Below are 58,681 nucleotides of genomic sequence, written 5' to 3'. Positions count from 1 at the left end.
GAAAAGTTTCTTATTATTGATCAAAGCTTTTCTATATTCTGGAAGTTTCTTTTGCATTAATACTAATACTTTTTATTTTTTATTTTTTATATTTTTGCAATACTGGGGATGAAACCCAGAGGCATTCGACCTCCGAGCTACACTCCCTGCCCTATTTTTTATTCTTTATTTTGAAACAGGGTCTCACTAAGTTGCAGAGGGCCTCACTAATTAGCTGAGGCTGTCCGCAAACCACGATCCTCCTGCCTCAGCCTCCCAAATGCTGGGATTACAAGCGTGCCCACCTGGCTTTGCATTAAACTAAATGAATCCGGGCTCTTCCTCTGCCTGCTGAAGTCTAAAGTCCTGGAAGCTCTTTAACACTTTCTGTTATTTCTGGAACAAAGTTTTCTACTAGTTTGAGAGGCCCCCACGATTTATTTTGTCCAAGAAACTTTTTTTGGCTTTCAAGCCATCTTTCAGACAGTGTTCCATCACCATGAAGCGTTGCTGCAGAGGTGCATGAGTCCTCCCAGGTTCAGTGGACTCAGTTGAGCCCTTGATACTCAGCCTGGCATGTCCATCAGTTTCATGCCTTCATTAGCCATGGAGGTAATTCAGGCAATACTTGCTGCCAGCGCCGCCCCTGCTCTGGAAGCAGCAAGGGAAGTGGAAGCAGGGTGGTGGTTAGGTACTCCAGACACCCTGCTGTGCGGCTGCTGCAGGGAAGCCCAGGCCTCCATCGCCTGGTAGAGCAGGAAGAAGGGACTGGAAATCTGATTTCAAATGTCTAAATTCTGAGTCCTGCCGGGCGTGGTGGCACACGCTTGTAATCCCCGCGCTTGGGAGGTGGAGACAGGAGGATCCCGCAGGTTCGAAGCCAGCCACGCTGGCTTAAGAGACCCTGTTTCGCCGGGCGTGGTGGTGCACGCTTGTAATATCCGCGCTTGGGAGGCTGAGACAGGAGGATCGCGCATATTTGAAGTCAGCCTCAGCTACTTAGTGAGGCTCTCAGCAACTTAGTGAGACCCTGTTTCTAAATAAAATAGAAAATGGGTCTGGGAGTATAGCCCGGATAGAAAGCCTCTGGGTTCCACCCCCAGTACCACAAAAAGAGATCCTGTTTCCAAATAAAAAGTATAAAATAGGTCTGGGAGTGTAGCCTAGAGGTAGAAGGGCTTCCAGGAACCCCAGTACCACCAAAAAAATAAAAATTAGTAGTAGTAATAATAATAATAATAATAGTAATAATAATAATAAATCCTGAGTCCTGTAATCCTGGCCTTATTACCCTGTGGCACCTAAGCAGAGAAAAGCTACTTATTTGATTGATTGGTTGTGGTACTGGGGATTGAACCCAGGGGCATTCTCCCTCTGAGCTACACTTCCAATCCTATTTTATTTTTATTTTGAAACAGGGTTTTAGTAGGTTGTTGAAAGTCTCACTACTTACTGAGGCTGTCCTCAAACCTGTGATCTTCCTGTCTCAGCTTTCGAAGTACTGGGATTACTGGTATGCACCAACACACCTGACTGAGAAAAGTATTTTATTTATTTTTATTTTGGTACTGGAGACAGAACGCACAGGCATTCTGCCTCTGAGCTACACTCCCAGCCCTGATTTTTATTTTTATTTTGAAACAGGGTCTCACTGAGTTGCAAAGGCCCTCACTAAGTACCTGAGGCTGGCTGCAAACTGTGATCTTCCTGTCTCAGCCTCCCAAGTACTGGGATTACAAGCGTGTGCCAGCATGCCCAGCTGAGAAAAGTATTTTATTACAAAAAAAGATAGCTGGGTGTGGTGGTGCATGCTTATAATCCCAGTACCTGGGAGGCTGAGGCAGGATTCCAGGTTTACAGCCAGCCTCAGCAGTGAGGCCCTCCACAACTTAGTAAGACCTTGTTTCAACATTAAAAATAAAATTTTAGCTGGGCGTGGTGGCACACACTTGTAATCCCAGTATTTGGGAGGTTGAGAAAAGAGGATCTCAGGTTCATGACCAGCCTCAGCTACTAAGTGAGGCTCTAGCAATTTAGCAAGTCCCTGTTTCATAATAAAGAATAAAAATAGAGCTGGGAGTATAGCTCAAGGTAGATGCCCCTGGGTTCATTACCAGTACCACACACACAAACAAAAATAAGAGTAAAAAATAAAATAGAAGATGTAGCTCAGAGGTAGAAGCCCCTGGGTTCAATCTCCAGCACCAAAAAAAAAAAAAAAAAAAAAAAAAGACAGTATGCCGAGAGAGATAACCTATGTATGGTTCCTGGTTTAGTTAGCTTTTCATTGTCGTGACAAATACCTGCCAAAACCAATTTAGAGGAAGAAAGATTTATTTTGGCTCATAATTTCAGATCATGTTCAGCTAGACACATTGTTTTCAGGCCAATATGGAGCAGACACATCATGGTAGAAGGGCGTGGCAAAGGGAAACTGCTGAGCTGGGGCAGCTGGGAAGCAGTGAGAGAGATGGGCAGGAAGGGGACACCCAAGTGCACCCCAGCACTCCCTCACTCCACTAGGATGATCCGTCAGTGGACCAATCTGTCAACGAGGTCAGAGCGCTCCCGACCCAGTCACTTCCTGAAGGCCCACCTGGGAACAAGGCTGTGCACAGGGGCCCGGGCCTTCACAGGAGCCTCTGGGAATACTCCAAAGCCAAGCCTAACAGGTCCCAGGGGTTTGCCAGGTGGAATAGAATCAAATTGGCTGCTTTTAAAACAGCTGGGTGCCGGGTGTGGTGGCGCATGCTTGTAATCCCCACGCTTGGGAAGCAGAGACAGGAGGATCGCACAGGTTCAAAGCCAACCACGCGTTGGCTGGCTTAGGAGACCCTGTTTCCAAATAAAAACGTAAAAATAGGTCTGGGAGTGTAGCCCGGAGGTAGAAGGGATTCCAGGAACCCCAGTAACACCAAAAAAAAAAAAAAAAAAAAAAAAACAGCCGGGCATGGTGGCGCATGCTTGTAATCCCCGCACTTGGGAGGCTGAGACAGGAGGTTTGCACGGGTTCAAAGCCAGCCTCAGCTACTTAGTGAGGCTCTCAGCAACTTAGTGAGACCCTGTTTCCAAATAAAGTATAAAATAGGTATGAGAGGATAGCCCGGAGGTAGAAAGCCTCTGGGTTCCACCCTCAGTATACCAAAAAATAAATAAATAAAACACATTTCCACACAAACGGAATCCAGAAGGTTTGTGTTGGGATCCGGGAAGCCGCATTTCTCTTTACTTGTTTTCTCTCTTCTAAATATAATTTGGGGCTGTCCCTGAGTCTCATTTTAACCCTTCTGACATTACTTAAGGCTTTAGGAATATTATTGCTCCTTGACACCAGCCGCCTAGACATTAACACAGAATGCAGCCTTTATGTTTGTAAGAGGAACCATCCCCATGAGAGCCTAGCAGAAAAGGCACTGGAATTGGGTTCAAGCCCCAACCCTACCACTTCCTACATATCTTTTTGGAGCCTTATTCTACAAATTTGTAAAATACAAATAATTTACACATTTGGAAATGCCACTAATAGACTATCTCATCTTAGTCATCAATATATACATTTTAACACATTACAAATTACCCTATATAACTTCACAGGACTGTTGTAATGAGTATGTGAAGATAATATAGGCAAGATGGTGCCCAGCACAGAACCATTCACAGCTAGTGGGATAGGAAGATACATTATATTTTAGTTGTGAAATTAAACCAAAATGAAGGAGGGTTAAACAAAGAGAGCCAATTTTGAGAACTTTTTTTTAACTTTTGATGTGTGTGTGTGTGTGTGTGTGTGTGTGTGTGTGTGTGTGATGTGCTAGGGATTGAACCCCAGATGCATTTTACCTAAGAGGTACACCTGTGGCCCTTTTTTTTTTTTTTTTTTTTTTTGCAGTACTGGGGATGGAACCCAGGGGCATTGTACCTCCAAGCTATACTCCCAGCCCTATTTTTCAGTCTTTTTATTTTTGAAACAGGGTCATACTGAGTTGAGAAGGGCCTCACTAAGTAGCTGAGGCTGTCGTGAACCATGATCCTCTTGTTTCAGCCTCCCGAATGCTGAGATTACAAGCTTATGCCACCATGCCACCACACCCAGCCTATTTTATTTTTTATTTGGAAACAGAGTCTCACTAAGTTGCTGAGGCTGGTTTTGAACCTGCAGTCCTCCTCAATTTTGAGAACTTCTATAGGATAACTTATACTATTCAACTGCAGTAAGAGGCAAGGAAAGCTTGCAACACAAATGTGTTTTGTTTGTTTGTTTGTTTTGCAGTGCTGGGGATGGAACCCAGGGCATTCTACCTTCGCGCTACATCCCCAGCCCTTTTTTTTTTATTCTTTATTTTGAAACAGGGTCTCACTGAGTTTCAAAGGGCCTCGCTAAGTAGATGAGGCTGTGTGTGATCCACAGTCCTCTAGTCTCAGCCTTCCAAATGCTGGGATTACAAGTGTGCGCCAGGACACCCAGCCTATTTTATATTTTTATTTGGAAACAGAATCTCACTAAGTTGCTGAGGCTGGTTTTGAACCTGCAATCCTCCTCAATTTTGAGAACTTCTATAGGATAACTTATACTATTCAATTCCAATAAGAGGCAAGGAAAGCTTGCAACACAAATATGAATTTTTTGTGACATTTGTGGGATAAATCAAGTACTGACTTAGATTTTCCCATCGTGTATGGTGACAGAATTTAGTAATTTATTTTGCCTGACTTTAGTTTTTGTTTGTTTGATGCTGGGGATTGAATTTTTTTTTTTTTTTTTTTTTTTCGGTACTGGGGATGGAACCTAGGATCATTTTACCTCTGAACTATACCCCCAGCTCTGTTTTTTTAATTCTTTATTTTGAAACAGGATCTCACTAAATTGCAGAAGGCCCTACTAAGTAGCTGAGGCTGGTCAAGAACCTGCAATCCTCCTGTCTCAGTCTCCCAAGTACTGGAATTACAAGCCTGTGCCACCATGCCTGATACTCACCAATATTCCCATCTGTATCAGGTCGGCCAAAATGCTTGTTTATTTTTTGGCTAGGCACTCATAATTTCTTTCTTTAAATGTGTGTGAGCTGGGCGTGGTGGTGCACCCTTGTAATCCCAGTGCTTAGGAGGCTGAGACAGAAGGATCACACAGTTTTGAAGCCAGCCTCAGCTACTGAGTGAGGCTCTCAGCAACTTAGTGATAGCCTATTTCCAAATAAAGTAAAAAAAAAAAAAAAAAAAAATTTGGTCTGGGAGTATAGCCCGGAGGTAGAAAAGCTCCTGGGTTCCTCTCCCAGTCCCATACACAAAAAAATAATGTGTGTGTGTGTGTGTGTGTGTGTGTATGTTTTGTGGCACTGGGGATTGAACTCAGGGGCATTCTACCTCCAAGATACACCCCGTGATTTATTTTTTTATTCTTTATTTTGAAACAGGATGTCACAAAATTGTGGAGGGCCTCACTAAGTAGCTGAGGCTGGCCATGAACCTATGATCCTGCTGTCTCAGCCTCCCAAGTACTGGGATTATAAATGTGCACCGCCCCTGGCTAAATACTAATTTTTACTGGCAGTAAATATAGAATATAAATGCCTAGTTGAGCCTGGTGAGGTGGTACAGGCTTGTACTCCCAGAACTTGGGAGGCTGAGACAGCAGGATCATAGGTTCATGGACATCCTCAGCTACTTAATGAACCCCCTTCAACTTAGTGAGATTCTGTTTTTTAAAATATAGAATAAAAAATAGGGCTGGAGGTGTAGCTCAGATGTAGAATGCCCTAGGGTTCAATCCTTAGCAATATATATATATATATATATATTCAACATATATATATATATATATATATATATATATATGTTGAATTATACTACTAGGGTTAAATCCTTAGCTATATATATATATATATATATATATATATATATATATATATGTGTGTGTGTGTGTGTGTGTGTGTGTGTGTGTGTGTGTGTTGAATTATACTACAAATACATAAAATTCCAGATAGGAGTAGAGAAAAACAATTTTTTTTCAATTTTTTTTCTTTCTTTTTTTTTTTTTGCAGTACTGGGAATGAAACCTAGGGACATTCTACCTCTGAGCTATACCTCCAGCCCTATTTTTTATTCTTTATTTTGAAACAGTGTCTCGCTGAGTTGCAAAGGGCTTTATTAAGTAGCTGAGGCTATCTGCAAACCACTATCCTCCTGTTTCAGCCTTCCAAATGCTGGGATTACAAGTGTGCGCTACCATGCCCAGCTAATTTTTTTTTTTTTTTTTTGGTAGTACTGGGGGTGAAACCCAGAGACTTACTACCTCTGGGCTATACTACCAGACCTATTTTATATTTTATTTGGAAACAGGGTCTCACTAAGTTGCTGAGAGCCTCACTAAGTAGCTGAGGCTGGCTTTGAACCTATGCAATCCTCCTGGTGCAAGCCGGGTGTGGTGGCGCTCGTTTATAATCCCCGGGTATGGGAGGCGGAGACAGGAGGATCGCACAGGTTCAAAGCCAGCCTTGCTTGCTTAAGAGACCCTGTTTCCAAATAAAATGTAGAGAATAGGTTTGGGAGTGTAGCCTGGAGGTAGAAGGGTTCCATTGCCAGTACCACACACACAAAAAAACTATATATATATATATGGTTGTGATGTGACCTTTAGGTGCAGCAAAACCACATGGATATGCAGAATTAGTATCTTAGCATCTGCAACTAACCCCAGCCTTCTGAAGAGTAAAATTATTGCTTTTTCTGTTCCCTTCCAGGAAAGAAGCACTAGCAGTGTGGGCTGAGTATGGCTTTCCACACGGTAATGGGTATTTTGGTATTTCAGTATCAAAGTTGTTTGGATTCCATTAATAAAGTATTTCAAAGTTATAAAGTATTTCAAAATTTAATTATGAATCAGGTTTACATACTGTTAAACAGGCACTAAAGCTCGGTGTAATGGCTCCTAACAACACCAGCAGGACCACACAGGCACCGCCGAAGCTTCTCGTCACGCCGTGCTAATACCCAGCACACTGGAGCAGTACAATTATTTCAAGGAACAATTTACAAAATGTGCAATTGCGTATCCTTCAGCCTTTCACACATCCTTTCAAGGCTCGCCGCGCATGCTGGAATGGGAGGACTTAAATCTCAACATACTGTTTATTGCACCCAGAGTACTGGCTGGAAATCCACTTTCTCTCTGGGAGGACCAAATGGAAGATGATGGATGTGTTTTTGACACTATAAAAACTTAATCATAGCAGTGTGTGTGTGTGTGTGTGTGTGTGTGTGTGTGGTACTGGGATTGAACCCAGGGGCATTCTACCTCTGAGCTACACCCCCAGCCCGAATTTTTATTTTGAAACAAGTTCTCACTGAGTTGCAGAGGGCCTCTCAAGTTGCTGAGGCTGGCCGAGAACCTATGATCCTTCTGTTTCAGCCTCCCAATTACTGGGACTACAAGCATGCGGCACCACACCTGGCTTAATCATAGTATTATAAAATGCAATTTAACTGAGAAGAAACCTTCATTATTGTTAGTCATAAATATAACTGTTCAAAGAACAGTAGCACCTTTTACCCAGTCTCCTAAATGTTGTGAATCTGAGACTGACTAGACCCACCATACCCAGGGAAAAAGCAAAGGGTACTTTATCATCATTATAAAGATTTTCTTGGGGGGGTCAATTTGGCCTTAACCTACCATAGCCAAAGAGATGACAACATCAGGGCTCTACTCTGAGCTACATCCCAGCCCTATTTTTTTAATTCTTTATTTTGAAATAGGGCCTCACTAAGTAGCTGAGGATGGCAGCAAACCTGTGATTCTCCTGTCTCAGCCTCCCAAGTACTGGGATTACAAGGGTGAGCCACCACACCTGGCTATGACCAGTTTTGAGTACAATGGAGGCAGGGGAGAGGCCAGGATGTGGAGGGACGGTCAGGGGATGTGTCATCTGTGATTCTGTACTCTATTACTTGAGGGTCAAGAAAAATGTGTGGTCAGAAACACCGCAGCTTATCCTTAATGCCTTAGAAAAGACAATCCATCCAGGCTGTGCTTTTGACAGTGTGCGAATGTCAGTAATAATGCCTCCGGGCGCTCAGAGGAACAGAGAACATCAACCAACCAGGACTCCCAAGCTGAGCAGTCCGCCAACGCCATCCCCATTACTGTTCGCACCCAGACGATGGCTACAAAAGGCTTTTGCTTATTTATTTCCACCAGACAAACGTGATTTGATGGGACAGAATCAGTGTCAGGCTCCACGTGGGAAAGTGTCAGAAGAGGCTGAAGGAAGAGCAGCAGGTCCATGAGGACGCCTGTCCTCTGACTCCAGAGCGCCACCATGTGGCCCACAGTTTTTCCCTCTGAGGGACTTGCTGTAGAGGTGGCCCAGTTCCACTTGGCTGAGAGAACCTGGAAACAGAGCGCCACCTACTGACGGGCTGAGAGCGCGCGCTGTGTAGTGGTTAGGTCCGCAGCTCCTGAGATTGCCTCCCCAGACATTTTGGGCATGAAGCTGAGTTGCATCAGATAAACGTGATTTGGGCGAGAGGTGGCTTTCAGGATAAGGCGATGGCTCTTCTTTCCCTTCCAGTCTTTTGTCCCTACCCCAAAGTCTGCATAAATGCTGCCCCCTTTTCCTATTAGCGCCCTCTTACCAGGGAGGGGGACATGATGTTTCTATAACTCTAGTTCACAAGCGTAGGTATCAGGAGAGGCCTGTACTAACATGAGGGTTATACACCTCAGGACTCCCCAGAAAACTCTGGCAAGCTTTAAATCAGATTAGCAACCAGCTACAGGTGGGTTTTCCTGTTTGTTCATTTTTTTTAACCTTCATTATGTGTTCTCACTTTCCTTAACTTTGGGGACTGAAATTGTGCGTGCATGCGCGCGTGAATGTGTGTGTGTGTGCGTGTGCGTGTGTGTGTGTGTGTGTGTGTGTGTGTGTGTTATGTTACTGGGGATTGAACCCAGGGACATTCTACTCCCGAGCTGTACCCCTATCCATATTTTACTTTGAAACAGCTTCTCAGTAAGTTGTTTAGGCTGGCCTTGAACCTGTGATCTTCAGCTTGCCAAGTCCTGGGGTTATAGGCATGTGCCACCATTCTTGGCTTTTCTTTTTTTAATAGTACTGAGTATGGTAGCCAAGATCTTGTGCATGCTACACAAGTACTCTATAAGTGAGATACAGTGCTAGCCTTGCATTAAATAATAATAATAATAATAATAATAATAATAATAAATAATAATAATAAAAGCCAGCGGGGCATGGTGGCACATGTTTGTAATCCTAGCATTTGGGAGGCTGAGACAGGAGGATTGTGGTTCTCCGACAGCCTCAGCTACTTAGTGAGGCCTTTTGCAATCCAGTGAGACCCTGTTTCAAAATAAAGAATAAAAAAAGGGGCTGGGGATGTAGCTCGGAGGTATGATGACCCTGGGTTTCATTCCCAGTACTGGGAAGAAAAAAAAAGCCAGGGATGGTGGCATACATCTGTTATTTCAATACTTGGAAGGCTGATCCAAGAAGATTGCAGCTTCAATTCAGCCTCAGCAGTGTAGCAATACTCTCAGCAACCCAGGGAGACCCTTTTTCTTTTTTTTTTTTTTTTTTTTTGCGGGTCTGGGGATGGAACCCAGGGCAGCATTTGACCTCCGAGCTACACCCCCTGCCCTATTTTTTATTCTTTATTTTGAAACCGGGTCTCACTGAGTTGCAGAGGGCCTCACTAAGTAGCTGAGACTGTCCGCGAACCGCGATCCTCCAGGTCTCAGCCTCCCAAATGCTGGGATTACAAGCGTGCGCCACCACGCCCAGCTGAGACCCTTTTTCAAAACAAAAAATATAAAGGGCTTGGGTTGTAACTTGGAAGTAGAATGCTCCTGGATTCAATCCCTAGTACCACACACACAAAAAAAAGGTCTGGTTAAGAATCATACATACAGAATTCTCTTTCAAAAGTAATATCTGGGCTTGGGGTCCCCTGCCTGTAATCCCAGTACTTGGGAGGCCAAGAAAGGAGAATTACAGTTTTGAGGGCAGCCTTAGCAATGTAGCAAGACTCTCAGAAACCTAGTGATACCCTGTTTAAAAATAAAAAGGGCTGGGCATGGTGGCGCACACTTGTAATCCCTGAGTTTGGGAGGCGGAGACAGGAGGATTGCGCTGGAGAACGGCACATGTTTCTTCTGGGGGAGTTACATTCTGCATGGAGGATTTTGAACTCATGATATCCTGACTGGATAACCTGGCTTCAGCTCACATCCATTCTTGAAAAGCTGGTTCTAAAGTTAAGAATCATTAGTGAAAGGCCTGGAGGCTTTTCCTGGGGGACAATATAAGTTATGGAATTTATGTCCTAACAAAAGTTAGGAATAACTTGTTTTCTAAAGGCCAAAATCGCACTTTTAATAAGAGAAGCCTCAGGTATCTTTTTTTTTTTTTTTTTTTTTTGTGGTACTGGGGGTGCAACCCAGAGGCTTTCTACCTCCGGGCTATACTCTCAGACCTTTTTTATATTTTATTTGGAAACAGGGTCTCACTAAGTAGCCAAGGCTGACTTCAAACCTGCGCAATCCTCCTGTCTCAGCCTCCCAAGCCAGGGAATACAAGCGTGCGCCACCACGCCCAGCTCAGGTATCTTATTTTTCAGGCCCACCCAATAAACTTGCATGTGTTTGTAACTCCTTGTGGGAGGAAGACATTACCTATCCAGTGCTTGCTTGAAGGAATTTTTTTTTTTTTTTTTTGGTGGTACTGGGGTGGAACCCAGGGGCTTTCTACCTCTAGGCTACACTCCCAGACCTTTTTCTATTTTATTTGGAAACAGGGTCTCACTAAGTTGCTGAGAGCCTCACTAAGTAGCTGAGGCTGGCTTCGAACCTGTGTGATCCTCCTGTTTCAGCCTCCCAAGTATGGGGATTACAAGCGTGCACCACCAGGCCCGGCTCAGACCTATTTTATATATATTTTTTAAATTTGAAAACAGGGTCTCTTAAGCCAGCGAGGCTGGCTTCGAACCTGCACAATCCTCCTGTCTCCACCTCCCTACCGTGGGAATTACAAGCGTGTGCCACCATGCCCAGCCCGTTATTTTTAATCAGGTTCTCACTGAGTTGCAGAGGGCCTCACTAAGTAGTTGAGGCTGTCCACAAACTGTGATCCTCTTGTCTCAGCCTTCTGAATGCTGGGATTACAAGCATGTGCTACCACTCCTGGCTAAGAGTTAATTCTTAAAGTCATTTGAGATTTTAAAAAAGGGGGGGGGGTGAGGGGGACAGATAAAAAAAGCTTTTTGTTTTGCAGGTACTGGGGATTGAACTCAGGGGCACTCTATTCTAAGCTACACCCCCAGCCCGATTTGATTTGATTTAATGAATGACCTTTGTGGTACTGGGAATTGAACCCAGGGGCATTCTACCTCTGAGATATACCCCCATTCTTTATCTTGGAACAGTGTCTCACTGAGTTACAAAGGACCTCACTAAGTAACCGAGGCTGTCCGTGAGCCACAATCCTCCTGTCTCAGCCTCCTGATTACTGGGATTACAAGTGTGCACCACCACATTCGGCCATCTCCTCTACTTCTGCTGGACTTTAAACAGATCCTTGGAATGGCCTTCCTAACTCTGTGGGATCTGTACAGTGATTTTTCAGCTCTCCCACACTGTATGCTCTTTGGCCAACAGGGTGAACTATGAAATTAAACATTCTCGAAAGGCCAGGCAAGGTGGCACATGCTTGTAATTCCAGTATTTGGGAGACTAAGACAGGAGGATCTCAGGTTCACGCTCAGCCTCAGATACTTTGTGAGGCTCTCTTCAACTTTGTGAGATCCTTTTTCAAAAATAAAGAATAAAGCTGGGCATGATGGAACATGCTTGTAATCCCAGTATTTGGAAGGCTGAGACAGGAGGTTCGCAGGTTCAAAGCCAGCCTCAGCCACTTTGTGAGGCCCCTCTGCAACCTAATGAGATTTTTTTCAAAATAAAGAATCAAAATTAGAGCTGGGGATGTAGCTCCAGAGTTAGAATGCCCTGAGTTTAATCCCCAATACCCAAACAAAAAATGAAAGAATAAAATATAGGGCTGGGGGTATAGCTTGTAGGTAGAATTGCCCCTGGGCTCAATCCCCAGAACACACACACACACACACACACACACACACACACACTCCAAAAAATAGAGCTGGAGTTTAGAGGTATAATGCTCCTGGATTCAATCCTCAGTACTGAAAAAAAAAAAAAAATTACCCAAAGAAACTATTATGATGAAATTTCTTCAAACAGGTAAATGCCGGATAGACAGTGTAGGGTGCTGGAAAGCAGGCTGGAAGAAGCGCTTTCCCCCTAGTATTAGGAGTTAACTAGAGAAGTCTTCTTCCATATTAGTGAGGAGATAGAAAGGAAATAGGCAGATAGGGAAAAGGCCTTGGTAGAAAAAAGTTAATTTCCTGAGTTTCCTGAGGGGCGACAAATGCCTGAAACTCCAAAGGCTCAGGAGATAAGAAGGCCAGAGCTTCACAAAGCCATCCTGAGTTTCCTAATCAACAAACCCACCCAGCAAGTCTGGCATTCCTGAAAGGAGACCCTTCAAAGAACTTGCAAATGCCCTATGCAAATTCTCCTTGAAATCTCAAAGTCACCCTAACCACAAACGGACTTGCAAGCGGTCAGGCATCGGCCAGTCAGATGGCAAAAGTGGGGACTTCCTGCTCGGGACCCCCTCCCCCTTTGGGGAGCTGTTCTCTCTCTTACAGTCAGGTCATGTTGGCCCTGAGAGAAGGCAGAGTGCATCTGAGGGCACGTGGCTCGGGCGACTCTGGACCCCGGAGTTCCGACCGCCCCTATGGGGTGTTTGGCCACTTTCTTCGCTCTCCATAGACAAGAACTCGCAGGGGTTTTCTCTCAAGAAACCCCCGTTTCAGGAGTGGTCATTCTTCACAGCATATCAATTTGCCATATTCGCAGCATTGTGTGGAAAATTCAAGCCCGACCCCCACATTTCCTAGCAGCAGGTATGAGAGGACTGTGGACAGCATGAGTCCATCAGCACTGACAGTTCAGAGACGCTTTTTGAATTTACAGCTTCCATCCAATAAGGTAACTTGTACAGACCATTTTTAAGATAATAGGGTAGGGGTAGGGGTATCTTATCTACTATTGTGTTGCAAAATCATTCTTATTGCCTTGACTTTTTTTTTGGTGGTACTGGGGTTCCTGGAAGCCCTTCTACCTCCGGGCTACACTCACAGACCTATTTTTACATTTTCATTTTTTTTTTTTTTTTTTTGAAACAGGGTCTCCTAAGCCAGCGCACGCGGCTGGCTTCGAACCTGCGCGATCCTCCTGTCTCCGCCTCCCAAGCGCAGGGATTACAAGTGTGCTCCACCATGCCCAGCCAGCGAGCCTTGACTTAACATTTACAACTCTATACATTAAAGCAGCTACACAAAGCACACAGATGTTCCTAAAGATAACAGGGTCACAGGTGAGAAGGTCTCTTGAGAGAGGGTCTCTTATCTAAGGTATGCGACCCGGATTCAGGCAGATACTCTCAGCTAGGGTGGATGCCCTCAACTAATAGGTAGACTTAAAGTTTAAACTTATTTAGGACTATTTAACTTAAAAAATATTGATCAACATTATTAGTTTGAGCAATTTCTTAGCAACTACACCACACCGCACTCTCATAGCACTTTGTTATAAAGCTTTACCCTAAAATTTTAAACACAAGAGAAACACAGGCAGAATTATTGGGGCCTATGAGATATGACATCTGATGCTTATCTTAAAAAAAAGGGGGCTACTTCTTAGAAAACAAAACTTTACTCCTAACTTTTGTATCCTCAAAAGTCATTCTCATGACAATTAGGTAAACTTTCTGGAATGTACATTGGACTTGGTTAATGTTACGGTTTGGGAAACTATCCCCATGTTAGACCCCTGGGAATAATTCCCCCAACTCCCCCCCAAAAACACAAAAAGATAAAAACCGTGGATTCTTGTCCTGAGCTAAGGATAAATACACATTAGCCCGGACTCTTGATGAAGATTTAAAGAAGTTTATTAAAAAGATAGAAATACAGAAGATAGTTAAAGCCCATGCCATTCAGAAGTGGTGGTGGGGGGAGGGTTTTTTGAACGAATTCACTAAAGATACAACATGTGGACCAGACTTTTTTATACACATGACCTCCATCTTGTTCACGTAATTCTGATGTAGTAGACATCCCTATAAGGTACCTTCCCCCGCCAAGGTGTACTTTCCCGCCTAAGTGTATTTCACAAAGGTCAATCCGCTCCTCCCATCCTAGCTAGATTATTATGTAGATCTGTCTTTAGAAAGAGGAAGTCCCAGCTGGCCTCTCCTATGGACTTACTAATTACACTGGGCGGGGTGGTTCTCTTTGAATCGCCCTTTGTTGTAGACTTCACTGGCTGCTTTGCCTCCTCCTCCTCCTTAAATGTAGGCATTCCTCAGGTTCAACTCTTAGTCCAAATTTCCACAATATTTTTGCAACTTCAGTGTCATAATACTGGGGAGGCCCAGAGCATCACGCGCACAGGGACGGGATGGAGTAGGGCTGAACAACCTTTGGGTGCAAAGCTGAGCTGGGTTGCAGGTCTAGCCAGCTAGGGAACCATGGGCAAGCTGGTAAAGCATTGTGTTTCATCTCTATCTGAACTGAGCATGATGCCAGCATATGGGAATGTTCTTAGTTCCTACTGGTGTCCTCTTTTGCCCTGTCTTGGGTATGTGTTTGTGTTACTGGGGATTGAGCCCAGGGGCTTTCTGACTCCAGAAAGACCAGCTGCTTTTCGCAATCCTTTTTAGTGTGTGTGTGTGTGTGTGTGTGTGTGTGTGTGTGTGTGTGTGTTTAACTCGAAACAGAATCACCCTAGGTTGCTGAGAGTCCTGCTAAGGCTGTCTTTGAACCTAGGATTCTCCTGTCTCCGCCTCCCAAGTACTGGGATTACAGGCATGTTCACCAAGCCCGGCTTGCCCCCTATTGTTTTACAGGTTGTACCTATGCTGAGACTATTCTCAGTATTGAGGACTGAACCCAGGGCCTCACACAGGCTACACAGCATTCTTCCACTGAGCTATGTCCTCAGCCCTTTTAAGATTTTATTTTCAGACAGGGTCTCTATAAGTCAGTCAGCCAGACTGGCCTCGAACTTGCCATCCTCCTGTTTTAGGGTCCCAACTTGCTGGGATTACTGGATGAGCCACCACAGGCGGCAGAGCACCCCGGGCTCTGGCCACCCTTCACCTGGCTAGCTGCTCCTCACCCTGCGGTCTCTAGATGTGCCTTCCACTAAGGAGCCTCCCGTGCACCCACAGGCTGAGTGCGGCCTGCCCTCGCATGGCCTGTGACACTGCGCTGTGCCCTGCACTTGCCGTAGCCCTGTCCCACTGTACTGCTTGTGCTGTCGACACCCCTGAAGCCCAGGGCTGTGTCCTGCTCACTGTGGGATCCTCAGGGAGGGTTGCAGAGCTGGTGGCCTCTTCACAACCAGGGCACTGCTCCACCTTTTGACAGTGACTCCAGAGTGTTACTCTGTAGAGTCCTTCCTGGAGCCGCTACAGCCTGTTGGGCTTTCTCCCTGGAGGCCAACACTGGTATATCCCACACCATCCTCCTTTCTACTCAAACCTGCAGGTCCCTTTCAAGCAATTCTCAACTCATTATTGGGATATAAAATTAATTATGTGGGTCGCAATCCCTTTTTGTGTGTGTTTGTGGTACTAGGGATTGAATCCAGGGGCAATCTACCTCGGATACATACACCAGCCCCTTTATTTATTTATTTATTTATTTATTTATTTATTTATTTTTGTGGTGCTGGGTATTGAACCCTGGGGCATTCCACCTCTGAGCTACACCCCCAGCCCGATTTTTTTTTTTTTTTTTGGTGGTACTGGGGTTCCTGGAAGCCCTTCTACTTCTGGGCTACACTCCCAGACCTATTTTTACATTTTTATTTGGAAACAGGGTCTCCTAAGCCAGCGTGCGCGGCTGGCTTCGAACCTGCACGATCCTCCTGTCTCTGTCTCCCAAGCGCAGGGATTAGAAGCCTGCGCCACCACGCCCGGCCCTGATTTTTTTATTTTCTATTTTGTGTGTGTGTGTGTGTGGTACTGGGGTTCCTGGAAGCCCTTCTACTTCCGGGCTACACTCCCAGACCTATTTTTACATTTTTATTTGGAAACAGGGTCTCCTAAGCCAGTGCCCGCGGCTGGCTTCGAACCTGTGCCATCCTCCTGTCTCTGCCTCCCAAGTGCAGGGATTACAAGCGTGTGCCACTACACCCGGCTTTATTTTCTATTTTTGATACAGAGTCTCACTAAGTTGCAGAGGGCCGCACTAAGTAGTTGAGGCTGGCCTAGAACCCACATCCTCCTGTCTCAGCCTCCCAAGTACTGGGATTACAGTATAAGCCATCATTTCTGGCTAAAAAAAAAAAAAAAAAAAAAAAAAATTAGAAGCCTGGTATGGTGGCCAGTGCCTGTAATGCCAGTACTTGGGAGGCTGAGACAGGAGGATGACAGGTTGGAGGACAGCTTCAGCAAGTAGTGAGACTCTCATCAACCTAGCAAGACCTTGATTCATAATAATAATAATAATAATAATAATAATGATAATTTTTTAAAAGCTGGGCATGGTGACACACACTTGTAATTCCAGCATTTGGGAGGCTGAGACAGGAGGATTGAGGCTCGCAAACAGTTTTAGCTACTTAGTGAGGGCCTTTGCAACTCAGTGAAACCCTGTTTCAAAATAAAGAAGAAAAAATAGGGCTGGGAGTATAGCTCTGAGGTAGAATGCTCCTGGCTTCTATCTCCAGTACAACATAAAAAAAAAAAAAAAGTTTCACAAAGTAACAAAATAAGCCGGCGTGGTGGCGCATGCTTGTAATCCCAGCATTTGGGAGGCTGAGACAGGAGGATCGTGGTTCACAGACAGCCTCAGCTACTTAGTGAGGCCCTCTGCAACTCAGTGAGACCCGGTTTCAAAATAAAGAATAAAAAATAGGGAAGGGGGTGTAGCTCGGAGGTCAAATGCCCCTGGGTTCCATCCCCAGACCCGCAAAAAAACCAAACCAAAACAAACAAACAAAAAAAACAACAACAAAGTAACAAAATAATACCTACTTTAGTACATGGGACAGTACTGGGGTTTGAACCCAGAAGCATTCACCTCCAATCTATACTTCTCAGCCCTATTTTTTTTTTTTTTCGGTATAATGTGCCATTGTGTCCAGCCTCAGCCCTTTTTATTTTATTTTTTATTTTTTGGTGGCACTGGGGGTGGAACCCAGAGGCTTTCTACCTCCGGGCTATACTCCCAGATCCATTTATATTTTATTTTGGAAACAGGGTCTAAGTTGCTGAGAGCCTCACTAAGTAGCTGAGGCTGGCTTTGAACCTGTGTGATCCTCCTGTCTCAGCCTCCCAAGTGCGGGGATTACAAGTGTGCGCCACCATGCCCGGCTCAGCCTCAGCCCTTTTTAAATTAATTAATTAAATAATTTGCGGGTCTGGGAATGGAACCCAGGGGCATTCGACCTCCGAGCTACAGACCCTGCCTTATTTTTTATTCTTTATTTTGAAACCAAGTCTCACTGAGTTGCAGAAGGCCTAAGTAGCTGAGGCTGTCCGTGAACTGCGATCTCTGGTCTCAGCCTCCTGAATGCTGGGATTACAAGTGTGCGCCACCACGCCTGGCTCAGCCCTTTTTTAATTAAAAAAAAATTTTTTTTGTGTGTGGGGGTACCGGAGATTGAAACCAGGTACATTCTACCTTATTATTACAAGCTACACCTCAGCCCTTATTATTATTTATTTTTTGCTCTTTGAAACAGTTTTGCTAAATTGCAGAAAATCTCACTATGTTGTTGAGGCTGTCCTAGAACCTAAGTTCTTCCTGTTTCAGCCTCCCAAGTACTGGGATTACAAGTACTGGAATCACTGCGCTCAGCAATTTAATCCAATTCTGGGTCTTGCTGAGTTGATTACATTGGTTTCAAACTTGTGATCCCCTGTCTCAGCCTCCCAAGTATCTGAGGTCACAGCCACACCAGACTCTCTTCTTCTTCCTCTTCCTCCTCCTCTCCCTCCTCCTTCTCCTCCTCCTCCTCCTCCTCCTCCTCCTCCTCCTCCTCCTCCTCCTCTTCTTCTTCTTCTTCTTCTTCTTCTTCTTCTTCTTCTTCTTCTTCTTCTTCTTCTTCTTCTTCTTCTTCCTTCTTGTGGCACTGGGTAGAATATATTCTACCACCGAGCTATACTCCCACTCGTTTTATTTTTATTTTGAAACTTGATCTTCCTAGGTTAGTGAGAATCTATTTGCTGAGTCTGGCTTTGAGCCTGCAATCCTCCTGCTCAGTTTCGCAAGTACTGAGATTATAATCGTGTGCTACCATGCCCTGCTTTATTTTGATTTTTGATTGTCAGTGACAGAAACCCAATTCAAAATGGTTGTGCTCAAAAGTACTGAATTACTTACATGACAGAGAAACCCAACAATACAGGCAGCTTAGGGCAGGGCTGACTGTGAGGACTCAATGTCACCAGGCACTTGGCAGTTGTCGCTCTTTCTGAGTCTCTCACAGCTCTGGTCTCAGTTCTGTTCTCAGGTAGGTGTCCCTGCAGCATCATACAATGGCCACCATCTGCTGGAGGCTGGCTTGATCCTACAGAGAGCAGGCGAAGAGCATCTCTTCCTACAATTCCAGCCAGAACCCCAGAGGTGGTCTGTTTGATATCATGTCTGGGTCATGTGTTTATTCATTTTAACAAAAACATTTTTTTATGGCACTGGGAATGAATTCAGAGGCCTCCTGCATCATTGAGCTTCATCGCTAGCCCTTTTTGAGCTGGGATCTTGCTAGGTTGCCTGTGCTGGCCTCCAATTTGTGATCTTCCTGCCTCAGCCTCCCAAGTGGTCAAGTACATTACTTACTAAGGATTTACTATGTGCCAGGGACTGTTCAGGCTCTGAGATGTAAAAATAATCAAGACATACAACATTCCTGCTTTCAGAGAACTTACATGCTAAGGGAGAGAAAGGTAATAATAAGTGTAGGTTAGGAAGTGATATAGTCTACTTAAAAAATAAATTTAAGCCATACCTGATGACATATGCCTACAATCCTAGCTTCTTAGGAGTCTGAGGCAAGAGAATCCCAAGCTCCAGGCCAGCCTGGGCAACTTTTTTTTTTTCTTTTTTCTTTTTTTTTTTTGCAGTACTGAAGATGGAACCCAGGGGCATTCTACCTCCGAGATACACCTCCAGTCCTATTTTTTATTCTTTGCTGTCAAACAGGTTCTCACTAAGTTGCAAAGGACCTAAGTAGCTGAGGCTGTCCACAAACCGAGATCCTCCTGTCTCAGCCTCGGGAATGCTGTGCCACCACATCCGGCTATGAAAAGGTGTGTGTGTGTGTGTGTGTGTGTGTGTGTGTGTGTGTGTGTAATGTTGCACCACTATGCCCGGCTACGAAGACGTGTGTGTGTCTTCCTGGGGATGGAACCCAGGGGCTTCTACCTCTGGGCTACACCCCCGACCTATTTTTTATTTTTTTGCGGGTCTGGTGATAGAACCCAGGGGCATTTGACCTCCGAGACACACCCCCTGCCCTGTTTTTATTTTTTTGGAAACAGGGTCTAAATTGCCGAGGGCCTAAGTAGCTGAAGCTGTCTGCAAACCGCGATCCTCTCATTTCAGTCTCCCAAATGCAGGAATTACAAGCGTGCACCACCACGCCGGCTCAACCCCCGACCTATTTTATATTTTATTTTGAAACAGGGTCTCACTAAGTTGCTGAGAGCCTCACTAAGTAGCTGAAGCTGGCTTCGCCCTATTTTATATTTTATTTTAAAACAGGGTCTCACTAAATTGCTGGGAGCCTCACTAACTGCTGTGGCTGGCTTCGAACCTGTGCGATCCTGTCTCAGCCTCCCAAGTACTGGGATTAAAAGCGTGCTCCACCACGCCCGGCTTACGAAAAGCCTTTTAAAAACCTAGTTCGGGGAAGAAAAGGTGAAGAGGAAGAAAGAGAAAGAAACAAGGAAGAGAAAGGGAGGAATGGAGAGGAAAAAGGAAAGGAGAAAGAAAAGATAAAAGGGAAGGAGGGAAGGAAGGGAGGAAGGGAGGAAGGGAGGAAGGAAGGAAGGAAGGAAGGAAGGAAGGAAGGAAGGAAGGAAGGGAAGGAGGGAGAAAGTGCGAGGTGGACACCCCCGGCCGACCGTGCCGCCATCATTAGAGGGCGCTGCGGGCCCTCCCGCCCCTCCCGCCCCAGGCGGCGCCGTGACTCGGCAACGCCAAACAGACCTCGGAAACCTTACGGTCTAGACCATGACGCCCAGCACGGGCAGAGGGCAAGGGCAGAGGGGGAGCCTGGGGCCCTAGGGAACTGCGGAGGGCACTAGGTTCTTCAAGGAGACGGCGTCCTCAGGACGACAAACCAGGTTAGAGGTAGAAGCCCTCGCTCCCTCGGGGAAAGACCGCTTCCGGCGCCTTGACACGCGGAAGTGCTGCGCGTCCAATCCCAGCCCTTCTTCCGCACTCAGTCTGCGAGCCCCGCCCCACTACCAATCAGCACTCAGGAAATGCGCAAGCGTTCGGGACGGTAAACTTTGACCCGGAGACTTCTTCCCCGCCCCTCTTAGTGAAGATGGCGCTGTCCAGGGTGTGCTGGGCTCGGGCTGCTCTGTGGGGTTCGGCCGTCACCCCTGGACCTTTTGTCACCCGGAGGCTGCAGCTTGGTCGCTCTTGCTTTGCTGGGGGAGCCCCTCGGTGAGGGACCTGGAGAGAAAAGCGTTTTGGACGTCCAGCCCTTTCCAGTGACTCAGCCTGGCTTAATTCTCAGGGTTCCTTGCTTTGGCCCCAGGATTTTTTTATTCTTTTATACAGGGTCGGAATTCTGATCCCCGTCAGGGTCCTGATTCCTGAACCCTCTGGACTCTCAGAACTTCATGTCTTATCTCCCCGCGTGGCCAGAGTTCATCTTTTAGCTTCCCCTTTTCAGCTCAGGTTTTATTGCTGCTATCTCAATCCCGCCTCTTTCTAGCCTTAGCTTGCAGGTCAGATTGTTAGAGGCTTTGCACTCTCTCCAGGCTCATAACCACTTCATCACTTCTCTTCCTGCTTGGCTTCTGCCTGATTTGGCCCTCAGTGTGATTGCTTGTCTCTCCTTGACCCCAGGCTCTTTCTTGGATTTACAAGTTTGAAGTCTGAGCATATGTTCTCTGAGATTTGTATTTTACAGTAGGGACCCCAGGTGTGAGGCAGCTTCCAGGACTGGTTCCCAGATAGTCTCTCTGATCTTCCTTATAGGTCTTCAAAGCTTCATCTTACTCCAAAAGCAGATGTGAAGAGCTTGATCTCTTATGTGGTGACCAAGACAAAAGCGATTAATGGGACATACCATCGTTTGTTGAGTCGTCATTTCCCCCGCTTCTATACCCTGTACACAATCTTCATGAAAGGTAAAATATAAAGAAATAAAAACAACAAAAACCAACTAAAGTAGAAATCCTGAGTCAGCTTTGGGGCAACGTTAGAGGGTTAGAATAACTAAGAACATTCGTAGATTCTGCAATGAGGGTGTGAGTTGGAATGTCTTCTGTTTCATAAATGTTTGAGCATTAAAATAATTCTTATAAATAAGCACTTTTAAGAATTATTCTATAAAGATGTTATGAAAGACAACTTCTGACGATGCAGGAGAGGGAAGATAATATAGGTTTATTTTTGTACTTTTCTTAACCACATTCCTGGTTATTGTAGAATCTTCTTGTTCTTCTCAAGGATGGAAATCTATGGCTGTTCAGACCCATCCTGTGATTTATCCTTTATCATGACCCATAAGAAAATGTGGTCTAGCCAGGCGTGGTGGCGCACGCTTGTAATCCCAGCATCTGGTGGGTTTTCAGACAGCCTCAGCCACTTAGTGAGGCCCTTTGCAACTCAGTGAGATCCTGTTTCAAAATAAAGAATTTTAAAAAATAGGGCTGGGGGTGTAGCTCGGAGGTAGAATGCCCCTGGATTTCATCCTCAGTACAGAAAAAAAAAAAAAAAAAATGTGGTCTAGCAGGGCACGGTAGGGCACACCTGTAATGGGCTGCTTGTTAGGCTGAAGCAGGAGGATTACAAATTTAAGGCCAGCCCTGGCAATTTAGCAAAATTTTGTCTCAAAATGCTAGGATTGTAGCTGTGTGGTAGAGCACTTGCCTAGCATGTGTAAGACCCTAAGTCTGATTCCCAATACTAAAAAAAAAAAAAAAGTACACAAACACATCTTCAATCCTCCTGTCTCAGCCTCCCAAGTACAAGTACTGGGATCACAGGCATGTACCACCATGCCCAGCTTAAAATGTTCTTTAAAAGCAAGGCAAAACAAAACAATCAATCAAACAAACAAACAAACAAACAAACAAAAACCAACCAGGCATAGTGCCTGTAATCCCAGTACTTTCAAAGCTGAAACAGGAGTATCATAGGTTTGAGACAGCCTACACAATTTAGAACTTTAGCAACTTAGCTAAACCCTATTTCAAAATAAAATAGGGGCCAGGTGTAGTGGTGGACGCTTGTAATTCCAGCATTCGGGAGGTGGAGACTGGAGGATTGCCTTTGGGGACAGCCTCAGCTACATAGCAAAGGCCTTTGCAATTCAGTGAGACCCTGTTTCAAAAAAAGACTAGCCGGGTGCGGTGGCGCAAGCTTGTAATCACCACGCTTGGGAGGCGGAGACAGGAGGATTGTACAGGAAGCCAGCCTCTCTGGCTTAAGAGACCCTGTTTCCAAATAAAATATAAAATAGGTCTGGGAGTGTAGCCCAGAGGTAGAAGGGTTCCATCCTCAGTACCACCAAAATAAATAAATAAATAAAATAAAATAAAATAAATAAAAAGACTAAAAAATAGGGCTGGGCGTGTATCTTAGAGGTCCAGTGCCCCTGGGTTCCATCCTGGTACTGCAAAAAAAAAAAAAAATAGAGCTGAGGATTTTGCTCAGAGATAGAATGCCCCGGGGTTTAATCTCCAGTACCACAACAAAACAAAATAAAATGCATTTCATTTTGGAAATCTCAAATCATATACAAAATTGAAACAGTATAATTAGCTTTCAGTATTTAACCTCACTTCAACATTACCAACTTGTGGCTGCCAATCCTATTCCTATATTTGTCTTCTCCAGTATTGTTTTGAAGCCAGTCTAGACATAATACCTTTCCTAAATATGAAAGCATTAAAAAACTGAAGTTCTAGCCGGGCGTGGTGGCACACGCTTGTAATCCCCGCGCTTGGGAGGCAGAGACAGGAGGATTGCGCAGGTTCGAAGCTAGCCGCGCGCGCTGGCTTAGGAGACCCTGTTTCCAATTTAAAAAATGTAAAAATAGGTCTGGGAGTGGAGGTAGAAGGGCTTCCAGGAACCCCAGTACCACCAAAAAAAAAAAAAAAAAAAAACAAGTTCTAGATAAACACAAGAATTCTCATAGATGATGACTTAAAATGCAATCTTAAAAATATGCAGAATTACATGACTTATGAATGTGATCCAGAAAGAATATGAATTAATATCTGGTGAGGAATTTAGAGGATTAATTGGGCAAGACTTCCTGAAGTTAGCAAGCTAGAGTTTTATAAAGGAGCAAGTAATGAACTTAAAGAGGGAGGGAGAGATTCTCTAGCAGGCCACAGAAGATCAGTTTAGCTGGAAGAGGATTAATGTGCTGGGGGAAACAGAATGGGTTGGCCTCAGAAGAGTTTCATGTTACCTAGCTGAAAGCTTGTCTGTGGAGTAGTGTGGGGAGGAGCAAGTGTGTGCATGTGAGGGAAATGAGAGCAGGAAGTTGTGGTAAGATTCAATCTGCGATAACATCACACTCTGTCCTCTACTTCAATGAGGCAGGAATACAGATGTTATGGGCTGATGCCAAAGAGGCTAGAAGAATAAAGGCAAATATGAGGAAGCACAATATAAAGTTTCATCAACTTTCATACCGGGAGATGGAGCATTTGAGACAGGTATGGGCTGGGGTAGATATCCAGAGGTTCATGGTGAGGTAATTACAGTTAACTAAAATCTTGAATTTCTTTCTGTACTTTCTTGTTCACCACTGGTCACATCTTTCCCCTTTGCCATCACATCAAAGTATAAAACTGAATGAGGGCATCTGATTATTTGTCAGAATTCAAGCCAGGCGTGATGGCACACACCTGTAATCCTAGTACTTAGGAGGCTGAGACAGGAGGTTCACAGGTTCAAGGCCAGTCTCAGCCACTTAGCAGGCCTCTCAGCAACCTAGTAAGACCCTGTTTCAAAATAAAAAATAAAATAGGGTTGGGATGTAGCTCATAGGCAGAATGCCACTGGATCCAATGCCCAGTACCACAAAAAAGAAAAAAGAATTGGGTTTATTCAGAATTGTAGCCCCCCTGTAGCAGAACTCCATAAAATTTCTGGCACATTTTCTGAATAAAAGATGTAAGCACTAAGCTGGGCGTGGTGGCACATGCTTATAATCCCTGCACTTGGGAGACTGAGACAGGAGGATCGCAGGTTTGTGGCCAGTCTCAGCTACTTAGTGAGACCCTATCTCAAAAATAAAGAAAAAATAAATAAGGCTGGGGGTGTAGTTTGGAGGTAGAATCCCCCTTCGTTCAATCCCCAGGACCACATGTACAAAAAAGAAAATGTAAGCAATAAACCCAATTTATTCCTAAACATATAAAAATCTACAAAGATTCATAGGAAAGAACGAAAGTAATATTTGGCAGTGACTTAATGGCCAAATATTTATTTTTTCTTTTTCAGTATTGGGGATGGAACCCAGGGGCATTCTACCTCAGAGCTTTACCCCCAACCCTGTTTTTTATTCTTTATTTTGAAACAGGGTCTTACTGAGTTGCAAAGGGCCTCACTAAGTAGCTGTGGCTGCCCATGAGCCGTGATCTTCCTGTCTCAGCCTCCCAAATGCTGGGATTATAAGTGTGCGCCACCACGCCTGGTTTAATGGCCTATTTTGAAGTTGGGAGTAATAATCTAGGATCCATTCTGCATATTAGAAAGAATTCACCAAGGGATTAGATGTAATGTTAGTCCCTATACTAGATATTATTTGGAATATGAAAATCAATAAAATAGTGGTTTTATCCTCAAGGAACTTGCCAACTAGAAACAAAGAGTAATAAACTTGGTAGTTTTTCTGGGCTGTAATAGGAGTTTACTGCACAGCAGAATGGAGGGCTTGCCCATGATATGAAGAAGGGCTGGGCATGGTGGTGCATGTAAGTAGTCCCAGTACTTGGGAGGCTGAAACTGGAGATCAGCCTGAACTACTTAGTAAGGCTCTGTTTCAAAATAAAGAATAAAATATAGGGCTGTGGGTGGGGCTTGGAGGTAGAATATCCCTGGGTTCAACTCCCATTTCTGCAAAATAAATAAAAAAAAGAAGGAAGGAAGGAAGAAAGAATGAACAAACTTACTTGGGCTAGATGTGATGGTGTAGCTTTAATCCCAGTACTTGGGAGGCTGAGAAAGGAGGACTGAAGGTTCAACGCCAGTGTGCAGCTGCTTAATGAGACCCTTTTTCAAAATAATAAAAAAAAGGCTGGGGGTATAACTCAGAGGTAGAACACCTCTGGGTTAAATCCCCAGTACCAGCCGGGTGTGGTGGCGCATGCTTGTAATCCCAGCATTCAGGAGGCTGAGACCGGAGGATTGCGGTTCGCGGATAGCCTCAGCTATTTAGTGAGGCTCTCTGCAACTCAGTGAGACCCGGTTTCAAAATAAAGAGAATAAAAAATAATAAGCCAGGGGGTGTAGCTCGGAGGTCGAATGCCCCTGGGTTCCATCCCCAGACCCCCCCCCCACAAAAATCCCCAGTACCAAAAAAGAAGAAAAAAAATAACAATTAAAATATTTACTTGGTTTAAAACTATATCTCTGTTTATCTCTGTCTAGTTCCGTCGAGATGTCACCAAGTGTCTTTTCGTAGGTGTCATCTCCATCCCACCCTTAACTAACTACCTGGTCTTCCTGCTGATGTGAGTACATACCTGCATCTCCCTAGCATCTTAAAGATATATAGTTTTTTAAATGAGAAATTATTGTAAGAACTTCTCAGAAGGTAGGCAGAAGTGATCAAATGTTCTGCTCCAATCTTCTTCTTATCTCAGGATTCATAAAAGCCACTCAGTAACACCTGTTACTAGGTCACATCACAGGGGTAGGTGTAGATGACCTAAATGCCCTGGGTCATGTGCACTGTGATTATGATCATTTCCATAATCCCAAGAGACAGCATTGCACTCCCTGAGACATATGGAAATTTGCGACAACATTTTTTTTCTTCAGGAAAGGCATTTTATATTCTGATATCTTGTCTTTATTTCTCCAAATATAAAAAAAACACTTTAAAATGATTACCTTACATGTTGTTCCAATTGTTTAGTATTGTGAAATAATCTGTGGCTCAATAGCTTAACACAATCACTGTTTTCATGATTTTGTGGGTCAAGAATTTGAGTAGAGCTTTGGTAGGTGATTGCTTTTCCTCGTCCATGTAGTGTTGACAGAGGTTCCTCCGTGTTATATAGCAGCTAGTCTGGAGGACCTAAGGTTACTTTGAACGTCTGGTGCCTTGACGGGGATGGCTGGAAGATGGGACTATCAACCAAAGTGCCTGAGTATGACTTCTTCTGTAGAGCTGTGTCATGGTCATGGGACTTCTTACGTTAGTCAGGGTTCCAAGAGTGAGTGTTCTAATGGTCACTCAGATTAAAAAAATGGGACACAAACCTCACTGTCCATAAGAGGAATGCCAGAGAATTTGTGGCCGCAGTTCAAAACCGCCACACATGTGGATAAATGAATTAAAGGATACATCTATTAGCTGGGCATGGTTGCATGCCTGTAGTCCCAGAATTTGGGAGGCTGAGTCAGGAGGATTGCAGGTTCAAGGACAGTCTCAGCAACTTAGTGAGACCCTGTTTCAAAATAAAAACAACATATATATAAAAAGGGCCAGGTGTATAGCTTAGAGGCAAAATGTCCCTGGGTTCAATCTCTAGTACCACACCCACAAACCTAAATGTGTTGCCTTTTCCATCCTGTATACAACAGTAAACAGTAGGTTTTCAACGTCACCTAGTGTCCTGCTATGTCTGCAATTCTGTCAAAACATGTTTCCACATGCTTTGGTTCAAAAGGAATCATTTTATCTGATTTCTAAATGCTAGATTATTCTACCACTGCTTCTTTTCATGTCATCTTTCAGTAATGTTGCCTGAAATTGTGCTTCAGTATATCTTTATTTTTTTTAATTTTTATTTATTTATTTATTTATTTTTGTGTGGTACTGGGGTTCCTGGAAGCCCTTCTACCTCGGGGCTACACTCCCAGACCTATTTTTACATTTTCATTTTGGAAACAGGGTCTCCTAAGCCAGCGCGCGGCTGGCTTCGAACCTGCGCGATCCTCCTGTCTCTGCCTCCCAAGCGCGGGGATTACAAGCGTGCACCACCACGCCCGGCTCTAGTATATCTTTAAACCTTGAGCGTAAAGTCACTTAAGAAAAATAACATTGATGCCAGGCATGGTAGCACACGTCTGTAACCCTAGTACTTGGGAGGCTGAGACAGGAGACTGTGGTTTGCAGCCAGCCTCAGCAACTTAGGGAGGACCCCCCCCACACAATTTAGTGAGACCCTATTTTAAAAAATATAGGGCTGAGGGTGTAATTCCAAATACCCCCTGCCCCCCAAAAAAATAATATTGAAATAGAGAAATAGCATCTCCATCCCTTCTTCCTAGATTCTATGTCTACCAAATCCCTTTTTATCTCACTTTGAAATATGTAAGTTTCAGCAAGTGACTGATTTTTTTTTCCCTTTCAGGTACCTGTTTCCAAGACAGCTGTTGATTAGGCATTTCTGGACCCCCAAACAACAAATTGACTTCTTAAATATTTATCATACTCTCCGGAAGCAATCCCACTCAGAAATCATGAATTATTTAGAGAAGGTCGTCCCTCTTGTTTCTGATGCACAGCTTCGGTGGCATCTGAAAGACCTATGCACCAAGGTATTCCTCTAGTTAATCCTTCCTGCAAGCTAGGGATCTTGCTATGTTAGATCCAGTGCACACCAAAACCAGGTACAAAGGCTGGTCAGGACTTTCCTAACGTCTACCAATTTCTTACCTCTCCCAAGATACAGAATGGTACCCACCCAGCGGTACATGATATCCTGGCTATCAGAGAGTGTTTCTGTAGCCATCCTCTGAGCATGAACCAGCTCCAAGCTTCACACATGGTGAGCACTTAGAAGGCTTCTCTTTTCCACAGACTTAAAGATTTCAGGTCTTCAGGGTAATACTGTTTGACTTTGTCCTCCTGTGTCACAGAAAGCCTTGAGCCGGGCCATGCTTCTCACGTCCTACCTGCCTCCTCCCTTATTGAGATGGCGTTTACAGTCTCATACCACTGTTATTCACCACCTGGACAGGGCGTTGGCAAAGCTGGGGGTTGGCCAGCTGACTGCTCAGGAAGTAAAATCGGTAAGGGCTTGATTGCAATATCAAGCAGTCTCCCACAGTGGGCTGGAAGCTTACAAGGATTCCTTGTTTTATATTAAAGCCCAAGCTCTGCCAGGCATGGTGGCGCATGCTTGTAATCCCAGTACTTGGGAGGCTGAGACAGGAGGATCGCGGTTCGTGGCCAGCCTCAGCTACTTAGTGAGGCTCTCTGCAATTTAGTGAGACCCTGTTTCAAAATTAAGAATAAAAAATAGGGTTGGGGTGTAGCTCAGAGGTAGAATGCCCCTGGGTTCCATCCCCAGTACTACAAAAATAATAGATAGATAGATAGATCGACCGATAGATAGATAGATAGATAGATAGATAGATAGATAGATAGAGGAAAGGTTTGTTTGGCTTGTAGTTTTGGAGGTTTCAGTCCTTGATGAGCTCCTTAGCTTCTGGGGTGTGGTGAAGTAGCACATCATGGCAGGGAATGCCTGTTGGGGCAAAACTGCTCACCTTGTGGCTGGGCAGGAAGGAACAGGAAGGGGGTGGGGGGCTCATGTCCTACAGTGCCCTTGAGGGCATGCCCCAGTGACCCAAAGACCTCGCTGTAGGCCCCACCTCTTAAAAGTTTCCACAATCTCCCATTAGCACCAGTTAGAGGACTAGTCCTTTAACATGTGGGACATTTCAGATCCAAGCTCTAGCAATAGGCCTCTTTGTTATTTATCCATCACTAGGTTAAATTGCCATGGGAAAGGTCTCTTAGAGGGTTGAGGTTGTAACCTATTTAAAAGAGATTTGGGTGAGGCCCTTTGCAACTCAGTTAGACCCTGTGTCAAAATAAAGAATAAGAAATAGGACTAGGGGTGTAGCTCAGAGGTAGAATGCCCCTGGGTTCCATCTCCAGTAGTGCAAAAAATTAAAACAAATAAAAGAGGAGATTTAGGATTATTTGTGGATTTCTACTTCTTTGGCATACTCACCGTATGATTGCTAAGGACTGTTTCTCTTCTGAGCACTGCAGGCTTGTTATCTTCGGGGCCTCAATTCTACCCATATTGCTGAAGACAGGTGTCGAACTTGGCTGGGAGAATGGCTGCAGATCTCCTGCAGCCTGAAAGGTACAAAAAAATTCTATGGTTATGCCATCAAAGTTCAGGTCTCTTTTGTATATAATTCTGAGATTATTTTCGAGTTAATTACTGAGTACTCTAAAACCTTTCTCTAACGTATATGTCTAATTGAAAAGGTAGAAACCCACATGCTTACTCCATGCGTAGGCAGATAATGCAGTAGACTGTGTAAGATAAGAAGGATGGTGGGGACCATGGGAATGCAAGAGGGAGGGAGTGCTAATCTGGAGCAGATTTTCTCACCTTTGGCACTCTTCATGGTTGTGGGGGGGCTATCTTTTGTATTATAGGATGTTTTGCAGTCTCTCTGGCCTCTACCACTAGATGCCAGTAGCACCCCTAGTTGAGACAACCAAAAACATCTCCATATATTGCCAAAAGTTTCAGGGGTGGGAATGATGAAGGGAAAGAGGCAGAGTTGTTCCAATTGAAAAGCATGGCCTCGCCAGGCATGGTAACTCATGCCTATGATCCCAGTACTTGGGAGGCTGAGACAGGAGGATCACAGGTTCAAGGACAGCCTCAGGAAGTAGTGAGATTCTCATTAACCTAGTAAGAACCTGTTTTCTAATAAAATAGAGCACTGGATGTGGTGGCACACGCTTGTTAAGTACTTGGGAGGCTGAGACAGGAGGATTGCAGGTTCGCAGCCAGCTTCAGCTACTTATGCTGGGATTATAAGCATATGCTACCACACCCAGCTGAGAACCTGCTTCAAAAGTAAAGAACAAAAAATAGGGCTAGGTGTATAGCTCAGAGGTAGAATGACCCTGGGCACAATCTCCAGTACTGAAAAAAACAAGAAAGAAAGAAAAAAGAATAAAAGGCCAGGTGTGGTGGCAAATGCTTATAATCCCAGCATTTGGGAGGCTGAGCTGAAGGATCATAGTTCGTGGACAGCCTCAGCTACTTAGTGAGGCCCTCTGCAAGTTAGTGAAACCCTGTTTCAAAATAAAGAATAAAAAATAGGGCTAGGGTTGTAGCTTGGAGTAAGAATGCCCCTGGGAGAGAGAGAGAGAGAGAGAGGGAGAGGGAGAGGGAGAGGGAGAGGGAGAGGGAGAGGGAGAGGGAGAGGGAGAGGGAACTAAACACATTAAAAGAATTCTACTGGCTGAACAAAAAGTATGTGAGGCTGAGTATTAGGTGTGTTGGTCTTATTGGCTAGGTCTTGATGTTTCCTAGGTCTTTGGATACCAGTAAGTTGTTGGTTTTTTTTAATAGTACTGAAGATTAAACCCAGAGGCATTCTACTTCTGAGCTACACTGCCAGCCCTATTTTGTTTTTTCTTTTTGTAGTACTGAGGTTGGAACCCAGGGGCACTGTACCTCCAAGTAACACCTCCAGCCCTATTTTTTAGTCTTTTTATTTTATTTTTTGAGGTACTGGGGATGAAACCCAGGGGCATTCTACCTCCGAGCTACACCCTCAGCCTTATTTTTTATTCTTTGTTTTGAAACAGGGTCTCACTGAGTTGCAAAGGGCCTCATTAAGTAGCTGAGGCTGTCTGTGAACCCAGATCCTCTGGTCTCAGCCTCCCGAATGCTGGGGTTACAAGCGTGCGCCACCACGCCCATCTGCCGGCCCTTTTTTTTATTCTTTATTTTGAAACAGGATCTCACTAAGTTGTGGAGGGCCTTGCTAAGTAGCTGAGGTGGATCATGAACCTGCGATCCTCCTGCCTCAGCTTCCCAAGTACTGGATTACAAGTGTGCGCCACCATGCCTGGCTAGGGTAAGGCTTTTTTTTTTTTTTTTTTTTTTTTTGTGGTACTGGGGATGGAACCCAGGGGCATTCTACTTCTGAGCTACACCCTCAGCTCTATTTTTTATTCTTTCTTTTCAAACAGGGTCCTCACTAAGTAGCTGAGACTGGCTGCGAACCTCAATCCTCCCGTCTCAGCTTCCCAAATGCTGTGATTACAAGTGTGCACCACCGCACCACCGTGCCCAGCTAGAGTAAGGTTGTTTTAAATTAATTTTAGCCGGGCGTGGTGGCGCACGCTTGTAATCCCTGCGCTTGGGAGGCAGAGGCAAGAGGATCGAGGCCAGCCGCGCTGGTTTAAGAGACCCTGTTTCAAAAATACAGAAAATAGGTCTGGGAGTGTAGCCCAGAGGTAGAAGGGCTTCCAGGAACCCCAGTACCACCAAAAAAAAAAAAAAAATTAATTTTAATTTTTATTGGTGTACTATAGTCTCAAATCATAATGTAGAAAGGGTTGCTAATCTTGAAGTTGAGGAATATACTAGAACACCAGAAGAAACCCAAGGTATCGGTGGCATTTGGAACCATTGTCACTTGTGAATTTTTGACTATTATCATCTGAGAATCACCTCAACACCACACCTCCTGTGCTTGGCCCCTGCCTTCAGTTTCAAGCTCTGTTTGCACAGGCTGGTAGAAGGCATGTTGTTCCCTGACCAACCCACTATCATTGCTGGTGTTTCCAGAAGCAGAGTTGTCCCTCTTGCTGCACAACGTGGTCCTGCTGTCGACCAACTACCTTGGGACGAGGCGCTGAGTGAAGCACAGACGGGATGGCGTTGTCCTGCGGTGCACAGTACAGCAGTGTGCGACCAAACACCCTGTCAGCAGTCTGCGTACACTGTCAGGTGTGTGGGAGGCGGTGAGCGGGCGCCATGGGCTTTACAGCGTGCTCCCCACGGGGGCTGTAGACATTCCTCTCACAGCTTGAGCTAGAACTCTCCCCAAGGGCAGCCTGTACGGGGTGTCCTCCCATCACCCTCATACTAAGCTGGAGCTGGCAGCAACCTCCATGCTAGTATTTTATTGTTATGTTCAGGTCTTATGAAGTCAGTTTTTGCCCCAGTGGGAGTCATTTGGCCTTAAACTTATCAATTACCATCTTTTTTACAACTGTGTGGTTTAAAACATTTTTTTTTTTTTGGTTAAAAGAATTTCTGGCTGGTAAGAACAGCACCATTTAAACTGGAGCATTTATGCCCCACTGTTCTTCAGTGCTCCCTTCCATCCTCTCTGATATGACCAAAAATAGACATTTTTAAAATTGCTGTTCTCTTCACTGGCATGGGGTAACCACTCCTTTTCCTTTTAAAATCCTTTGAACACCTTGATTTTTTTTTTTAAATGAATAAGTTATGGGGATATTCTAAAGAAAAAGATAAAAAGGAAGTGCTAACTGACCCCTTCCCGTGTTTACAGCCTTCAGCCCTCATTGTCTTAATTTCTGGGCTGTTGTACAGCCTTCTTTGGATCTTAAATTCTTTGCTACCTCCACTGTGTTGCAGCAATCCAACTGTAACCAACAGTGGCTGCCTTCTTTGGGCCACGGGTCAAACCCAAAAGGTATAATTACTGCCCAGTCCTGGGAGACCAGGAGAGATCTGCATTGAGATAGTAAGTTGGGTTTAGCTTTCTTGTGTACAGTCATGACCTGTAGTTCTGTAATAACTTATTGTAAACGCATGAAGCACTGCTTTCAAACCCAAGTAAAGACTGCCTGAAACCAGTTGATGGAATTTACTTATGCACACGCTAATCATTTTGCTAAGGCTCCTCTTACAAGATTGACATAACCTAACTAATGGAGATTTCGTTGGAATAGAATCTTCTGATGGGATGGAAGTTTTAAAGGAACTAATTTTAAGTCAATCTTTGGGTGTACACTTTAAGGTAGTAACTAGGAATAACAAAAAATGAGACTATAGACAGGCAAAGGTGTAACAGGGCAGGAGCAAGGCCTGCTTACGCTGGAGAGGTGCACAAGGGTATCTGAGGCGAGACAGGCTCTTGGTGCTCCAAAGACAATACTCTACATTTCCATTACAAAGTGTTTCTACTGTTCAAATTAATTCCTAACTGACCTAATTAGTTTTATATACAAAGCTGGAGAAGCATCCTTTCTCTAAAAAGTTAACTGAATTGTGGCCTGCCAAGATAAAGAGTAACACATGATTCTTTTGAATATTTCTTTAATATTACATTTAAATATTCTCTTTTAAATACAGCATTATCACAATGTAAATAACCTAAAGGGAGAAAAACTTTTCAGAGAACCAGACAAGCTTTGGATTCACATTGAAGATACTACCTGTGTACAGTTATGTGAGAAAGGAAATCAGGAATCGAGTCGTTTTAATAAGTAATTTCTTTTATCTAGGCCTAGACTGAGTGGGACTGCAGCAGTCTGCTTCTCTGATCAGAGACCTAGCTTTCCTAGCAACCAAGAGCTATAATTTTGTCCAACTCAAGTAGCACCAGAAATGCGATGGACTCTGTTGTAGAAAAGGCCTTCTGCTTGATGGCAGTTAATGCTAAATGTTAGTATTTAGCATTCACAAGTTGGGGTCAGTTTGAGTCAGAACTGTGGAGCTAACAAAGGGATAGACGTAGATTGAGACTAGAGTAGTGCAGAAATACTAAATATCTTATGAGTTGGCAATGAGTTTAGTAATTACAAATCTAAATTTGTTTGATCCCAAAGGCTAATGTGTTTCTTACTCAACAGTTGGATTCACTTCCTAAATTAAGCTAGAATCTTCCTGAGGGAATGTGCAGAGCTCCCCACCTTCCAACAAGATTTTTTTTGGTACTGGGGACTGAACTCAGAAGCATTCGACCTCCAAGCTACACCCCAGCTCGATTTCATTTCTTATCTGGAAGTAGGGTCTCACTAAGTTGTTGAGAGCCTCGCTAAGTTGCCGGAGCTGGCTTTGAATCTGTGATCCTTCTATTTCAGCCTCCCAAGTACTGGGTATAAGCCTGAACTACCATGCTGGGTTCTAACAAACTTTTAAAAAAGATTCTTTTTTTTCCTAGAGTCAAATTCCCAGTTAAGCTCTGTTCTTGTGTTTGAGGACTCCAGTCCAAGGTGGAGGAATGTAGCTCAGTTTGGAATAAGATCTCTGTCTCAGGTACTTTAAGACTCAACTGTTTTTTGAGGTCAGGAGATGGGAAGAGCTAGAGACCCATGGACTGAATCAGGAACTTCTCTCCAGATATAAAACCAAGCAAAACAGGAATAGACTGGAAAGGCAGAATGGGTTAAAACATGTATCTGTATTAAGTACAAGGCCTTTTGGGCTCAGACATTATAGGCGAAATGCTGCTGCCTCATACATGCAGGTTGCTTTTAAGATGCCAGAGCCTTACTATCCTATAAGAAATGGCTTTATGAGCAAGGTAAGTAGGAACAGTTCTTTCCCCCACCATAAAGGGGAAAAAAGAGTTTACTTTTTTCTTTCCTTATTAATAAATCGTACCAGAAGTGAAGCATGGTGTAAAGGATGCAAACAGTGGTTTGCTCCATTTCCATCTTAAAATGGGCAAAGATAACTTTGCCAATAAAAAGAAATCAGTGGTGTCGTAGAGCAGATTCTGGAACATAAGAGGAACAGGAACCACAGACCGAATTTGAGTCCCATTTTATACTTTTCAAAGGTTACACTCAAACCTTTGGAACCTGGAAATTGTATGTGGCATTTGAGTATTGGTTTGTCTTTCAATTTTTGCATATCATGAAAATTTAACAACCATTTGCAATTCTTGGGATTGAAGTGGCATAGTGTAAGAACTCTCTGACCCTGTACATCCAAGAAGGACCATAAGGGTAGATACAGGAAAAAAAGAACAGAAACTAGTTACTGACCTAGATTGCCACATCTTAATATTTAAAGCTCAGATCTCCCAAAAAGGTCAAACAAACCAACAAACCTGGTTGAAAAAGCAAGCATGACACAGTCATCTTTCCAGTAGCAGGCTGTCCCTGCGGCCTCCCTAGACGCAGTTAATGCTCCATATAGGCCTCCCATGGGATGGGCGCACGCACAGCGTGTGTCACACGCACGCAGAGGCCCTGGGCCCTTTATGCCACATCCCCAGCCAATCTAATTCTTTTTCTTTAAAGGAAAAAGGATGGAGGAAAAGAAGACAGACAAGTTTTACTCTAGTACCTAAGAACATGTGAAGGAACAAAATTCAAGTTGCAGACCAGGAATCCCCAGTGTGGGGAGCAGGTCAGAGAACACCAAACACGTCAAATATTAACTTATTTACCAAGTAGGGGGAAGGCAGGTTACATTTTTAGGAATCCAAAAGATCTGTATAGAAACAGCAACCCGTCCACCCCTCCTCTCTAGATCCAACTAGATGACCTTTCCAATTGTACGGTTATGATACAACAAGATGGGGTATCAGAAAAACCACGGAGAGAAATGAGCTGGTATCCTGCCTGGCACCCAGCGGAGCAGAGGCTTTGCCATGTTGTTCAAATTCTAGTGTTCTGGTCCCTACATAAAGAATAGCTGCTTGAATTACCCAGCTCCTCCTGTGAGACCCTAGTCTTTGTTCCAGTGGCCCAGAAAGCTCAGTATTCGGCACTGTGCAGCTTCTTCTAAGACTATCCCCACAACAAGCTGGGGCTGGTCTCCTTGGTACTGTTTCCCTTTTAAAAAATACTTGTACAAACAATCCTTTCCCACCTATTTCCCAGAGACCCCAATAAAATAATAGGGGAGAAGCAGCAGCTTCTACAGTCTTATTTTGAAATGGCATTAGATAAAATAAGGGAATAAATAGAGAATGGACAAGAGGCAGTATCTCCACGCCACGTCACACTGCCAGAGGGAGCTCCAGGGCTGGCTCTTCAGGGGGCCGGTCCTCGCTCTGCTGGGAGGCCTTCTCCACCCCGCAGCCCTCTTCATTGTCTGTGCGGAAGGGGAGGCTGGAGGGGGACCAAGAGGGGCGGAAGTCTTCACTCACAGGCTCCTCAGAGTTACAATCTTCAGGCAATAGTGCTTCTAGAGTGGGTGTCTTTCCCACCTCTGATTTGCAGAGGGCAGCTGGGTCTGTGGGGCTGCAGGCCACCAGGGAGGTAACAGGGAGAGAGAAGACACTCAGATCCTTCTCCTTGGGGAAAGAAGCTGCACCTTCTTCTGGACCAGGCTCTCCTTTCACTCCCAAGACCGGCCTCTGCTCCACCTGGTAGTAGACCAGGGGCCCGCTGTTCAAGTAGGATGGGCTGTTCACCGAGGAGGCAGATGGATGGTCTGAGTTCTCAGCAAAACACAGGACAGAGGAACCTGGGGGCAGCTGAGCCTGGATGAGAATGGGGGCTGTGAGGCCTGGGCATAGCTCTTCGGGTACTGCCAGGGGCTCCTCCAAGATGCACACGCCCAGGCTCTCGATGCTCGAGTCCAGGCTGGCGCTCGAGCCGCTGGAGTCCTCCTCGGCCTTGAGCCGCTCCAGTTCCTCCGCACTCTGCAGGTGCATCACTGCCGTCTCGTTCTCGGCGATGAACTCCTGGAAGTCCTGGGTCTCGGCGCCCTGGGCTCCTGGCAGGCCGCAGGTGGTGGCGGGCGAGGGCCCCTCCTCGGGGGCTGTGGGGCGGCTCACCTGCCGCTTGCTTTCCAGCTCCAGCTTCATGATGGTGTGCAGGTAATGAGTCCGGACTCGGATGGGATTAAACTCAATGCGCCCAGCCATGTTCCCACAGCCATCCCTGGAGCAGCCGCATGGAAAGGACATGCGATCCACCTGAGGGGCGCAAGGAGGGGGAAGCAAGATGAGACCAACTGAGCTAACCGCGGACACGGGGCCATTAGCTGGCAAGCAACCAATGCAAAACATAACGCAGCCCGCGTGGGCAGAGTACGAGATCAGTTACCAGAACACTTGTGTTTCAGTTCCAGTCCAGCCATTAATTAGTGGTGTGACCTCAAAAGGGTCATTCATTTTTTCTCCTAGGGCTTTGGTTCTTTTAGTAGACAAAAATCATTTCAAAGGCTCCTTTCAGTTAGCAAGTCCAGAGATACCTCTCTGGATGCTAACAGTTCTGAGAGTAGAAGAAATGTGTGTGCCTTAGGGACTTGTAGAACTTACCTGACTCACTGCCCTCTGCAATGACAGGCACGGGGAAGTAAGCGGAAGATCGCTAGTCCCAAAGCAATGCATTCTAGGGAAACTGAGCAAAGGTGCCCTGGTGTGCTAAGGCACGAGAATGAAGGTTCAAACAAACAATGCTAGCTGTTCTCAACCTGCCTCACTTTCCCTGAGGGTTGGCCAGTTTAGTTCTGAAGCAGTTGCCAAGATAATTAAAGGCAGAGGCTATCTGGAAAACAGACCCTGGCTACTTTCATGTCACGCTTTCCTATCCAAAAAGGAAAAACAAAAACCACCAAAAATAAAAACCAGGAGTAAAGCAAACAAACGTACAAATACTCAGTGTCTCCCTAAAGGCATCAACATGTAGTCTTTACATCAGTCCCAACAGTTCTTAGGAGTGTTCTCAGGTCTGTCAATGACAGGCTGATTCATTATGGGACTTCAGTCTGGAAAGCAGTTATTTGGCCAGTTCGGCTACAGCTATTTGTTACCTAGCTAAAAATGAGAAAAGGTTGGTTAGGAAAAATTCCACAGAGATTTAGGAATCAGTATCCACATCCTCAGAATACAAGTTCCAGGTAAATTTCATGGATGGTGCTGCTGTTTTCCACGGAAATGAACCAAATGGCCCCTTGTAGGGAGGCTGGCTGACAAGGGATATTAAGGGATATTTTCTGTCTTTTTTTTTTTTTTTTTTTTTTTGGTGGTACTGGGGTTCCTGGAAGCCCTTCTACATCCGGGCTATACTCCCAGACCTATTTTATATCATTTTTATTTGGAAACAGGGTCTCTTAAGCCAGTGAGGCTGACTTCAAACATGTGCCATCCTCCTGTCTCTGCCTCCCAAGCACGGGGATTACAAGCGTGCGCCACCATGCCCGGCATATTTTCTGTCTTTTAGGAAACCAAAGATTTAGGCTCTGCCAGTCCAGGTCTGGTCCTGAACTACAGGATTTCAAAGCCACATGAACAGTTCTAAAATGGGCGTGCTGGTGCATGCTTATAATCCTACCATTCAGGAGGCTGAGACAGGAGGATCACAGTTTGCAGACAGCCTCATCTACTTAGTGAGGCCCTTTGCAACTCAGTGAGACCTTGTTTCAAAATAAAGAATAAAAAATAGGGCTGAGGATGTAGCTTGGAGGCAGAATGCCCCTGGGTTCCATCCCCAGTACTGCAAATACATACATACATACATAATACATACATACATACATACATACATACATAACTGGAGTAGAGGTACTGTGAGCAAGGGCTTGCGGATCGGGTCTATGGGCCCACCTCATTTCTTTGTTTCCTGCTGTCTCAAGGAATCTCAGTATTTAAGGAACAGTTACTAAGCGGTAACCATACTAACCCCTGTCCCTTTGCTAACAGCTGCTCCTTATCACCTGAGGACAGAAATCCAGAAAAGGTAACAGGTCCCTCAACAGCCCGAGAATCTGTTTTGCTTGTTTTCTTTGTTATAGAAGAGGGTTTGGAACTGGGGACCCCATCCATGGATGGGCAGCCTCCTATCTTCCCCTGCACCCACCCCTCACTCTCTGACCTTGGTATAGATATACAACTTTGACTGACCTGGCATTTAATCCCAGCCTGGCTGCAGGCACATGCTTCTGGGTCACAGTACAGTCGACAGTCACAACCGCACTCTTCCCGAGACAGGCGGATGGCTCGAAGTTCTTGCTTCTCCTCTGCATCAATGCGGTGGACCCCAGAAGCCCTCAGCAGCGCCCGGCGCCGTTTGGTGGGCAGAGGCTGCAGGAAGAAGTAGTCATCCACCTCCACATTTTCCACATCAATATCTTCATCGGAAACGTCATCCAGTGTCAGGCCATCGGCCTCCACTGACTCCACGGTCCCATTCTTGGTCAGCTGTCAAGAGACAGGAAAGATCAGCCTCTGGGGCATTAGCAACAAAAGCCCCTTTCAGTGGAGAGAGAGAAGCACCATCCACTGAACGTCCGTGATGGGAAGACCTGGGCGGTCCCATATGGCAGGCCTCTGAGCACTAGGATTTGGTGACTAAGAAACTGGGTTTTCAATTTTATTTAATTTCTAGTTAATTCATTAGTTTATTTTTGTGGTGCTGGGGATAGAACCCAGGGGCATTCTACCTCTGTACTACACCCCCACCCCTATTTTAGTTTTTATTTTGAAATAGGGTCTCATTAGGTAGCTGCGGTCAATCCTCAATCCTCTTGTCTCAGCCTCCCAAGTATTGGGATTAAAGGTGTGCACCACTATGCCCAGCCAGATATCAAATTTAAACAGAAGCCGAGCGTGGTGGTGCACGCTTGTAATCCCAGCGCTTGGGAGGCTAAGATCCTGCAGGTTCGAAGCCAGCCTCAACTACTCAGTGAGGCTCTCAGCAACTTAGTGAGACCCTGTTTCCAAATAAAATAGAAAATAGGTCTGGGAGTGAAGCCCGGAAGTAGAAAGCCCCTGGGTTCCACCCCCAGTACAACCTAAATAAATAAATAAAGTGGAGTACTAGGCTACCAGGTCTTCATCAATGAACCTGAATCCCCACCGTGGGGCAGTTAGCAGTGTGTGCTCAGGAGGGCTTCATTTTGCTGGCAGGAGAAAAAAATGAACAAATTACTAATTGCTATCAAAGAAAGCCATACTTTCTAGCCCAAGTCTAGAAGAAATGTATTATTTTCCTTTCTAATTCTTTTTTATTTGATTTTTGTAGGGTGGTATAAATAGCACTGTGGGTGCTATCTAGGGGCAGAAATCTGGGTTTTCTGGGCTGTGAGCAAAGGGAGCCAGGAAAGGGAATCTCCGTGGAAGGGCAGGCTGAAGACAATCGGTGGCTGAATGAGTCCTGCAAACTCACTAGAGAATCCAAGGAAAGAAAATGAGGCCTCGCAGTCCCCAGGGCTCTGCAAGCTGCTAGCAGGATGAAAGCCAGTGACTGGAGTCTTTGGCTCATTTCATCAGACAGCCACACAGTAGTGCTGGGAAAGGAACAATTCCTGGGGGAGAAGAGACGCCACGGGCCTGTGCAGCGAGCCGCACACTTGCTGTGTTCACTGGGAGGGGAAGGAAAGCGGTCAAGCGAGAGAAGCAGTGTGGGGTTGGGTTCCCTAGTGTTCGTGTCTGTACTAGGCAGGTAACTACAAGCCCTTTCTGTAGTCCTCGGGGCTGCCTCTGCCGCAGGAAGGCCTGTGCCTGAGCGCCCTCACCCCTGCATCCTCTAAAGAGCTGAGAGCGGCAGAGGAAAGAAACCCATGCAGACGAAACAACTGAGTGTCACGCAAGATGTGGCAGTCAAATCAGTGAGGAGCCTTCTAGTCACTTAACAGTATTGGGACAATTGCATATTCTTGGGAATTTCATACCATTCATGATGACAAATTCCGTATGTGCAAAACACCAAATACAAATAAAATAATAAAAGCGTTAGAAAAGTGAAAGGTAACTAGAGCTGCAGAGCTCCAAGCAACGAACGGAACAACAACCCCAAAGAAAAACAAACACTAGATGGTATACAAGAGAGTGGCATATGTGTATTTTTGAGACCAACTGCATCCTTTATAGAGTTCTTTTTTTTTTTTTTTTGCCATACTGGGGATGGAACCCAGGGGCTTTCTTCCTCGAAGCTACACCCCCAGCCCCATTTTTTAAAATTTTGAAACAGGGTCTCATTGAGTTGCAGAGGGCCTCACTAAGTAGCTGAGGCTGTCCATGAACCACGATCCTCCTGTCTCAGCCTCCCAAATGCTGGGATGACAAGCGCGCGCCACCACGCCCGGCTTATAGAGTTCTAAAGACGGGAAAAATTTCAAAGAGAAGAGTAAACTGGACCTGGGAAATACAGAGCAAGTGTCTTCTCTAGACATGTAGAGATGTATTAGATGCCACTACTGCTGGGCTTACTAAATATTCTGCTTAACAAGAATACTGTTTTTTTGGGTTTGGTTTTTTTTTTTTTTTTTTGCAGTACTGGGGATGGAACCCAGGTGCATTTTACCTGCAAGCTACATTCTCAGCCCTATTTTCTTAGTCTTTTTATTTATTTTATTTATTTTAGTTTATTATTATTATTATTATTATTATTTTTTTTTTTTTTTTTTTTTTGGCAGGTCTGGGGATGGAACCCAGGGGCATTCAACCTCAAAGCTACACCCCCTATCCTGTTTTTTATTCTTTATTTTGAAACAGGGTCTCACTAAGTTGCGGAGGGCCTAAGGTGTTCGCGAACTGCGATCCTCCAGTTCTCAGCTTCCCGAATGCTAAGATTACAAGTGTGCGCCACCACGCCCGGCTCGAATCCTGTATCTGGGTCTTGGGTTTACCTGGCTTTGTCCTGAGGATTTCCTTGGCCAGGGGTAGGGGTGGTGGTGGTGGTGGCTGCGACGGGAGGCACAGACCACTCCCCTCCATGATTTAGGAGAAAGGAGTTTTCTTCCAGGGAAAGGGAAGAATGCCTTCACTTCGGTTGCCAGAAGAGTGTTTATTTGCCCAGCTGTTGCTATAGTGGCAGGAAGGTGATGGGGTCACCAATGGAATTCCTCAGACAGAAAAAAGGGAAGGCTGGGTGTCATTCTAGTTGGAAAAACAGGTGTAAGGCTCTAGGGGGGAGGTGGACATAAAGCTGTGAGAGAAAGGAATGAACTCTGGTGTCCCACATCCTCTACCACTAGTTCTCCAGTGCTAGCACATTCTGGTGGCTCTCACTCATAACCCTGGAAATAGTGCAGCCACCAGCTTTAGTATGGGCCTGCATGCTTCAGCCCCCAAAATCCCTGAGGGCCTTTCTTTTTTCTTTTGTGGTGCTAGGGGTCCAACTCAGGGCCTCGTACACACTAGGGAATCACTCTACTGCTGAGCCAGGGCCACAGCGCTGGAAGTTTTTGAAGACTTGTGGGAACAACTGCCATGGAGTGCCAAACAGTGCAAAGAAGAAAGTGCGAGGCTATACAGAGCCATCTGAAGCAGGGCGCGGGAGTGCGTGCCTGTAATCCCAGTACTTGGGAGGTTGAGACAGTAGGAGCATAAGTTCAAGGCCAGCCTCAGCACGTTAGAAAGACCCTCAGCAACTTAAGGAGACCTACTTAAAAAATAAAGGCCAGATGGGGTGGCGCACGCTTGTAATCCCTGCATTTGGGAGGCTGAGTCACAGCAGGATCGCAGCTTGCGGGCAGCCTCAACTACTTAATGAGGCCCTTTGTAGCTCAGTGAGACCCTGTTTCAAAATACAGAATAAAGGCCGGGCATGATGGCGCATGCTTGTAATCCCCACGCTTGGGAGGCAGAGACAGGAGGATCGCAGGTTCGAAGCCAGCCGTGCTGGCTTAAGAGACCCTGTTTCCAAATTAAAAAAAAAAAAAAAAAAAAAAGAAAGAAAGAAAGAAAGAAAAACATTTGTTGAGGGCTCAGTGGTACACACCTGACACCTATAATCCCAGTACTTGAGAGACTGAGGCAAGAGGACTGCAGGCTCAAGGACAGCCTCAGCAATTTAGCAAGAGCCTTGGCAATATAGTGCGACCCTGTTCCAAAAGAAAAAATAAGAAAGGCTAGGGGTATCGCTCAGAGGTAGAACATCCCCAGGTTCAGTTGGTGAAGTCAGGGAATTCTAGAGAAGGCATTTTGCTCCCCCTGTAGACACCCATAGTAGAGATGGAAAAGGCTCAGACTGAGATTTGATTCCAAATCTGAGACTTTTCATCAGAAAGACCTGGACTCTTCACGTGTCAAGGACAAGAGTCAAATGACAAAATCCCAATGGACCTTCATGTCCGTGTTTGGTCTCCATAAAGAGAAACAGCACCACACGGCGGCCCTCGGTGGTTTCCCGCCCTGTCTGAGCGTATGGGAGGCACCAGACCCAAGTCCCCTTAGGCACCTTCATTTTTTTGGCATGGAGTTTCTCCTCCTTCAGGTGTTCACGAAGAATCTCTCGATGATTCACCTCCTGCTCCTGTGCAAACTCACAGAGTGTGTAGCTGCGTACAGAGTTATGGCGCTGGGCCATGCCCAGAGAGCTACCACCCTGGCTGGGCACACTGGTGAAACCCTGCCGCCGGGCAAAGTAGTACACAGTCACCTGGTCAAAGCGTACATTCTTCCTCCGCAGCTGCTTCTGCCGCTTCAGGATGGATGTGGCTGAGAGGGGAGCACAGAGGGATCAACTCAGAGAGGCCTGTTTGGGGGAACTGAACTCTTTCTCACCCATCTAGATTTTTTTATTTTTATTTATTTATTTATTTTTGTGTGTGTGGTACTGAGGATGGAACCCAGGGGCATTCTACCTCTGAGCTATACCCCTAGCCCTATTTTTTATTCTTTATTTTAAAATAGGGTCTCACTGAGTTGCAGAGGGCCTCACTAAGTAGCTGAGGCTGCCCGCAAACTGCGATCCTCCTGTCTCAGCCTCCCGAATGCTGTGATTACAAATGTGTGCCACCACGCACGGTCATCTAGATTCTTAACTCCTCTCTTTAAATGTGCTCCTTGTATTTGGAAAACATTGGGATATATTAAAATCATAAATGCATAGTCGCAAGGGACCTTAAACGTCTGCTGGTTTATACCACTGCTTCCAGACTGACATCCCCTCAGCACATGACCATAAAATCTATTTTTAGGCAACAACTGGAAGAGGATTGCTAAGTGATCCTTTAGGATAGAACAATCTATACCTTCACTGGCCACATGTAACAATAAAAATTAAAGTTTTTTTTTTTTTTGGTGGTACTGGGGTTCCTGGAAGCCCTTCTACCTCTGGGCTACACTCCCAGACCTATTTTTTATATTTTTATTTAGATACAGGGTCTCTTAAGCCAGCACGGCTGGCTTCGAACCTGCGCGATCCTCCTGTCTCCACCTCCCAAGCGCGGGGATTACAAGCGTGTGCCGCCACGCCTGGCTAATTAAAGTTTTAAAAGATTATAAACTCTCACCACCATAACCATATATCGAGTGCTCGCCGAGTCTCATATAAGTAATGGCTACCACTGGATAATGCATATATGAAACATTTCTATAACAGAAAATTCTACAGGACAGTGTGGATCTATAGCAGGGAGAAGGCAGATGTTTTTCCTAAATAGACAGTAAATATTTTAGGCTCAGCCAGGCGTGGTGGCACATGCTTGTAATCCCAGCACAGAGGAGGCCGAGACAGGAGGATCCGGGTCACAGAGTCTCAGCTAATGAGGACCTTTGCAAATCAGAGAGACCCTGTTTCAAAATAAAGAATAAAAAAGAAAAAGAAAAAGAAAGAAAGAAAGAAAGAAAGAGAAAAGAAAGAAATATTTTAGGCTCTACAGGCCAGGGGTCCTCTGTTGCCACAGCATGAAATCAATCCTAGACAAAAAAAAAAAAAAAAAAAAAAGTGTATTCCATTAAAGCTTTATTTACAAAAGCAGGCAGTGGACAAGACCTGGCCAGAGAGCAACTCCTGATCCACAGTATCAGATCTTTCCAAGAACTAATTAAGCCACGCCCAGCATGGTGACACAAGCCGTAACCTCAGTACTTGGAAGGCTGAGACAGGAGGATTGCAGGTTCGAGCCAGCTTTGGCAACTTAAGAGAGGTTTTCAACAACTCAGCAAGATTCTACCTCAGCAAGAGAAATAAAAATAAATAAAATTAAAAATTAAAAATAAGCCAGGCATGGCAGCATATGCTTGTAATCCCAGTATTTGAGAGACTAAGACCAAAGGATTGCAGATTCGAAAACAGCCTCAGCAAATAGTAAGACAGTGAAACATCAACCTAGTGAAAGTCTGTTTCAAAAAAATAAAAAAGAGCCAGGCGTGGTGGTGCAGGCTTGTAATCCCAGCATTTGGGAGGCTGAGACAGGAGAATTGCAGTTCACGAACAGCCTCAGCTACTTAGCTACTTAGGCCCTTTGCAACTCAGTGAGACCCTGTTTCAAAATAAAGAATAAAAAATAGAGTTGGGGGTATAGCTCAGAGGTAGAATGCCCCTGGGTTCCATCCCCAGTACCACAAAAATAAAAATAAAAGTAAAAAAAGGCTGGAGGTAAATCTCAGATTCAACCCCCAGTACCATAAATAAATAAATAAATAAATAAATAAATAATAAATAAATAAGGCTGAGTTTATAGTTTAGAAGTAGAATGTCCCTGCGTTCAATCCCCAGCACCAGTGGGCACGGTGGAGCACTGTGTAATCCTAGTACTTAGGAGGATCATAAATGCAAAGTCAGCCTCAGCGACTTAGCAAGACCCTGTTTCAAAAGGAAAAATAAAGGCTGTGCATAGTGGCGCAAGCTTGTAATCCCAGCATTTGGGAGGCTGAGACAGGAGGTTCGCAGTTTGCGGACAGCCTCATCTACTTAGTGAGGCCCTTTGCAACTCAGTGAGACCCTGTTTCAAAATAAAGAATAAAAAATAGGGCTGGGGCATAGCTCAGAGGTAGAATGCCCCTGGGTTACATCTGTAGTACTGCCAAAAATAAAAAAGGAAAAAAGGGCTGGGGAGTAGTTCAGTGATAAGAGTGTCCCTGGGTTTAATCCCTAGTACCAAAAACAAAAATCAAACAAACAAACATCTGGAGGTAACCTAGTTGCCCAGGCAATAAGTATTTATGTTCTGCTACAGTTACAATTTCCTGGAACTCTAGGGGACTCTGCTGGGGAAAGGCTAGAGTCCTGAACTCCTCCTTCCATCGAATTCAACCTCGGCTAGAGACTGGCAAACCACAACACAAGTAAAATCAGCTAGAATAAGCCAGACTTCAGTCTAGGCTGTTAGAGCCACACGGACCTCTGAACAGGCAGGAAAGATTGTGGACAGAAGCCATCTCGAGAGCGTCAGCTCGCTCTATGCTAGGGGATGTGGGTGCGCGTGGAGGGAGCGTTTACTTACGTGTGAAGCTGGCAGTTGTAGGGGGATTGAGGCTGTCGCAGCTGTCGGCACTGTCACTGCTAGAGATCTCATCATCTGAGTTGGAAACTGAGGAGCCCACGTCCACATCGTCAAACTTCCTCTTGAGACCCGAGCCCGTGAATGCATCCATTGGTTTCTGAGGGTTTCCTTGGGGAGCCCACCAAGCTGGCCCCAAAGCCCCTGATCACCACCAGCTAGCCAGGTGCATTAGGATTCTGCCCAGGGGAGAAAAGGAATCAGCATTCCTGACTCAAGACACACCTGTCCCGTCAATACCCACAGCTCTCTAACAGCCCAAGTTAACAGTCTGCTCTTCTGATCACACAGGAGAGCTCTCCAAGGACCAGTGGGAGGGAGCAGGGACCAAAGGCAGAATTACGCTCTGCCTACACCAAGACTAGACCAATTATTCTTCCTAGTTATAATATAGCATGGCATTTCCCAAAGTGTGTATCTTAACTATGCTGGTTTCAATCGGGCGTGAAATTGTCATTGGCGGGTGCTTGTAATCCCAGCATTTGGGAGACTGAGACAGGAGGATCGCGGTTCAGGAACAGCCTCAGCTACTACTTAGTGAGGCCCCTTGCAACTCAGTGAGACCCTGTTTAAAAAAAAAATAGGACTGGGGTGTAGCTGGTAGGGAGAATGCCCCTGGGTTCCTTCCCCAGTACCACAAAAAAAACCAAAAAAAAAAAAACCCCCAAAAACTAGTTTCAGGAATATTAATAGCTTTTACATGGAAGTAGGACTGCTGTGTCAAAAATAGCAAATTACGGCAAAATCTCTTAGAGGCTTTAATATACTAATATATATATAGTGAAGGATGGGAGAAATACAGAATGCAGTGTTTCACAAACCTGATTATGGAGCCCACTGCCTCCACAGTATGTCATGGAACAGATAATCCTTGGAACACACTTTGAGAAACACTGCTTCAGGCTCTCAATTCTGGAGAATATCTGCAGTCAGGAAAACTCTTGACCCAGATCTCTACTAGTATAAAGTACCTCACCAGGCTTCTAAAGAGGTCGGTCAAAATTGGCACCAAAGGACCTGAGATTAGAATCTGCACTGGCTTCAAAATCCAAAATCTGGGGCTGGAGGTGCAGCTCAGTGACAGACCACTTGCCTATCACACGTGAGGCCCTGGCTCAATCCCCAGCACCGCAAAACAAAACTAAATCTTCCTCAATCTCATCCTGATCTAGCATCGTCCCCTGTGGGAGGAAGATGTCGCTTTACACTGTTTGCCCTCTGAAAGAAACCAACAAGAGGAAAACACATCGCAAAAGAAACCGTTTATTCTGATTACAGAAACAAGGCAGTGTTTCCAATATGCTGTCACACAACCAAGGGGTCTGGGAGTTCATTCCCCAGCTGTAAGTCTCTCTCCTCTGTCTTTGGATTTAAGTTCCAGGAGGACACGAATCTGCTCAGGAGAAATGCTGTCAGAGCCAAAGCCATGTGTGACGAGGTAGGGAGCCTGCCTCGCTTTGCCTCAGTAAAGCCAGCGTCTCCCCAGACTATGATCTCACTGGTTGCTAATTATGCAGCAGGAATCACAACACTGCCTAGAACGACAGGGCGGCATTACTGCAGAGCAGTGCCCTGAATATACCGTGGTGGCCAGAGGTGTCTGCTACGGAGCTGATTGCTGGCCTATGTCTCTGGAAAGCAATTTGGATCAGTTCTACAAAGTCAACCAGACTTTAGAAAATCTATCCATCTATTCAGATCACACCAAAATTCAGCATCAAAGTCACAAGATGTACCTAAGAAACCTCTGCCATCATAGGTCTCAGACAAGCACATTTCTCAAATGAATCTGGCCAAGGAGGAAAAATAATAATTATTTGATAAGAATTGTAATTAAATTTAAAAGTGGGCCCAAGGTATCTTATGTTCTTCAGGTGACTAATCAGAGGTCATATTCTTAGGACATGGTAAAAATGGAGAGCATTAAGGACTTTATGGGTTAAAATTGTAGCTGAGAGCTGGACATGGTGGCACACGCTTGTAATTCCAGCATTTGGGAGGCTGAGACAGGAGGATCACGGTTCGCGGACAGCCTCAGCTACTTAGCAAGGCCCTTTGCAACCCACTGAGACCCTGTTTCAAAATAAAGAATAAAAAAATAGGTCTGGGGTTGTAGCTTGAAGGTAGAATGTCCCTGGGTTGCATCCCAAGTACCCCTCCCCCCGAAAAGATTTTAGCTGGGTTTAAAGACACCTATCAACTAACAAATTTTTAGTTCCATTATTGGATGCAAGGGTGTGAGAAAAGATACTCTTGTAATTGAATATTTATGTGGGTGCAATAGAAATGAGTAATTCTGAGTACTGAATTTGTTTTGGAGATACTAGGGATGGAACCCAGGGGCATTCTACCTCTGAGCTATACCCCCAGCTTATTTTTTATTCTTTATTTTGAAACAGAGTCTCACTAAGTTGCTAAGGCTGGCTGTGAATCTGTGATCCTCAGGTCTCAGCCTCCGAAGTACTGGGATTACAAGCGTGCGCCACCATGCCCAGCTGCCCTTCAGGAATTTTTGTTTTGTTTTGTTTTTGTTTTGGGTCTGGTGATGGAACCCAGGGGCACTCTACCTCCAAACCATACCCCCAGTCCTATTTTTTATTCTTTATTTTGAAACAAGATCTCATTGAGTTGCGGAGGGCCTCGCTAAGTAGCAGAGGCTGTCCGCGAACCGCGATCCTCCGGTCTCAGCCTCCTGAATGCTGGGATTACAAGCGTGCCCACCACGCCCGCCTTCCCCTTCAGTTTTAATTGAGCTTCGGTTAATGTTGGTACTAGATAAAAGGCTTTTTCCTTGGCCTGGAAGCACTTGGGGATTTATGACTTGAAGCAAATGTGTACTTCTGTTCTTTCCACAGATATACCTCTGCTTCTAGCAGTGAGTTTCCTTTAAATATTTCTCTTTAAACCCCACATGAGCGAGGGTCTGGTCCAAAAATCATCTTTATTACTAAAGTTCTCCACTGTCTTAACTCAGTTACCCGCAAGAGTATAATCTCTCTGTAGGTTACTTTCTGTGCACTCCCCACTTTTACTTCTCGCATAGTGGTTTCTGGGTAATGATGGAGGTATGTAAGAAAAAAAGGACTGAAATCTAGCAGAAAAACCTTAAGTTGTCTGAGAATAACAACATGTGTAAATAATGGGCATATTCTATGATCTAAGTACTCCCTTAACGAGTGGGGATGTAGTTTGGTGAACAGTGCTTATTACCTAGCATACATGGGGCCCTGGGCTCAATCCCTAGCAACACACACACACACACACACACACACACACACACACACCCCAAAACAAAACTATTCCATTAATTTGGATGAAACTTTGGAAAATCCTCAAGAACTCACGTTCTAGCTCTATTCATCTTACCCAAGTCCTGTTAATATCACTGTCTCTGACATCAATTCCACTATTTAAAATGTAAAAATTCCACCTATCTTTCTGACAACCAATATATGCTTATATTTCAACCCTGCTTTCCTTGGTGTATAAATGTGGTTTGCTAGATAAAGATGTGCATAGCTGGGCATGGTGGCACAAGCCTGTTTATTCCAGTACTTGGGCAGCTGAGACAGTAGGATCACAGGTTCAAAGCCAGCCTCACCAACTACTTAGCTAGGTTCTTAGAACTCAGCAAGACCCTGTTTCAAAAATAAAAAATAAAAGCCAGGAGTGGTGGTGCATGCTTGTAATTGTAGTACTTGGGAGGCTGAGACAGGAGGATCCAGGTTCGCGGCCAGCCTCAGCTACTTAAGCCCTCTGCAACTTAGTGAGACCTGTTTCAAAAATAAATAATAAAAAACTGGGCTGGAGGCATAGCTCAGTGGTAGAATGCCCCTGGGTTAAATCCCCAACACTACAAACTAACTAAATAAACAAATAAATAAATAAAAATAAAACAGGGCTGGCTTGTAGCCCAGATATAGAATGCCCCTGGATTCATTCCCCAGTAACACACACACACTCACACACACACACACGATGTTCATGGGCAACAAGAACAAACACCAATCCACTTTCATAATACCTAGAAGAGATCTAGGTGGTGCATGGCTGTAATCCCAGGACTTGGGAGGCTATAACAGGGGTTCAAGGGCAGCCTCAGCAAAGAGTGAGACTCATCAAACTAGTGAGACCCTGTTTCAAAAATAAAAGTAATGGGAGTCTGAGACAGAGGATCACAGTTCACCGACAGCCTCAGCTACTTAGTAACCCTGTTTCAAAATAAAGAATAAAAAATAGGGCTGGGGTGTAGCTTGGAGGTAGAATGGCCCTGGGTTCCATCTCCAGTACTGCAAAAAGTAATAAAAATTAAAATAAAAAAAATAGGGCTAGGAGTGTATCTTAGAGGCAGAATGCCCCTAGGTTCAACCCATAGCACACAAAATAATTAATAATAATAATAATAATAATAATAATATTTTTTAATTGAGCTGGAGGTGCAGCTTGGCGGTAGAATGACCCTGGGTTCAATACCCAGTACCAAAAAAAAGAAAAAAGAATAATACCTAGAATGTTTTCATACCTTCCAGTTCATCAAATTTATCTTTCAAACCAGCACTAGAAAATAATCATTCCCACCTCTCTCAAATATTAATTGGCAGAGAATTAATGCCAATGTTCAAGAGATACACTTATAAATTACATTCCACCTGGGCGTGGTGGCACACACTTGTAATCCCAGCATTACGGAGGCTGAGACCGGAGGATCAAAGTTCGCGGACAGCCTCAGCTACTTAGTGAGGCCCTCTGCAACTTAGTGAGAGCTTGTTTCAAAATAAAGAATTAAAACACAGGCAGGGGGTGTAGCTAGGAGGTTGAATGCCCCTGGGTTCCATCCCCAGACCCTCCCCCCCCACACACACAGAGAAGTTTCATTCCTAGCACTTAAACCCATATGGAAACAATCAAGGTGAGACTAAAAATGCATGTCATAATTGACAGTTAACTGTCAAAATGACCAACTCAAACAATTAATACTTTTGGATGAATAATGCATCCCTCTATAAAAGCTTTTAAATGCCACTGAAGTGAAAGGTCAGCTGACACTTTCTGGCTACGGGCCTTATGATTGCTTCTCAAATATTTCTAGCTGAACATTTCCCAAAGGCTTAAGAAATAGCTCAGATCCACAGTATATAGAAGACACTAGGCTAGCACCAAATGAAACCAGCATATGTATTTTAGTACTATATCTGCATTTTCCAGGGCTGTAAGAACTCCTATAACTACCCAAGCAAATAAAAACCCCCAGCTTATGTGAGACTAGCAGGAGAGATTGACTGTGAAAGTAGAAGGTATCTGCAAAGTTTAGGTAATGCAACTTGTTTTGTTGTTTTGTTTTCCGGTACTCGGGATAGAATCCAGGGGCATTCTACTTCCGAGCTACACCCCCAGCCCTATTTTTTATTCTTTGAAACAGGGTCTCACTGAGTTGCAAAGGGCCTCACTAAGTAGTAGCTGAGGCTGTCTGCAAACTGTGATCTTCCTGACTCAGCCTCCCAAATACTGAGATTCCAAGTGTGAGTCACCACACCCGGCCTAGGCCTTTTTTTTTTGGATGGTATTGGGGTTCCCGGAAACCCTTCTGCCTCTGGGCTACACTCCCAGACCTATTTTATATTTTATTTGGAAACAGGGTCTCTTAAACCAGCTGAGGCTGGCTTTGAACCTGCGGCAATCCTCCTGTCTCCGCCCAGCGTGGGGATTACAAGCATTGTGCCACCACGCCCGGCAAGGCCTCTTTCTTAAATGAGTCCAAAATAATAATACAAGGTATATCCCACAGGAGAAAGCCCTTCCACTTAACTGGAACCCAATCTTCTGCTAAAGGTCAGAGGTTCAAAATCTCTAATAAGAACCCCAAGGCTACCTAGCTATAACTAGCTTAAAGGAAGGCAGGATTGCTGCTAAGTGTTATGATAAACCTGAAGAGAAGGCCTGCCCTGTTCCTCCCTTTATCAGATACTGTGGTTAATTCTCAAATACTACAAATTTCCTGGGTTCATGTGTCCTTGTGATCACCAGGATCATGAATGTATAAAGCACTCAAGTGAAAACCTCTTGTTTGGGCTAGGCATGGTGGCACACATTTGTAATCCCTGTTCTTGGGAGGCTGAGACAGGATTGCAGGCTTGAGCACAGTTTCAGCAAGTAGTGAGAGTCTCATCAATAAGTGAAATAAAGCTCGGGATGTAGCTCAAAAGTAGAATGCCTCTGGGTTCAATCCCCAGTATTCTGCCCCCCACAAAACCTTCTGATTAAGATAAGTATTTACAGAAAACTATCTTCCCACCTTTCTCGGTTTTTGGTGTATGTGTGTGTGTGTCACTGAGGTTGGAACCTAGGTACCTTCCACCTTCGAGTTATACCTCTTGCCCTGTTTAATTATTTATTTGGAAACAGGGTCTCCCTAAGTTGCTGAGGCTGGGTTTGAACCTCCCATCCTCCTGTCTCAGCCTCCCAAGTACTAAGATTACAAGCCTGCACCACTACACTCAGCTCTCCCTGGTTTTTAGCCACTCACCAACACAACGTTGGAATTGGGCTTTCCTGTCTGAACTACTATATTTATTTATTTATTTATTTATTTATTTATTTGGTGGTACTGGGGGTGGAACCCAGAGGCTTTCTACCTCCGGGCTATACTCCCAGACCTTTTAAAAAATATTTTATTTGGAAACAGGGTCTCACTAAGTTGCTGAAAGCCTCACTAAGTAGCTGAGGCTGGCTTCGAACCCGTGCGATCCTCCTGTCTCAGCCTCCCAAGCGCGGGGATTACAAGCGTGCGCCACCACGCCCGGCTTGAACTACTATCTTAAGGTAGACACGAGATCTCTGTGGGAGAACTGGAACATGATGCTGCATTAACTCTCAAGGATAACCAATGATTTGTAACTCTGGCACACATCAACATCCTGGCTCTGGACATTTGCAAACCCGGTACAGAAAACAAAAATGTGAATCAAGTATGGATTTACAGTGAACTGAAAGCTGCAGGGCAAGGGGACAATGTTCTCTCTTGGGGATAACTTCTAACCTTTCATACTGAACGGTTGTGTGTCACATTGCCACTCTAAACCCCTTCAAAGGACGAATCAGGACTACAGCACTAAAGAGATGGATGGCAGTCGGCTGCATGTTTGGGCCTACAAAATAAAAAGATCGAGCTACCAACCAGGGCAAGTGATGCTTTCATTTTCACACACAACGCCAGAAAACCGGGAGACATCAGGAACCAGAGCTTAAGGGTCATGTCAAGTCACCAGTTCCCTTTAATGAACACCCCTGAGGAACCTTCAGCTCTCGACCCATTTCTCTCTGGTTCCTGCTAACGTTCCCGCTCATTCCAATCATCTGCAGCCCCTACTCAGTCTTCCTCATCCCTTCCTGCCAGCTATCACAAATTCCCAACCACTCCTCCCACATTTTCCTCTATCCCCCACCCCTTCCTCCACTTCCCTCCATCCTACATCATTCTCCATTCCGAACTCAACCTTCATCCGCAATCCTGCCGGCTTCCAAGCCGTGCATCCGTCTCCCTGGAGCTGACCCTGCAGCCGAGCTCCGTCCTCGGCGCCCCTCGCTCCCACGCCTCTTCTCCACTCCTTCCCAGGCAGCCCTAGCTCCCCGCCCCCCGACCGCTCCCGTCCGAGCCTCCCTCATTTCTGACCCATCCATCCACACGGCTCTGGGCTTGACCACTCCTCCACGGCCGCCCGAGGGCCGATCCCTGGAAAGGACCAGGCGGCACCCTCCGCCCCGCACCCCCAGTCCCATTACCAGCCCCGCCGCAGCTGCCTCCTCCCGTGATGGTCTCTGCCGCCCCCGCGGCGGCCGCCGCCGCCCTAGCCCGGGTGGGAAGGAGGGAGGAGCGAGCGAGGCCCGGGCCCCGCGGCGACGGTCGGGAGCTCCCGGGGCGGCGGGGCGGGTGGGCAGGCTGGCCGGCCGGCAGGCAGGCGGGGGGCGGGCGGCTCCGGCAGCTCGGACGCCCCTGGCAGAAGGAGCACAGAACCGCCCCGGCTCCGGCTAACAATAGGCTCCGGCCGCAGCGCTCCGGCTCTTATAGGCGCCGGCACGTCCCAGCCGAGCCCCGAGGCAAGCTGGGAAATGGAGTCCGGTACCGGCCCCACGCCCAGCGGCATGCCGGGAGTTGGAGGCGGCTAGCGCTATAAACCCGAGCCGGCCGGCAAATAGGCTACAGAGGCAGCGTTTGCAGCGGACTCTGGGAAAGCGAGTTTGGCATTACTGCAGCCTTTTGAAGTAGAAGGCAGGGAACCTCAACTACACATTTTCATTGACTAGATGAATTCTCCCCTTTTTCTTTCTCCAGGATCACAATCTCATGCCTAAGGAGCATAATCCTCCTTGCTCATGGGGGCTTAGTGTTGCTGCAATCTGCCCAAGTTTAGAAAGAAAATGCAAGCAACATCTTGAGGTATCTACATATATACGATGGACTGATTTAGGTGTTTACTTTAAAACAAAAATAATGTTTACCATGGTGTTTGATATTCACAACTTTGCAACTCGTATTTAAGATTGAAAACAAAATAAATCAAAAGTTATTCGTGACTTTGCCAAGGACACCCAGCCTTGGTTTCTTATCTTGCTTCCCTTGACCTATAAGGCTTTGCAAGATCTAGGTACATCCTGTGCCACCCCCACCCCCACCCCCCAATCTTTCTGTCATCCTGTTTCCCTCTACTTTCCCCCTCCCATGTTTTACTTCAATAGTCTGGTCCACTGGCCTCCTGCAGTTCCTTCAGTAGGACTATTCTCTTATCCCGGGCCCTTTTACCTAGAACACTCTTCCACTAGTTGGCCACATACCCCTTCAGTTAATATCTGTTCAAATGTCCTCCTATCAGAGAGCTTCCTTGGCCATATTTCTAAAATAGTGCTTCTGCTGAGCCTATCCTCTTGCTTCCTCTTTCTTCTTAGCATTCTCATTTGACATGCAACTGCTTCTCAGTCTTCTCTCACTCGACTGAATTCTATGAGGCAAAGGAATTGTTTACTTAGCACCCGGTATTTGATATTTGGGAGCCCAGAAGAAATTTCTTAGATAGATAAATGGATGGCAGGATTTAAATTTAGGTTAGACCCCTTCTAAATTCTAGTGTATTTGTCACTACAACCAAAACACTGTGAAGCTAGATCTATCAAGTCATCTTATCTGTAGAGCTGAGTGTTGAATGGCTTAGAAAACAAGCCAAGAATTCCAGTTTTCTTCTCTAGGTAACATGAGAAACTTCAAGCAGAGGAGACAACAATGGAAAATGGAAAGAAGAAGAAAAAAAAAAAAGACCATCATTAAAAAAAAAAAAAAAAGCAATCCTTAGGGTACTAAGCACTGATCATCTATCTGTTGAAATTTTTTTGTGTGTGAATGTATGTGGTACTGGGGATTGAACACAGGGGCATTCTTTCTCTGAGCCACACCCCTCAACCTAGTTCTGGTTCTATTTTTATTTTTTAATTTTAATTTTTTTTTTTTTTGTGGTACTGAGGGTGGAACCCAGAGGCTTTCTACCTCCGGGCTATACTCCCAGACCCTTTTTATATTTTATTTGGAAACAGGGTCTCACTAAGTTGCTGAAAGCCTCACTAAGTAGCTGAGGCTGGCTTTGAACCCGTGGGATCCTCCTGTCTCAGCCTCCCAAGCCCGGGGATTACAAGTGTGCGCCACCACGCCCGGCTTTTTATTTTTTAATTTTGAAACAGGATGTCACTAAGTTGCAGGAGGCCTCACTAAGTTGCTGAGGCTGGCCATGAACCTGTGATCCTCCAGTCTCCGCCTCCTAAATCCTGAGATTACAGTATGCATCACTAAGCCTAGCTTATCTTCTGAAATTTAGCAGTGACATGTGATCAAGAGTACAGATTCCTGGAGCCAGACTGCCTGAATGTAAACTCCTATTCCTCTATCCACTAGTGTGATGTGATCCTGGACAAAGTTTGTAACTTTTCTGTCTTAGAGTCCTCTCTGCAAAATGAAGATAACAGTAACTAACTTACAGAATTTTGTGATGGCTAAATAGCTGCTATATACTATATAATTAAAAGTTTAAACAGTTTTTTTGTGGTGATAGTGGTGGTGGTGGCATTGGGGATTGAACCCAGAGGCATTCTACCTCTGAGCTATACCCCCACCTTTCTTTTTTATTCTCTATTTTGAAACAGGGTCTCACTAAATTGCAGAGGACCTAAGTAGCTGAGGCTGGCCATGAACCTGCAATCCTCCTGTCTCAGCCTTCCAAGTACTGGGATTACAATCATGTGTAACCACACCCGGATCAATATTTTTTGGGGTGGTCTGGGGATGGAACCCAGAGGCATTCGATCTCCAAGCTACACTCCCTGCCTTATTTTTTATTCTTTATTTTGAAACAGGGTCTCACTAAGTTGCAGAGAGCCTCACTAAGTAGCTGAGGCTGTCCGTGAACCCCGATTCTCGGGTCTCAGCCTCCCAAATGCTGGGATTACAAGCGTGCGCCACCACGTCTGGCCGGGTCAATGTTTTTTAAATCACAAATTTTCTTTCTTTTTTTGTGGTACTGGGGATGGAACCCAGCAGCATTCTACCCCCAAGCTACACCCCCAGCCCCATTTCTTATTCTTTATTTTGAAATGGTCTCGCTAAGATGTGGAGGGCCTCACTAAGTAGCTGAGGCTGGCTGCAAATCTGTGATCCTCCTGTATTAGCTTCTCAAGTACTGGGATTATAAGCCTGTGCCACCATGCCTGGCACAAGTTTCCTACTCAGTTTGTTCAAAAGATTCTGTTCTTTCTGGGCATACAAAGGATAAAGAAAAACAAAAACAGAAGGCCTCAGATCACACTATATAATAAGCAGTCTAACAGAAAAACACCCTAAAGGGCATGTTGGGCAGGCTAAAAAAGTGTTTTACCCTGTTTCAAAATAAAAGATAGGGCTTCAAAATAAAGAATAAAAAATAGGGCTGGGGGTGTACCTTGGAGGTTGAATGTTCCTAGGTCCAATCCCCAACACTACAAAAAAACCAACAGTTTCATATGTCAACAAATACAGAGCTCCATCAGTCATGGGAATCTGTCAAGTACCAACAGCCGCAATGCTCAACATGTGTTGATTAATGCCATCAAGTTAAAAGATAGTGAAAGCCAGGCATGGTGGCACATTTGTGATCCCAAGATAGGCTGGGCGTGGTGAGGCTGAGACGGGAGGATCGCACAGGTTTGAAGCCAGCCTCAGCTACTCAGTGAGACCCTGTTTCCAAATAAAGTATAAAATAGGTCTGGGAGTACAGCCGGGAAGTAGAAAAGCCCCTGGGTTCCACCCCCAGTACCATAAAATAAAATAAAATAAAATAAAATAAAATAAAATAAAATAAAATAAAATAAAAACAGTAATCCCAAAATATTCTGGAGGCTGAGGCAGGAGGGTTGCAAGTTCAAGGTCAGCCTGGACAACTTAGACCCTGTCTCAAAGTAAAATTTTAAAAAAGGACTAGGGCTGTAGCTCAGTGGTAAAGTGCTTACTTGGCATGCACAAAGCCCTGGGTTCAATCTCCAGTAAAATAAAAAACTAAATGAAAAAGTAAATGATAGCCAAACCAAGGACGGCATATTCTTTGAGAAGATATGAGAATTCAATTTTGCAATAAACTCTAGATTAGTTAAAAGATCATATGGTGCCGGGCGTGATGTCACAAGCTTGTAATCCCAGGACTTGGGAGGCTGAGAGAGGATCACAGGTTCGCAGCCAGCTTAGCTACTTAGTGAGGCCCTCTGCTACTTAGTGAGACCCTGTTTCAAAATAAGAAATAAAATGAGTCTGGGGATGTAGCTCAGAGGTAGAATGCCCCGGGTTCAATCCCCAGGATCACAAAAGAAAAACAAGATGTGGACCTCTAAGCAGACATCACAACTACTTATCACCAAGTCGCTCCCTATATTTTATTGTCATGATACAATCACTAGGTAACCGGCACCACTGCTACCTCAGCAGTGCCAGCTCACCCACACTCCCTGCAATGCTGCTCCAGCCTAGACCGGACCTAGGGAAGGGAAAGGTCAGAACGCAGCTGTTTAGGAAGCTCAAGTGCAGAACAGAAATAGAATTTCTCTGTCTTTGGAATAGAATGACAAAGAAAAGAAATACTAATAATATTATGTTAAGAATAGCACTGGGACTATAATCCCAGTACTTGAGAGGCAAAGAGAAGAGAATGGCAAGTTCGAGGCCAGCTTTAGCAATTTAGCGAGATTAATCTCAGCAATTCAGTGACATCCTGTTTCAA

At 45.1% G+C, this 58,681-nt stretch overlaps 2 protein-coding genes across 11 annotated transcripts; one reads left to right on the top strand and one right to left on the bottom strand.

Moving 5' to 3' along the window:
- Positions 1-20,638: 20,638 nt before the first annotated feature.
- On the top strand, positions 20,639-32,153 carry LETMD1 (LETM1 domain containing 1; the record flags this gene model as incomplete). 10 transcript variants are annotated; one of them, XM_080705661.1, is made up of 9 exons in its annotated part: positions 20,639-20,760; positions 21,301-21,452; positions 23,881-23,996; positions 25,936-26,018; positions 27,870-28,056; positions 28,185-28,286; positions 28,378-28,530; positions 29,522-29,618; positions 32,079-32,149. In XM_080705661.1, the coding sequence occupies 9 exons, from the start codon at positions 20,639-20,641 to the stop codon at positions 32,147-32,149; spliced, it is 1,083 nt and encodes a 360-aa protein (XP_080561787.1). The 10 variants fall into 10 exon arrangements, with proteins under 10 accessions (XP_080561787.1, XP_080561785.1, XP_080561788.1 ...); XM_080705659.1 differs by having other exon boundaries at positions 21,280-21,452; XM_080705662.1 differs by lacking the exon at positions 29,522-29,618 and having other exon boundaries at positions 21,280-21,452; positions 32,079-32,153.
- Positions 32,154-36,219: 4,066 nt separating this feature from the next.
- CSRNP2 (cysteine and serine rich nuclear protein 2) lies at positions 36,220-46,573 on the bottom strand (the record flags this gene model as incomplete). The annotated part of the gene is made up of 4 exons (XM_080706075.1): positions 46,344-46,573; positions 43,352-43,611; positions 39,073-39,369; positions 36,220-37,143 (listed from the first exon to the last, which is right to left on the bottom strand). The coding sequence occupies exons 1-4, from the start codon at positions 46,492-46,494 to the stop codon at positions 36,220-36,222; spliced, it is 1,632 nt and encodes a 543-aa protein (XP_080562201.1). The 5' UTR covers positions 46,495-46,573.
- Between the last annotated feature and the right edge of the window lie 12,108 nt (positions 46,574-58,681).

This window comes from Muscardinus avellanarius, assembly GCF_963383645.1.
Source record: "Muscardinus avellanarius genome assembly, chromosome: 11".
NCBI classification, from domain to species: Eukaryota; Metazoa; Chordata; class Mammalia; order Rodentia; family Gliridae; genus Muscardinus; species Muscardinus avellanarius.
The sequence above is the reverse complement of the archived record's forward strand: the minus strand, read 5'-3'. Positions and strand labels throughout refer to the sequence as shown.